The sequence below is a fragment of the Labrus bergylta genome, chromosome 14, assembly GCF_963930695.1.
Source record: "Labrus bergylta chromosome 14, fLabBer1.1, whole genome shotgun sequence".
NCBI lineage: Eukaryota > Metazoa > Chordata > Actinopteri > Labriformes > Labridae > Labrus > Labrus bergylta.
Genome location: NC_089208.1, coordinates 20,176,437 through 20,237,384, shown reverse-complemented (window position 1 = coordinate 20,237,384; position 60,948 = coordinate 20,176,437). Strand labels below are relative to the sequence as shown.

The following is a 60,948-nucleotide window of genomic DNA, read 5'->3' as shown; positions in this document are numbered from 1 at the left end:
CCCTCAAACCCCTCAACAAAAACGCCCCCCGTGCTGAAGAGCGTATACTGTATATTTCAGTGAGAGGGAACGATTGAGGGATATAAATGAATGAATAAATTTGTTAATTATTAGATTATATAAAACAGTCTTCTTGTTCGATCGCACTTTTCATTTCTAGGTCTGTATTATTTTAAATAACAATCAGAGTACAAGCAGAAAAATTTCAGTGGAAGCTTGAGCCTCTGTCGTTGAGGTTTCAAGATTCTTGCAGCTGAATGGGTTTTGAAGGAATGTCTGAGTGCTCTGTTATTGGATTGTAAGTTTCTGCTAGGAGCCGGCCATTGGGCTATACCCAGCAACAAAAAGCAGCAGCTGCTAAAGCTTTTGAACATGTGGATTGAAACTGGAAAAATGCATGTATGACATCAAAGTTGAGTGTTTCATTAAGCATCCAAAATGTTTTGCTATAGAAACATTCATAACTTTGGAAATTAAAAATAGCTCAACCATACCAACTTCAAAACGTATCAACTGACATCTGTCTGCACACAAAGATACTGGAAGAGTCTTGTTTGAGTCTTCTGAGTCACATTCAGACAAGCAAAATTTCTTCACCGCCATGCTGTAGAAAATAAGATTTCAAATTTCATTAAAGAAGCACAACTGTGTTAATATAGTGCCCCTCTGTTATTTAATATCAGTTTATATCAAGCACGGCATCACTTATAAGGCCTAAACACAAAAAGACAAGAAGAAAATTTGCAAAAAAAAAAGGTTTGTATACCTTCACATACCTAATTTAATTTATTTCAGACATCAAACTGAAAATTTAAACACTCGAAGACGGTAAAGGAAAGAAGTCAGCCTTCATTTTTATTGATGTCACAGAAATGTGATGAGCTGTATCAATTGTATTTAAATGTGGAGTATAGGAAAGTATTTTTCTTGATTTGGATTGAACAATTAATTGACAATTGATATATTTGAAGTTTAAAGATAAACTCCTGCAAACTGTCAAACTTGCAAACAAACATTTATTGTTTTCGGTACTAATCCTTCATCAGGCAAAAAGTCTAACTTTTTGATGGACACATTGCTCTCCTATGCACCTGTCTTATGAAGCGGATGTGCAAAGTTTTTTTCTAATATATTTTAAGTTTAAAAGTAACACTTTAAATTCACAAAATATAATTTGATTTCCTCTTCAAGTGGTGTTATAAATTCAAATCTCAACTTAACATGCTGTAAAGGTCTCTGCTTTCCTGAATGGTTATTTCCTATTATTTTCAATCCTTTTATCCGTCACTCTGTGTTATCTCTTTTTGTCCACACCTTTCTGTGTGCACATCCGAGCGCAGGTATGCGTGGGAACATTTTTGTGATCTGGATGAGTGCGATAGTTGTTCCCTGACCTCTGAATTCTGGCTGCTTTTCTTGTTTTGTGTCTCTGTTGAGTTGCTTGAAAATGAGGCAAATCTCAGGAGGCTGGAAAATAATTTGGTCATGGCTGTGTTAGGTTATTGGGAGTATTCAGGTGCAATACAGAAGCTTAATGAACATTTAGAGTTATTTATTTTACTTTGGTCTGTTGGAGAACTGCATCATAGCTGCTAGTGACTGGTGCTTAACATAAGCTGGCTAGCTCTTCTCTGAAGTTCAACTCTCTAGTAACCAAAGCCGTAGCCGTCTACACATTGACCTCCCATGGAACATGGCTGGATGTTGAGTCCTCCTTTCCCTGACCAAAAAAAAAAAAACGGTCCAGGTTGCAAACCCCGAACTAAAACATGTTTTTTTTTTAGATTTGATTTCAGCTTAAGTTTACGTGGAGGTTACTACTCTGTTCGCTGTGTTCTGAAAGAGTCACTTGGGTTGATAACCGGAGGGTCTTCGTATCAAGTCCCGATGCGGACCATAATACAGTATAGAAGTTGGTCTGGTAGCTGGAGAGGTGAGTAAGAGGTGCCCTTGAGCAAGGCACCGAAGCCCCAACAGAGCTGTAGCTGTTTTTTGACAAGCTAATAAAATTACATGACAGATAGAACCTTTGACATTAAAATAAAGGCTGTTTCTGATACAGACCTTGTGGCTGCAATAAAATACATTTTAAAATGACAATACAGATGGTGGTCTAGGTTGCTTTTATAGAGGCATCAGCATGCATTTCAGTCTATTCCATAACCAACTAAAACCTCCTAATAGTAGCTTTAAGATATTGTGTGGAGGAAATCTTCCAAACTCATTTACTGCACTCGTGTGTGTGATGTTTGGGGGATGTTTGGGTGAGCTGACATGTGACTACAGAGGGTAACAGTCTCAAACATTTAGTGATTTAACGATGAGCACAGTATTTCTGCATTATACTCTTTACCACTCTCATCAGTTTCTGCCGTTGGATGTATTGCAGAAGTGTTGTTACAGGTGCTGTAGAGATATTAACCTAGAAGCAATCACGATTACAGATGACTCCAACTCCTCCTTCTGCACACACTACCCAGGTGGAACCTCCTCCACCACTTAACAAAACATATCCTGAGTTGTGTGAGCGCATCCAACATAGATAATGTCCAGCGGTGACGTTATAGGCATAGCTGTAAAAATCTCCGTAACTGGATTTTCTGAAATTATCTGGTAATTGTCAAGAGTTCAGGTGTGACAGGGGCTAATCTTTGTTGGGATTCATGTTGTAAATAAAACTCGGCTCTGAGGAGGATGAACTGACAGACTTGAGTTAGCAGCTATAGCCCATATTCACATGACGGCCATTTTCATGTGATGTCACACCCAGGCTGGGAAGTTTGGGCAGTGTCTAAAAATTGAGCAAAAAAATTTTTGATGTAAAAAGAAATGCATCCCATGAGTTTTATCTCTAGTTTACAATAATAATAATAATAATAATAATAATATCTGGACTCAATATATGTGCCTCTACTTTTGTAGTCACTTCCAAGTTAAAGGTCACATATTATCCTCCTTTTCAACAAGTTTCAATAAGTCTCAGAGCTCCCCAAAAGAAGTCTGTGAAGTTTCTTGCCAATAATGTACTGCGATCCTATATTTGATCATACCTATAAACCCCCCTCTTTACAGCCCTGCTCAAAACAGGCTGTTTCTGTGTCTGTAGCTTTAAATACAAGTGAGCAATGTTTGACCACGCCCCCTCTCTGGAAGGGCTTGGGTGGCTCTGGCTTTCTTGCTCCGTGCCCAATTGTTTACTGTGAAAAGGCAGACTCAAGAGGGCAGAACAAACACCTAGCTGTCGGAGTGTCTCTTCCCTTTGTGATGTCATGAAGGGAAAATCTCCAAATAGCCTGTTTGAGCACACATTTTCTGAAAAGTGGAGCAGGCAAAAGACAGAGAGGATGCACTTTTCTCATAATATGTTTTTTAGGCTAGGGACACATATTAGTGTAGAAAAACATGTTAAAGTGTATTTTGTAAATGTGACCTTTAACATTTACGTGTGGGATTCACAAAGTGGCTACAAGCAACATTAGCTGTGATCTGATGGTAGCAAATAGGTTTTAACTTGCCATGTGGCCAATGTCTCTACAGATTTTTAGTATCCACGCTCATTGAGGTTGCTTACAACTTACAAAGAACTAACCTGCACAAAGCATTGAAACATGCTAATCTTTTACTGGCAAGTTTCAAATTAGTCATGGTTCTTGTTTGAACAAGCTGGCTCTGATCTGTTGATCCTGTGACTCAGGTGCCGAGTGTGCCCCCTAGAGACTGGAGGAGTCATTACTTCTCCTTGATGATAATGATGATGCCCAAGAGTTTTTTTGTCTCCCATAACTCTTAAAGGGAGCTTCCACACATGCGCTCCTGAACAAGCTTTGAATCGTTGTCCTTCTGCACATCGGAGCATGGCAGGCAACAGCATCCACGCATGGCAACACCAGCCCAACAACCATCTCCTAGCAACGCACGTCCTCTGCCCCAGGAGGAATCTGGAGGTCTCTGCTGTAGTCACACCATGCATTTCCTGGAGGGCAATCAGCTCTTCCCCTCATCTCGTCTCAAACTCCCCTCCCTCTACCTCTCTCTCACACTCTCTCTCTCTCTCTCTCTCTCTGCTTCTCTCATCCTGAGACTTCATTCCAGCTGGCTTGGCTGTTTTGGAAGGAGTTGTTCTTGGGATGAAAAAACAAACCCACAAAATAAAAAAATAAAAGGAAGAAAGGGGGGGGAGTAAATTAGGCTCATTTATTAGAAACTGTTTGGCAAAGTAAAATATAAGTAGGAACAAGGGAAAGAATATAACTTGAGCAAATATCCGAATTTTCCCATTCTCCTGAAAATCCTGGCTATTTAGTTTTATCATAATCTTCAGTATGATTCACTTTCATTTCTATATCATATCAGAATAATTATTAATTCAATGTGTATATCAGTTTAATGTGTTTTGCCTTAGAGAAAGTTTTCCGTGACCTTGCATGACCTTTCTAAAATATGTTCAAAATATAGGAACAAAACAAAGAAGAATCAACTCTAACGACTGCAGGCTCCTAATCCAAACGGCTTCTGCGTGCAACTGTTAACACGCCTGTTTGTTTCCCCTCTGCATAAGTCCCCCTTTCCTTTCCGCCCCATCAACAAAAACCAGCGTTCCCACAGAATTCCCATGACTCTCTGCTGCTCCCCCTCTCCTCCCTCTGCGGGCCCAGACTTCACCGAGAGGCAGGAGGGCTGCGTTGGCGAGCAGCGCACTCGCTTTAGCCCACCTTCCTCACATCTGAGAGCCTCTGTGAAATCCTGATCCCCAGAGCGGGGTGAAGCGCAGGCCCAGCTTGCCTGACCTCTTTGGTTGCCATGGATACAGCGCACTATAAATAAAACAGAGGGGGCTTTTTTTCCGAGCAGTTTGGCAGGGCTGTGTGGCCTGCTCACTGGTGGGGCTTATTTTCTCTCTCTGCCTCCCTCGCTCTGTGTCTCCTCACGCTCGTTTTACTCCCCCCCTTTTCACTTATTCTCTCAATCAGTGAGTGTCCGTCCTCTTCCTCTGTCTTGTGCTTCCTCCCTCTTCTTGTAGCTTACTCAGTACTTTTAATTTAACGCCTTCAAACCAGAACACCTGCATTAGTACCATACCTGTGTTTGGATATTCATCCAGCAAAACTAACCACTTGGACACATCCTTGTACAATTAAAAAAGTTAACACAAACTTTTTGCCTTGTAGCAATTTACATCCGTCTTTTTAACACACAAAGATCCTTAAAAACAGGCCAAGTTGTTAAAAAAAAAAAAAGAAGACCTAATTTGGAGGAGGGAGTCTTGAGTGTGCTCGCTCACCGAATCGGGACGGCGCTGCAGATTTTTGTCTGGCACGGCAAATCTCAGGAGGCTGGAAAATAATTTGGTCATGGCTGTGGGAGGTTGTTGGGAGTGGGAAGCGAGGGAGTGGGAGATGTTGGGGAGAGAAGGGTTTGAGGGGTGACTGCTCGGTGGGAGGAGGAGGAGGGGGTTTTGACCGTCTCGCTGTGGTGAAAACATGCTTGACACTTCATTCCTTTCCAGTTAATGTGGAGCGGACTGCAGGATGTTAACCCTCTGCCTGCCTCTGATGCTCAGGCTCCACGTCTGCACAAAAACAACACTTTCTGCCTTACAGAGGTTCAAACACTGCAGGACGATGCGTGGATAGTTACAGTATATATATATAATTCCCCCTGTATTGCGTCACTTTGAGACAGTGTGACAGGCCTGCTGTGCATCCTCACAAACTGTCATGCCGATTTGAAAATTTGACCATCACATGCCAAACACATGTTTTTTGGGAGTCATTTTTTGAAAAGTAAACCACATTTCCTGGACCATCTGCCTCATATGAATTACACAAAAGACGAAACCGGCACCGGCAAACATCGACAATGTTGCCTGGGAGACATGAGGTCACATGAGAGGATGAGTCACAGGAAACCAGAACTACCGAGAAACCAAAGCTATTGAGCGGCCGTGCATCATGATGCTCTGAGCAGGAGACTTGGTGACGTGTCAGTGACTGGCAAATGACAAGGAGCCTATACATTTAATTTGAACAGGGTCAGATTGTGATACCTCCATAGAAGTCCAACTTAAGTCAAATTAATGTCTCAAGAACATTTCATGCAAACATGAAGTCATTCAAAAAGGAAAAAAAAAACAGCTGATAAGAATTTGCAAGACTAATAATAGTACAAAAAATAAACACAAGTGAAAGCTTTAATAAATATAAGAATAAGTACAGAAATCATGGAAACTCTGATTTAGCATGTGTCCAAAGGGAAAAGCCAGTTTAAGAAAATGGCAATTTAAAGCTCCTGTTTGGGGTTTTAAGATGGTTAGGAAACATATTAAAATGAACACTGATGACTCCATATGACGTACAACAGCAATCAAGGCCCAAAAAATCGAGGATTATTTGTTTCTACATTGTTAATTTAAAGGCCTTTGACCCCTGCAGCGGGGTAGGTGTCAGATGGGGCGTTTGATGTATTAAGTGATGACTTTTTGTAGGAAAACACTTCAACATGTTCAGAACAAGATTAGCAAAGAGATAAATTGTCCCTAAGATTGATGCAGTTGCTCACAGGAGCTTTAATTTCCTAAAAAAAAGACAAATCCGAAGAACATGCCACGACCATATCCAATCCAATTCAAGGCCAGTTATGTTTGACCATGGCTTCCCTATACTACTGGTATGTGTGTGTGTGTGTGTGTGTGTGTGTGTGTGTGTACTCATGCGGACCTGGAGAGTAGGGAGTTAATGCAGGCTGGGCTGTGGCAGTCCTCCTGCCCCTCAGCCAGATTAATCATGCAGGAGAGACACAGCAGGCCCCCGTTCATTCTGCCTGGGGGTGAAGCTGTGCCCGCATGCTCTCCGTATCACATGGCCTCGGCCCCCCTTCTCTTTTCTCTCTCTCTCTCGCTCTCTCTTTCTCGCTCACTGTTTCTCGTCTCTACTGGGGGTGCTGGTGGTGGTGGAGGAGGAGGAGGGGGGGTTGTTATTGGTGGTGTGGTGGAACGCCACAGCACGCTGTAGAGCTTTCTTTCCTTCTTCCACACTCTTTCTCTCTCTCTCTCTCTCTCTCAGTTTTCCCCTCTACTTCCCCTTCCGTGGGTGTGAAGGGAGTGAGGCAGCTAAAGAAAAAGAGAGAGAGAGAGAGAGAGAAACAGGCGTCCATCTCTCCTGCGAGGAGACAACAACAGCCTCTTTTTTTATCTCCCGTCGGAGGGCCCTGACAACAGCAGCGGCCAGGCACCGAGGATGAAGAGAAGTGTGTGTGTGTGTGTGTGTGTGAGGGGGGGGGGGGGGGGGGGGCGGCGGATGGGATGGGGGGCGGCATACCAAGGGGACTGGCCACAGATATCTCCTGGAAACTGCTCGACGATGTCTCTGCGCATCAGAGAACAGCCACAGCCATTGTTGGACTCATTTGGAGACAGAGGCAGCGTCACACAGTTGCGTGCTTCAGCATTTTGCAGCATGTTGCACAAGCACCTACAGTGTGTGTGTGTGTGTGTGTGTGTGTGTGTGTGTGTGTGTGTGTGTGTGCGCATGTAGAGTGAAACTTGAAATGTTTCATGTTTCATGATTGGTTGGAAGTCTTTTTACAGAACATTTGATCTTAAAAAGTTCATTTACGTCTTTCCCTATATTTACTGGTGATTATAAAAAGTGGCCCTGGTGTGTAACTGTCTGTGAGCTCGCTCTGATAAAGCATGTGAACGTTTCTGTTTGGACAGCAGTGCACTATTTGCAGTGCATGCCTTGCTGCCAGAGTCTTATCACTTTGGCCTGAAGCACTTTCAGCTCCATCAACAGAGCAACCTTTGACAAAAAAAAAAAATGGAGTCAATTCTTAGCATTTTGAAACCTAGCATTTAACCAGTCTTGATGTTATATAATTTAAGACATGTTTAATAAATGTACTCAAGGTTTAAGCTTACCTCAACCAGGTGCAGCGAGAGTTATAAAAAAGACCCAAGAAGAGTTCAAATAGACAAACGTTATATGTTTGTTTATTTACTTAATTTGGACACTAGGTGGTGATAATGGATGGTGTGGGTTAATTGGTAAGGTGGTATGGTTGAATATTTAAAGGTCAGGGGTGAACAGGAAGTTGGGTGGAAAAGGTGGGGGGAACAAAAGGTTCTAACCACCAACAAAAAGAACAATTGTAATCTCGGTAACACTCTCTCATCACATCATCATCACAGTTTGTTTGTTCATCTTTTATAAATGGGAATTTTCATTTCAGACCTTTCCATACTCCTCAGCAAGTGACTAAAAGTATGGTTCTAACATTGGGACATTAGATTAGTCACTACACTCGAGTCTTGTAGTTTCACTTTCATGTCAATAAAGAAAATCTAAGAGAGAAGATCTAAACATCCCAGGTTATTTAATGTGCTACAGCAGGTTCCTAAAATGTCCTTGAGCGCTTTGCTCTAATGCATACTGTGCATCAATATACAAAACTAAAATCACAGTGAAACTACTTTTCATCTCAGTCGTCACTCAACGCTCATTTTTCGAGGATTTTAAAATGAATTGTGTTTTGAGAAAAAAATATTTCATACAGCGGTAACATTGTTCAAGACAGCAGATTTCCTTGTAGAGGTTTTTTTTTTAAAGTCTCCTTGAAAACAGCAAAACCCGAAAAAGGAATCTTTTATTTTTTTTCCAGATCAGCTCTGTGGAGGCACATCTGGTCTCTTCAGCTGGACCAAAACAATATCCGCTAATGATACTTGCTAAATGATACTTGTGACAAAGAAAAACACAACCATGATGGTGGTGCAGTGTGTGCTTTTGTTTTTCAATGTAGCCTGTTGAGAAGAAGGAGTCCTGATGAAGCGTTTTTCTTTCAAACAAATATACAGTTGATGGATGTTAATACGCGCACACACAATCGCATGATGTAGCTTAAACAGATCGATTAAAAAATGTCTTCTTCTGTAAAGTTTAGGAGCTTCAGAGGTCGTTTGTTGTGATTGTTGTGTTATGAAATCAGGCACACAATCCCCGGGTCCACGAAATAGATCTTATTCAGCAAAATAAATGACATGCAGAAGCTACTTCATCTAAGGATGTGTTCATGAATCGGGTGTTTCTTACATGATCATATATCACCGTGGTGTGCGTCAATTTAAATTATTTTTGGGGTGTTGCTTTGATTCACACCACTGAGGTGTTTTGTTACCTTGGAGATGTCTTCATTTTTTTTAATTTTTTTAAATTTTTTTAAACAAAACAGACAGCTGCCAAACATTAGCCGAGGTGACTGCGATCTGCAATGGAAATCACAGATCCAAATGTGAGAATATGCCTCTCACTTTTAGCATCGGCAAACATTTCAGTTTCATTTGCAAGCTTGGCGAGCACTCCTGGAAATTAAGCAGGAAATGTCGGAGCACAGTAATAACAAGCGTGGGGGTGGATGATGATGTGTAGCTCTGCTGAAATTTAAATTTTGTACACTTACCCTGGTGAAGCATGCAGGACTATTTGCTGAGGCTTTTTTTTTTTTATATGACATATATTCTCAGTGATACTTGACAATACAAGTTTGCACATCTAGAAGAGAAGACCTTTCACACACAGGTTGTAAGAGCGACACAATTTTATTGCTTCTCTGATTGCACCATACAAGCTTGACATAAAGTTTAAAAAAATTACAAGTGAGCATTGTAGCAACAGTAACTATCCCATTACAAACATCTTCCTGCCTTTAGAAAGTGTATAAAAAAAACATAAAATACAACCACACATCACTTGTATTGTACTCAAATATGGAGTAGAGCAACACAGAGCTGGATTGTTTGGCAGTGACCGTCGAACTTGATCCACGGGGAGAGACAGACGAGGCATTTGGCACTGTCATTGGTCCACAACAGGTCGCAGAGAGGCTCCTGCCAGGTGGCACAGGGAGGCATGCACTGCATTGTGACAAATAAACAACCCCGCACTGGTCCCGGGGAGGAGACAGCAAGATGAAGGAGGACCCTACGCTGCTTTCTTTCACCCTGTTGGGCCGTCCCATGTGGCCATTCTTTTGTCCTGAACCTCAAATACTGAGCCCCAAAAGCCAGCGATGAAAATAATCATATTGGTAAGGAATCAATATTGCGCGTGCAGGGTCGATAATTGGACTCAAAACTGTGTCAGAATGTGTTTTGTGATTTTTTTCCGCCACATGTTAAAGTGGAAGAAAAATCAAGTGAATACATGATAGTCATCAATACCCTGCTAATACATATATTTACAATTTTGGCATTTCCTCCCCACAAATAGTGTTTACAGTACTGCAGCATCCACAAGTCAAAGAACACCATTACATTCAAGAATCTCCATTTTCTGTGCTTTGGGAGTGACGGCAACATTGTGAATTGAGAGTGTCCTTTAGGAGCTCTCAATCCCATCAGCCCACTCTGCAGAGGGTCCATAGTGGGCGTACAACATCGTCCAGTGTGGCTGTGTTTGGGATGAAGCTGAGTGGGCGTCGGTGTGAAAGATTACCTGACAGTGGGTGTGGTGGTCAGACGCAGGTGACTGGGCTTAGTGGGGAGAGGGGGCTTGATGCCGCGGGTGGGGGTTTGTGCGGGAGGCGTGGAACCTTCAACACTGAATGTTTTCATCAGCTGGGCGACACGGCCGCGCGGCCCTGCACTGGTTTGTGTGCTCCCTGATGACACGGAGTCCGCCTGAGTCGTCTGACGAACCGCCTCTGAGGAACCGATACCTGAAAAAAAAAAAGAAAGGACCAGGTTTACTTAAGTGCAGAGGCAAAATAATAACTGTGATAATAAGTGCAACAACCAGAGGATGAATATATTTTAATACGTTTGTTTAAAAAAAAAAAAAAATCAAACAAGTAAAATAAATGACTTATAATTTTGACCCTATGTTAAAGTTTTTTGACAGATTCAAAGCAATAACACAAAAATCTAATTAAAAAGGGAAGTTTTAGAATAAATGAGGCCTAACATGCTAAAATACTACTAAGGGTAATCTCCACGTCAGGACAAAGATAGAGTCGCTTTTATGAAGAAAAATATGAGCAGAAAACTGTTTGTCCCTGTTTCTATAATATATCAAAATCAGTGAGGCAAGTTTAAAGGAAGCTAGCTCATACTGAACAGAGCATGTTATATTACTAATGAACACCTGTCAGTATGGAGCATGAAGAACCTGGTTCATTCGCACATGTAGCCCTATTGTGCCTGTTTTTATGATGCGTTGTGTTTTCATCATGTATAATGTTTTTTTTTTTATGTGCCACCTTGTGTAAATGTGTTTCTCGGAGTGTTATACATGGCATATTTTTTCACATGCAAGTCAAAGACACATTTCTGTATTTTGCATGCAAAGAGTTAACAATTATGCATTTTCTATTCTGTTCCATTTTAAATAGAGCTTGTTGCTTTCTTGAAATATTTTCATGTGTTCAGTGCTACACTCTGGAAAATAGACTAAATGCAAATAAACTGAGGACTGTGCTTTAAAGTTTCTGTTGTAACTGAAAAGTTTTAATTTTAAGATTTTGAATGCAATTTAAGGTCAGGGTGTAGCACTGAAAACAGGGACAAATATATCAACAAAGCTAAAAGCTACAAGCTCTATTTAGAATAGGAAATAATTGAAAATGCATTACTGTCTACTCCTTGCATGGAGGCAGAAATTTGTTCTTGACTTGCATGTGAAAAAATGGCTACCTTCTTTCCCTCCTTTTCACTGGCCTCCCTTTATCCCCTCTCTGCTTGAGCAGAGGTCATCCTCAGTGGAAGTGAAGTGGGGACACAGCTGGGTGTAGAAGCTGTGTGTATGTGCGCTGGGATTGGAAGAGGGTGTAATTGAGGGAGGAATGGAGGGAACAGGAGTAACGGAGGGAAGGGAGGGAGGGAAGGAGGGAGGGCCACAGGGACGGCAATGGAGAGCAGACAGACGCTGCTCAGACACCAGAAGGCTTGAGGAGCCACATATTTTTAGCGTCATCCCCGGGGGACAGAGATATGTGAGAGCGCCCGCGTGCACGGGCTGCAGACGCACACAAGCTCACACAGAAACACACACACACACACACACACACACAATATAAAGTAAAAACATGCACAAGCATACACACAGATTCTAACAGTTTAGTTTTCCAAAGGACACACACGTGTTCTCATGTTACCCTCAGCTGCGTGCATGCTCTCAAACACATCGGAAAAACACAGACACATGCACCTTTGCACACCCCTCCTGCACATGGATTCAGTCACGCATGCACCTATCTCTCCCTAACACACACACACACACACACACACACACACACACACACACACACAGGCACAGACACACACACACACAGAGGTGGGGTACAGCCAAAAACCGCACAGGCACTCCTGGGGCCGGGGAACCTTTAAAGCCTCTTGATGTCTTGCAGGCATGAAAAGGAGAGACCTAAAGTAGCCTTTAAGGTTGTGTTATTGTTTATTGTTGTTTACTCTCCTTTCTCTCCTCTCTCACTCTCTCCTCTCCCCGTGGCTCTAACACCTCCCTCCACCCTCCTCTTCATCTCTTCCTCTGACTTGCCCTGCCTTCCTCTGCCCCCTGACCCGCGGTTCCTGTGTTAATGTCCTCTCGCCGCGCTGCGTGGGCTTGCCTCTGATTGTCTCGTTGTGTTGTGTGGTCACCACGGAAACCTTGGATAGGCTCCAGCAATTGAGGCTGACACACATTCAGGCACGCACCGAGCACACACACACACACACACACACACACACACACACACACGCGTGCACACATACACACACGCGGTCAGGGAGTTTTTCGAGCTCGGAGCCTTGCTGCAGGTCTGAGTGGAATGCTTAATAGAAAGACACAAGGATAGGAAGAGCAGGAGAAGGAGAATTGTTTTAAAAGAGGTAAAGACTTTTGTGAAGAAATACAAGTATAGTTATACACCTACATATATGTGACTAAAGTCTGTGTATTTCTTTATGCAAAACCTTGATACCTTCCTGTGCTAACCTGACTAACCTGTCCTAACACACCCAAGAAAAATGCTCAGACCCCACGCCTTTCTGCCTGAAACTCTCCACAGCAGCTGCACTCTCAGCCTCGTCAGCAGAAACAGTCATTAAAAGCTACCTGTGAAAACACCTATTAAAATGAAAGAGAATCTCGCCATTAAATCACTCATCAAGATTGATTAATCTCCCATTTGAGCTTTCGTGCGCCACTCCTCACATCTCAGGCCGGCTCGTAAAAACGTAAAGGGAGGACAAAGAGGAAGGGGCGTGAAGCCGTGTCACTGACCAGGCTAGCACAAAAATTAAAGACCAATCTATCTTTTTAAAGACCTCCACGTCCCTGACAGAAAGAGCGAAGGAAGAAGGGGAGGCGTGGGGGGGGGGGGCAAAGTGGGGCAGAGGGCAGAATTCCCAAGCAGCATGTCTGTGGACTGAAGGGCAGGGAGGAGAGGAGTTGGTGTGTGTGTGTTGGTGGTGGGGGGCCTCCTGTGTGGGGGCTGGGGCCCCTGTCACTTATCAGCTCTGGCTGAGCGTCGCCCAGGGCTAGAGTCGGGAAGCAGCGCAGGAATGTGTGTCCTTCCCTCTGAAGGTGAAGAGAGAGGAGAGGAAAAGCCGACCGACAGACAGGGAAGGATTTATAAACACGAACGAACACACACACACACACACACACACACACACACACACACACACACACACACACACACACACACACACACACACACACACACACACACACACACACACACACACACACACACACACACACACACACACACACACACACACACACACACACACACACACACACACCCCCCCCCGCCAGCTGCCGGAGACTGATACACTTTCACGCTCACATGTGTTCAAATCATGTGATATAGTGCACAACGAACACATATTTCTGCAGCTCTCGGGTCAGCTCTACATTCACCCTGCTTCTCCGTCTGATATCCTCAAATATCATCTTACTTCTGTTTCTATGCAGATGACAGCATACTCTAACAAAGCCTCAAGTTACAAGTTTAAGAGATCACGTTCAGTTCTCACACATTTCAAATATCTACTCACTTTAAGAGTTTGTTTGAACTAATTGTTAACACTTTGTTCACAGTTACATTTCCTGCTCAAAGGGCACACTGCTCATTAACCTTTGTTAATAATCTAGTCCATTAGCAACTGAAAACATGGAATATGCTTTAGGTGATGGACACTGACATAATAAAGGAAACTTGACTTCTTGTGGCATTGTTCATTTTCTTTTGTTTTTAAATGATAGTGTTATCTGACTTTAATCAAAACATGTTGAGGCTAATACTATGTATTTAATGAAAAGGTAGCCTAAGCACAATAGATCCTTAAATTAAGCTCAGTAACTCAGTCCTTCAGTAAGTTTTGGGTCGTGTGAGTTTTGTGAACTGGACAAAGCGGGACCACTTATCTTTTTACTGCCCTCGGCCTAAACATGATCAAGTGTTGTGACAAAACAAACTCACCCTCTTATATTTCTAATGTCTGATATGCAACAAACAATGAATCTTTGTTATGTAAACGCTGTTATTCCCCCGGTCTGAAACGGACCCTGCAGCTGAGGTGATAAACATGTAAAGTGACTTTATAAAAATAATGGATCTTCTGATGGCCTTGGTATAGAAAACATCAGTATTTCCTTTTGTTTCATTAACAGCTAATAACTCCTCACAGGAGCTTAAAGACATCCTGAAACCTGTACTTCAGACAAAAATAAAGTTGATTCCTCTATTTGTAATTTAAAGTCGTGTCTTTTTCCTAAGTATGAAAAAACGCTAATCCCTTAAGAACTGCATCCTGACAATATAAACAACCTCATGTTTTCAATCTAGTCACACATTTTACCCTGTGTTCTCCACTACCACTCGTTTCTAAGTCATGGCATCCAATATCATACTCAGCTTCTTTAATTCTCAAGTCGTAATAATCTTTAGGTCAAATATTCAGTCCAGCTCCAGCAGGGAGCAAACGTCACTTAAGCAGATTATCAAGTTCTTCTTCTACAAGCGTCATGATGGCGGTCTGTGCTCGCAGGACGCGGGGATCCTGGTCAACAGCTGAGGCATGAGCCTTACTCTATAGTGGTCCCCCTTCTCCCTGAGGGGCAGGCTTGTTGATAGATAATTAGTCTGTATTTTTTTTGGTTTAGAATCTAGACAAATGCTTTTAGCACTGTGTTCAGCCCCCCTTAACTCCCACCTAAACAGCTGCCCCTTTACCCCATCATTTGTCGGTTAATCACTGCCATGGCTGTACCTGCCAATGTCATATTTAGTTTCTAATGTTGATGCAAACACACTTGTATGTCAAGTAATTGTGAACTCTCTGAGAGAGCTCTCCGGTCATGATATCCAGTGTCCAGTGACGTATTCAATATCTTCAACCATCATTTCACAAGTATGTCCAACATTTTGCAGCTTGTTCGTTTTCTTATGCCTGGCTTTTGAAGTGATTTGCCCTTCCTCAAAAATCTACAATTAAACCGCCAGGAACTTTCAGAAAAAAATCAATTCAAATTAAAAAAGGAAAAAAAGAGACGCTTTTTCTTTTTCCATTCAGCTGCCGTCAAAAAGAGTGAGAAAACATGTAGGGAAGAGAAGAGGAGAAATCAACCTTGAGAGGAACGTTCTGTCGGAAATCATGAGACTGTAGTTTATGTTTTTCTGAAAGAAATGATCCACATTGACGGATGCTATTGTTAAGCTGACAATAAATAGAAATTGTGTATTTATTTCATGCTACAGAAGTTAAGGATGGCATTGACCCTGCAACCCTCTTAATCACGACAGCTTTTATCTTTCAGGAGCCACAAAGTGAAACAGTTTGACTCTCCATCTGAGTGAAACCTTTCAGCCTTCCAACAAAAAATGCATTGTATTAAAGTTTGCTCTGTAAATTCCTATATGATGAAAAGAAAGTTTTTGCAGAGCTTGTTAACTTCCCCCTGACTGTTGCTGTGCGTTTGCATGTGTTCTGTAGGATGAACATTTTTCCAGCAGAGGGACCCTATGGAGACAAGCTTTTCTTTAGAACTAGAGTTTTTTTTCTACTGTATCACTGTTTTCCACTAGATGGTGCTAACTTCCCCCTTTACACCACCAATTGTTCTGTATAACTGGGTCACTGTATAGTGAATGACTATTCGGTCAATTCATGAAATTGGATGCTGTGTTCAGACAGGAAGTCTACACAGCTCACTTATAATTCAATACAATTCAAACAGGATGTTATCTGCACAGCACACTGTAAAAAGTGACAGTAAAATGGATGTCAAGGCCGAAGATATCTCAAAGAAAAGCCTGAAAATACCCCTACTATCGATAGAGATAGAGAGAAAGCAACAAGTCAACCAGACAGGTGAAGCCTAGCAGTGATTGGTTGAAAATGAATAAAATATAAAAAGCAGTTCAACTGTAATGCAGCTAATTTAACGGTTTTGTCACTACCCTCCTTAATGATGCTTTTATTTATCCAATAATGACAAAGGCTGCCAAATGACACAGGCTCCATAATGAGATATGATATGTGGAATAGAAAGTGTCTCATGTGCTTCTCCTCACATGTTGACTTGATTAAAGTGGAATCAATGAAAGCATTAAACCTTATTCTTACAGAAGTATACATTTGAGATGAATGCATACAGCTACATCTATATGTATGATGTTCTTTTACTTCAATACATTTAATTTCAAAAGAATTACCTGGCGGCCGACCAATTTCACGTTAAGTTAATGCATCTGCACACTGGGTTAAGATAATATTTAGAAAATAAAAGATCTGAATGGAATTAAGAATTCCAACAAACTACATAAACTCATAAAAGCCTAAATTAAGGGGGAGGGGACATGTATTTAATTCTGAATTTCTTTTCTAGCAATAATTTTGTTCTGGTCAAATGATCAGGCTCTTCAAGTGTTTGTTAACAATTGCACAGCTGGCATGCACCTATAAGATACCACGGAGAAGCTACCGAGCAAGTAGGTGTGTTGGGACAAAGCGGTACCAAGTCCAGTCACATTAGCTGTGTCCCCCTCCAGACTGGCCTCTTTCTGCTCTGCCACTCCATAAAGATTCCAGCGGGCTGAGGGCACTGTTTGGCTGTAGCACATTAGGGGTTTCGGAGAAATAAATCCTTCTTTCTTGCTACAGTGCTAATGAAACCTATCGGGTATGAACTCTGCTCTGCACACCTCTCCACAGCCATTATGGCTCTCTTGATCTCTCAGTGGATGTTTGTGATAACGTGCCATTCAGGTGGACTGAATTATTTTGGACCAACATCATGTGTCCAGTGTATCACTGATAGAACCACCTAACAGAATCCGTCTCTCAAAATGCCCTTCAGTTAGATCCTTTCCTTTCTGTAAAAAACTTCTCTTCTTTTTAAGATAAGTATGCCATCAGTTGTTTATTCTAAACGTCAACTTTTTCTAGAACTCGTCATCTAGAACTCGTCATTGGACACGAGAAAAAAAAAAACCCCAAAAAACTTTTGCACATGTGCGAGGAGCATTTAACTTATTTTATTATGTTTTATGTTGTTGACAAATGTTTTAGCTGCATCATGGTGGTTTCTAAATGTTATTCTTAGATGTGTGTAACATTATTATTATTATTTTGCTGTATATTTTCTGCCCCGTGTTAATTTACCAAACAATTAAAAAAAAAAAAAAAAAGACTGATTTGTTTTATCGGATAAAATGGAGTCAGATTATTTTATATGGCATCAGACTCTTGATGCTATGCTCACTCACCCTTCCCAGCCTGTGACTCCTGCGTCTTCTTTTGCTCCTGTGAGCGCTGGAGGAGTTTTGCGGGTGTTGTCGCGCCAGAGTCTATTTTGACGGTGCCGCTTGGCGAAGGAGACGATGCAGCCGAGGCCAGCCTCAGACTTACGAGGCCGGGTCCTGTGTTGACAGAACCCGGCGCCGCATTTGCAGAAGCTGGTCTCACATTGACAGGGCTGGTTCTCATGGGAGGCCTGGAGCAGATGGTGGTGGCGGTGGTGGGCTGAGGGACTGACTTCTCCATGGCCGCACTGGCTGACTTCAACTGAAGGAAAGAGCGACAAAAAAGGGGACAGGAGAGTGCGATGAGTGTTGACAGCTAATTCACATACAGTGGCATAACTGTCATGTTTGATTAAATCACTGCATAAATGATTCAGCAAATTACAGTTCTCCAGCGACTTCAATGCTGCAGTAATGAAACACACAGAGCTATGACCAATGATTAGCAGTTTAAGGATTGGTGGAGGGAAAATTATAAGGTGACTTCGAAATCAAGCTGCCTCGCTAATCTTCCTTCCTGATCTCACGCCTTCTTAATCAACAATCTCACTCTCTCCCCTCTCAGGCAGACTCCGTCCCTCTTCAAATCAGCAAGAGGAAACCTGCAGCAGAGCTGGCAACACCCGCTGATACATGTTGCAGCAGGAAAACACCCTCTTTCTGTTTCCAGGCACGACTCAACCATACACAAACAAGAAAACTAATCATGCAATCACTGACCAGGTTTGGTCTGTTTTTTCTTTAAAACTCCCGAGTAGAGCTGATCTATTACAGATACCAGTATTGTATCAGTTTCTGATACATACGAGTTTCATGTCATCATTCCATATCAAGAACAGTAACGCGGCGCCCTTCACTACAGCTCCGTATATCGGGGAACAAACTCCAAAAAACTGCAGGTCCACTGAAACTCTGAGTTCTCCTGCATCAAGGTTGAAGAGTCATCAGGTTTTTTTTTTTTAAAAAGGTTTATTTTGGGGATTTTTATGCCTTTATTTAGAGATAGGACAGTGGATAACGGGGAGAGCCACAGGTCGGATTTTAACCTGGGCCACCGGCCTGGAGGACTACAGACCTCCACACATGGGGCGTGCAAACTAACCACAACTCTACTCGGTGCTCCCCCAAGAACACCACAGCGTTACCTTTTTTTCCTGTTTTTATTTCACTGCTCTTTGATTTTTAATTGTTCGTTTTACTGATTTTCAAATGTCCTCTTTTATCGGGTTTCTTTTTCTCTCCTTTGTCGTGATGCTTTCGATGTCTCGTGTGAAGCACTTTGAACTGCCTCGGCATCAATGCAACATAAAATGAGTTATCATGTATCTGACAGTAAGCATTGACACATAGAGAGATCAGATAACACAATTGACTATTTCCCAATAAAATCTGCTTGTTGTCTGGTTGCAGATGTGTTGGGGCCCGTTATATCGTGAGTCTGGAATAGATGTAAGAAGTAAGGGAGAGACATTTTCTTCTGTGGCAAAGAGGAGTGAGAAAACCGAGAACAGAGGCGAGCTCACGCGCCCAAACCTCAGGAGAATATCCCACAATCCCATCCATCTGCGACTGACGCATTCTCTATCTCTGGCGTTTTAATTCCCTGATCAAGTTCATCAACCATCTGTTCTGGGGCAGTCCAGAAATCCTGCCTTGCCTCTGTGATTCAGCTGCTCTTGCGGTGTGTTTTGTGTGTCACCTGCACACACACACGCGTGCACGCACACACACACACATTTGTGAGAGCGTAAACAACAGAAAAGGAGGAAAGAGAGCACACTCCAGCAACTCAACTCGAGGCTGGAGCGATGATGGAGCCAGCGGGAGGGGACAGTCGAGTTCAGCTGTTCCCCGGAGAGAGCTGTGAGGGGTGCGGCAGCTCAGACGAGAGGGAGCCCAGAGAGAGAGAGAGAGGGAGAATGCTGGGGGAAAGATGATCTGCAGAGAAGCTGGGAGTGAGGGGACAGCTGGCCTAACCACTATTTCCTGTTACTCACTGAGGGAGTGAACGCCATGAACCGACGCATTTCAATATAAAGCCACATCTAAAAAGAGCGGAAGATTGTTCCTACTGATTTTTTTAAACCTTTCAGGGACACACACAGTTTTTTTAAACGTGTTGTTTAGTGCAGACAACACTAGAAAATAAGCTGTTACAGGTTTACAGTTGAATGGCTTGACAACTAAAATAGCAGCGACAGTAAACAGAGTCCTACAATAACTTTAATGGACAAATACCTTTTCTGCTGCTGCTGGAGGTGATGAATGCTCGCTCACTGACACCTGTGGGTTTAACACAGACATTACACCGGTGTTACAGGCCATGATGCAACCCTAGAGCATAGAGCTCAACTATTACAGCAGGCAGTGGCTCAGACTCACCGGCAGAGGGTGTAAAGTGCTCGTCTCTTCTTTTGTCGCCTGTTCAGAGAGAAGACAGCGCCATGTTAGACGATATAAAGAGGCGACACGTCATCCTGTTTAACCGTCTGAGTCAGTAAAGAGCTGGAAGAGTTTCACATTTAATGAAGAGATGATCATGATATCATATGAGGAGTTCTTTGAGCATAGTAGGTGTGATGACGTGGCTGCATGAAAATCAGTGATGCTCTGATTTCCACTCAGTGAGCAGCGTGCAGATTGAGCTCAGAGAATCATCTTGGTCAGGCCAGATGAGACCATCCAGCCCGGCTCGCTGCTGGCTCACTGTGTGCAGGGTTTCCATGACAACGCAGGAAAATCGCTCTTAAAGATAGCGTGAAAAAAGGAGAAAGCACTCGCCTCCACCTGCCCCCCCCCCCCAAAAGAAAAATCTAAAAAAACAGCACACACCTACACACACACACACACACACACACACACACACACACACACATGCACACACACATTAAAATATGAGAGAATCTGGAAATGATCCAGTGAATGATTATTTTCACACAAAATGTAGGCGCAGGTTAGGAGGGCTGCATCTCAGTTGGCGAGGGTTGATTTTTAATGGTAGGCAGCGGAGCATAATTGTGTTTAAAAAAAAGATGGTACTGCAGGTGAGAGAAGTGAAAATGGACAAATATCAGTGTTGATTTTAGAGGATGAGTTAAAGGAAGATTTGAGTTTGTGTGATAGAGCAGAGATTCCCAATCTAATTATTATTTTTTTATATATAAATATGTCAATAAAAGCTTTAAGATGTACATAGATTCATACAATACTGACAGTGACAGACAACAAGGTTGATTTTTAGGCCTGAAGACAAAGAGCTACACACCTTCAGATTCAGAGCACTCCCAGGTTGTGTTTTACATGTAGGAGGAAGGTTTTCTCTCTCAATTCTGACGGGTTCTGGGATTTTTCTACTCTTCAAGATAGTATGACAGCTGCAAAAAAAAAAAGAAGAAGAAAAACCACAGCAGGTCAAATCTTTGTACATACAATACTCATATCGTCCATATTAATAAAACAGAAAGTTTGCAACGGAGCCAAGTTCAACCCTTAATAGCAGTCAGTTAAAAAAGACACTAATAAATGTTTTCATGCGACCCATCATTCACAGTCTGTATTGTTTCACGCAACAGAGGTGTATTACTTTGTATTGTTCTGAAGACTCGGCGTCTTCTTCTCTCCAAATCCCGAACAGATGAATTTGGAGCTCAGCTCATCCACCTCCCCGATGACAATGACCGCCACGTCTCCATCCCGGCCCAGCAGCCAGCTCACATTCTTACTGTTGGCTGGAGGAAACACATGTACACACAAACACACACAAACACATAAAATGACTTCAGTGGCATTGAGACACCTGGTCAAATGTGTAAAAATGCTTTTTATGTCACTTAAATGAAGAGAACCTTCACTCAAAGAAGGAGTGAAGACTTTAAAAGTGACACTAGACTAAGGCTTAAGCACCAATGTCCCCTCCTCTCCATTCCCCCGCTGGCCTGCACTCACACTGCTCCAGGACTAACCGGGCCTCAGTGAGCGAGGTTACCTCTTGTACATAACGCCGTAATACAACACATGCACTGCATTGCTTTATGTTATTATGAAACATGCTTAGAATACAAGACAGGCGGACTCGAAAAGAATTAATGAAAGGGACGCGCGGTCGAGTCCACGTCCACACATCTGAGAACAGCACAGAGAACATGACATCTACTTTACTGACTTTGTGGCTTATTCTGAGTCATGTTAGTCAGATACAGCCAGAACACTCTGGGATTTCTCGATAATGAAGGCTTTACCCATGCTTGTGATCGTGCATGAACTGTACCGTGCCAAAGCACACTTCTTCCAAGCGTGCCAGGGCCAAAGAAGTGAACCCTGCTTGAGCACGGATCGGAAGACTTTACACTGGTCAAATGAACTGGACTTTAGGGGTGAAGCATGTTTAAGCTCGGTACAGTTTGCCTAGTGTGAGTGCGCCCTAAATTATTCATAACAGGATATACACTGAAGTCCCAATTAAAAAGATTTGTAATGTAGCATCTCCTTTACATTCATTTGACAAATGTCTCCTATACAACACTTAACCTACTCCCTCTGATTTTTTTAAACCCACAGTAAATACATATTAATAGAATACTATATTAATGTACTCAAATTGTTGTTTTTAAATGTGCTTCATGAATCCATTTGGATTGTTTTTTATATTATTTGACATATGCTATCCTTTTCCAGTTTTCCTTGAAAGAGATTCTGTCTCAACGGACTCTATGAATAATAAAAGATTTGATCTTTAGCTTCTCTTTGAAGACAATCCATCAAATAATCAGTTGTAGATTCAGTCATTCGGAAATGAAAGTGTCAGCTTCTCACCAGTGTTTCCGCTGTTTAAGTCTATTAACAGCAGGGCTAACAGCTGCTGGGACCTAAACAGCTGAACACAAATGTTTGAGACAGCACCTTCATGAGAATGATATCAACAGAGCTGACGGGGGAAAGGGCCTGTTCTCGTTTTGTATAAACATACATGTGAGGTTTCACTGAAACCCTTTTCTGTTTTCAAACTCTAATCGGAATTAAATCTGACATGAAAATTCATTTTATTCCCCGTTTAAACACAATCAAAATTCAAAGCCCTAAAATGAAAATAAATGAGATCTAGCGTACACTCATATAGCTTTGTTTTTACACTCCTGTTTTCCTCATTTGTGTATCTCTGTGAGGACATTGAGTCATCACGTACAAACAAGCACAACAGGTCACACACGGCTGCTGCCATGTGACTATGTTTGGGAGCATACAGAAGTCACTGAATAGAAGTAAACCAGCTGACAATCTACTCAGAGGTTCTGGGGTTCAAGACAGGATAACATACTTTCATCGTGAAACTGGTTTTGCTAGCTTGCCCTTTGGATCACAATGTAGCCCGGGCATACCAGGATGATTACGTTAAACACAGCACTCAGAACATACCTGAGCAAACAAAGCGTACAGACCAAACTGACAGCTGCAAATCACAACACCTTTGTCAGGCGCAGGTGAGATGAATCCGTCAGCTAACAATAGGAACATTAAGCGTATCCATTTGTTGGCCTATGTCCAAGGTCCTACTGTAAAAGGTGGCGCTACGAAAACTTCCAACATCGCTTCCAAAGTATAAACAAGCAGAGTAATGTTTCTAAAATGAGAGAAGATAGAGTTCTTTATCTTAAAGACAAGGCCAAGGTTATTTTTGTAAGAAATATTTCAGCTCTAAACACTCCTTGGGAAGGTTTTCTCTCTTTGCCCTCGGCCTCATATGAATGTCATCAGTTTTCTTACAACGTAAACACATAACGCATGTAGTCATAGCCCCGCCACAGCAGAATCTCATGATCAGAAAAAGGCTGAAACTCTCATTCTAACCAAACTTAGCATGTTAGCTCACAAAGCCACCAAGATAAAAATCAAACTCTCTCTCTCTTTGTGTTCCAAACACATACATTTCCTGCACACTTCCTGTTTCACCGCCTGCTAATTGTTTGCAAGGATCAGGGTGTTGACTCACTTCCTTTTTTTTTTTTTTACACAGAAACACTAACTATCCACCATTTCCTCTTCACTGCAGACTGGGAGCCTGTGTGGAGAAAAGAAGCGGGCATGTGACCCAAGCCTGCAGTCTCCATCCAGCCTCCTTAGGACAGCTGCATCGGTCATTAAGAGATAGAAAGAGCTCTGTTCTCGCACTCTGCAGCACAGTGTATAGTGCAAGTGCTTTGTTGGAAGCCAAGGCAAGACGGATCACATTACGATGTCAATCAAAGTTAGTGCATCAACTGCACTGTGCTGTTGATTGGCCATATTCACACCGGTGGCCATTGTTTTTCTGGTATTACACTCAGGATGGAAAGCTCATATTCTTTATTTATTTTAATAAGGATGCACCGATTGATAAAATCTATAGTGCATTCCAATACCGATGTTTTTCTTAAATGAATAGTTGTGACATATGTTATTTATGTTGTTTGTTTTCATTTGCCCGTGTGGGCCACGGACCACAATTGATTTAACACTAGTGAACATTGTTAAAGTCAAAAAAGCCTTCATTACAAAGTCAATCATACTAATTTACAAATCCTTTATTTTAATCTTCCTTCACATAAAGAGATTTTATTTAGAAAAAAATTACTTTAAACGCCTGATTTACGATCACAAAGTCAGTGACACCCATTCTCACTCAGTCCAACTTAAAAGTTTGACTGTCCTGATGACAAAAAAGTTTAAAGTGTGGAGAGGCCGTCTTAACTGAAAGCCCGAAGCGAGGTTAATGTCCAAGTATGTATTGGTGCATTCCATATTGTTTTACTGCTGTGTTCATGTCAGTTTGGAAACAGTTTCACATCCTTGCTTCTCGATAGATGACTGAAAAGCGGGAAAGCAAACTGGTTTGGATTTATCTGAATCTACCCGTCCTAAAAAAGCCTCAGCCTTTCTCTAATAAGCGCCACGAGCAGACACGTGGTCAAACTAGGATAAATACTGGAGATGCTTTTGAAAAAATGGAGTGAGGACAGAATGCAGAGAGGTTTCAAGACCGCTGCAGAGCTGGCTAAACACTGAAGCTTCCATGTCCGCAACATGGAAACCTGCATGCACATCTACTCTGAGGATGGGGGACAGCTCTCTACAATGTTTTGAATTTGGACTGCAGTACCCATTTTAATCACTAGGTGTCAGAGTTACATATTGCTCCTTTAAAGAGTCCATATTTTGCCCTTTTTGGGGTTCGTATATTTAATCTATGTACCTACTTTTGTACGTTCACAATAGCTAAAGTCCGTAAAAAGTGTCTGTTTTCATGAACTGCTCCTCCTTGCTCCCTCTACGCTCTGAGTCCGTCAGCTGCACTCTGTTGAGCCCACACTGTTAGACCCCACGTGGGCCAAGTCTGCTCTGATTGGTCTGCCGATCCGCTCTGTCGTTATTGGTCAGTTGCTCAGCACGCATCTTGGAAATTTCAACATGAGCTGCAGGGCTTGCCACAACGAGCCAATGGGCTTAGATCAGTGATCTCACACTGACAATGACGCCGCACTAACACATTTTTATCGAGGGGGACTAGAACTGAGCGTTACATGCGGCTAATGCTACAGCTAACAGGAGGACGTAGGAGAAACCGCGTTTCCGCAGACTTTGAATTTTTGCACATATATGTGCCTAAACATGCACAGGACACTTGGAAAACACACTAAAGGGCATATAAAACCAGAAAAAGCATAATATGGACCTTTAAGATATCATCACAATCCATTGCCTTTAAGGTGCTGATAATACAGGATGAGGAGACATGATAACTTGTCAAAGTCCCTATACAGATTTAACTTAAAACTGGAACAATATCATTATAACAGTATTTAAAGTTTCCATGTAAAGCATAATTTCAGAGGAAAATGGCCACCATGTGAACACGATGAGTTGGCTTTATCTGATACTGCAGCAGGGTTATTTCATAACTGGCTCTGGTATTTGCCTCATCATAGGATTCCATGTTGGATCATATAAAAATACTGTACCTTGTGTGTTATGTCAGAGTCATTAAACCGTCACTTCTCAGAGCAGAACTTACTGCCACCAGAGAGAAAATGCAGACAGGTGAGATTCTGTAGTAGGCGTCAAACCAGTTTCAGCACAGACGTGCATCCTCCTGACTGACTGTGATTCTCCTTGTTTTCTTTTGTTTGAATAATGCATGTATACTGATCATCAAAACTGTCGTGCAGAAGTCGACTGATCAACACATTACCAGCCACATTGCCAGTGAGCCCGGCTTAATACCACTATTCCCCCCCAACTCATTGTTCATCATCTCAAATGCCGATGTTTGCATCTACACATCTAAACCTGCGTTCCAGACATAAGTGACATCTCTGGCCTAGTATTTTTTCTCTCTCTGATGCACACGTAGCTGGAACAAAATTATCTAAACAACACCCTTAAGGCCAAATCTTTGCATGTGAACATGTGCACACACACCGCCACCATTAAACACCTTCATCTTAATGGCACTTCTTAAACTCTATAAATACATCGCCATTATTTCAGAATGACGTGCTCTTTACTTTGCTTGTGTAAATGTTGACATGAGCTGTTAGTGTGATGTTTACGTTCCCTCTGCAATGTCATCACTCAGCTGTAATTGTTAAGGACTGCAGATATAAATAGAAGTCCACTTGGTGAAGTATAAATGGACCCCTGACTGTAAATCATGCTGAATGTCAGCACCATTCAAGTCTCAGATTTTACAACATTAAAGACACATTTATAGGAAGCAGCTGGATTTTTGTGAGCTCAAGAATGTATTTTAGGAAACTTTTGAAGTGGACTTCAGTTAAATATTGTGTTGGTCTTATCCAACAGATGTTCAGATGATGGGAGGAACACGAGTTAAAAGGACTGTTTGTCTCAACTTATTCACACACGCTTCTGCTGTGCTCTTATCAAGCTTTCTAACTCCCAAAATATTCAGCTTTCAGTCCCTAACTTAACAAAGAGCAGATCTGTCAAAGGCTGTGTTTGAACGTGTGATGGTCAGTCCGCTTGTTAAACCGGTATCTGCAACTTGTTGCACTAGCTGAACAGGAAGCCGGCATGTTAACAAAGGTGAAGTAATGGTGATGATGATGGGATGGCGGTTACCTTTTTTTGGCTTCGCTCTCTTGCACTCAGCATCCCCTCCGTCTCCGTCCAGCTTCTCCTCCCGCTCTTTCCAGCGCCGCACTTGCTCTTGGCGCATTTTCAGGAACAGAGTCTTCTTCTGGTCCTCGTTGAGAGCGTCCAGCACATCAGGGTCGATGTACATGTCCTTTAAAATCTGCTGCAGCATGTTGAATGACGGGGAGGACAAGCAGTTTGGGAGGAAGGAAACGCTGTCCTTTGGCCGGCAGCTTCTTGAGGCGGACTGTTTCAGTTTATAGTCTCATGTCGTCAGTAGACAACTTTTCAGGTTCTTCAGCAACCAAGGCACATGCTTATTCTTACACGCTCAGTATCGTACATACTGTACAATCACACACGCACACACGCACACACACACACTCATTCATACACACACACACAAAATCGTATTTCCTGTTTGTGCTGACAGTTTCCCCTCCCAGCTGAGATGTCAGTTTTGTTTGTCTTTGGAGGTCATCATTGGGAAGATCTACAAGAAAAGAAAGCAACACTTTAACAAACATATGCCAAGTTACATTGTATATTATTGATGTTCCCTACAGATTCCACACTTTTATTACAGTATATATGTCCCATGTTTTCCCTTTATCCACCTTTGTCGCATTCAGAAACTTTTTCTCGTCTAGCCACTCCTATGGACTGCCTGTTTTAGTCGCTTGTCTTGTCCCACCTTCCATGAACACGGAAGAGCCCAAACCCGGTTTTCCAAACTGACAGAGAGGCTTGGAGCCCACAATGGGAGGAGATTTCCAAAGGAATGGGGCTGTTTCTATCATCAGTGACCCACATCCCCCCCCCCTCCTCTTCCTCCCCCTCCTCCTCACCAACACACATCCCTTCCCAAACCTCTGTTCCTTTCTCTCCCCACTCAAAAAAAAAAAAAAACTCCCACAAGATAGCGGCTCAATTTCGTTGCAGTTCTAGCTCTAAAAACACACACACACACACACACACACACACACACTCGGGTCATAAACCAGGACAGCAGGAGCCGGTTTTCTCAAACAAGGAGATTGAAATGGACCTCACCAATCACAGTGGGGAGTTAAACAAAGGCTACCAACAAAAGCAGCACTTGGAGGGAAAGAAGCTTGTCTCAGACTGAGAACTATCACACTGGTGGAACACAGATTGGTGTAAACACATTTTAGGTTGCGGAGGCAGATACCCCGAGAAAAGGGGGGGTGGAGGGGGGGAAGTGGGCAGAGATAAGAGTGGTAGAAAAGCAAAGGGAGTTAAAAGAGAATGGTCGAATTAGCTGAAGTACTCACAGTGGGATGTAGACAGCCGCTCCACAGCAGAGTATGCTAACTGAGCTGGGAGAGTCACAGCGCCTGTGGGTCCTCCTCTCTCTCTCTGTGTGTGTGTGTGTGTGTGTGTGTGTGTGTGTGTGTGTGTGTGTGTGTTGTGTGTTGTGTGTTGTGTGTGTGAGAGAGACTCGGCTGATGACATCACAGCATTCCAAAAGCTCTCCCTCCCCTCTCTCTCTCTCTCTCTCTCTCTCTCTCTCTCTCTCTCTCTCTCACACACACACACACAGACACGCACACACACTAAACACACAGCCACGCACACAGACACACACTCACTTAATTTAAAAACGGGGAAGAGAGATTCAGGAAGTTGATGTCACATATTAAAGAATTTGTCAAAAAAAAAAAAAGGGCTGAATTTTTGAATACTCCCTTTCTTTCCCACAACTGGTCTCCCTGACATGAAATGCAATAAATACACTTTTAACATTGATATCGACAGGAAAAAGTTGGTACAATTACATATTTAAACAAAAAACACTTCGGTTTTTAAGTACTAATTAAAAAGAGAGAAAGGAAATGAGAAATGTATCTTATTATTTCCTTGTCATTTGTCAATAGATAGCCTATGTGGCACATTTTTCAGCATAAAATGCACATAAACTAAAAAAAAGTGCCTCTTGAGCTGCTTATTTGTTACTGAAGGAATGTGCATGATAGTATCTTTGAAATAACGCCAGAAATTGTGACAGTAGCACGTTAGCTAAGCTGGCTAAAATTACATTTAAATCAATAAAACGTCACTTTAATGGTAACGAGTTATTCTAACGTGCATGTAGCAGAAGCCTACAACGCCGTGCAAACTGCCCTTGAGTCTGTCATGTGGTATTTCTCTAAGTGGCTGCTTACTTCGTCTGCCATTATTATTGTAGCCAAACCAAAGATCTTCCACTCTCTCTTCTCCTTCTTCTTGTGTCCTGTGTCTCATTTTTAGCTAAAGAGCACCCTCTAGTGGTCAAAACAAGAGAAACCCGCAAATAATTACGTCACCGCCAAAGCTAGTGCTCAGCTGCTCCAGAAGCAGCAGCACTAAAACACAAGTCAAATTTACATTGAAAAAAAAAAACATATATATTTGTAAAGATCCGCAACAACCACGCCGCACATGCAGCTGCTCCTACAGGTTACAGTGGCAGGATGCTGTGCATTGTAGCAGGCATTTAATGCTATTCAGTGCTGACAGGTGATGGTAAACATGTTGCAGCAGCAGTTAAATATGAATTAGATCAGGCAGTTCTCTTCGCTAGCTGTATGAGAGCTGAACCTGTTATATTAATCTTCCCTAGCAGCATTCTTGTGCGTAATTGTTGCCATTGTGCCTCTAAGTAGCAAGCCGGACAAACTATAATCAGAAATAAAAGAGGCTTCCCTTCATAAGAGTACATTGAGCTTTCACATGGATAGTCTTGATAATGTCAGGATACCTTTTACCACCTGTTCTGATGTTTTTGCATTTGTGCTTCCAACGCTGGGGTGACCTTAACCAATCATCTATGTAGGTTGTTGGATGAAGAGCAAACTCAAAGTATGAGTTGGCATCTGGGCTGGAGTCCATCTTAATTTAGCACATCCCCTTCAGTTTGTTCACCCTTCCTCGTGGCCAGCAGGGGGGCTGAGAGAGGCCGAGAGACAATTATCTTTACATCAAAAGCCCAAACATGTACACATATGTCCGGCAGGGAGGCCTTTGAGCAGGCCAGGACCCCCAACTCAGACCTCCCTGGAAGTCGTATAGGTGGGAAGTGCACATTTTTAGTCATGCTTATATTGACATTATGTTGCTTAGTTTCTTCTGGTAGGTGGAATAACGGCAGGCGTGGACGGAGGAAATAAAAATTCTTGCAATGTTTGACATAACATATTTGCCATGGGACAGATCGAAAACAGAGACTGCAGATTATATAAAATATGATCGTGATTGGCCTATTTTCAACATTTACAGTTATTCATCTTTTCCATCATATCATTTTCGTTTACACGCATTCAACCAGCAAAAAATCTAACGTAAAACAAATACATGCTTTGTTTTGTAGTCATCAATAAAGTCACATTTCATTTGTTCTACACAAGCCACAGCAATCCTTACATACAGATAATCACAAACTGCACAGTCAGGATGATTAGAGAACAAAGTAATGCTTTATTTTACAGCCTGGTATTATACATACAGTACTTATGTGGAAATTTCTATGAAGAAGTCATCAGGTACTTGTCATTGCAAAGTTAGCATTTTAAAGGCTGTAAAATTAAGCTCAGTTATTAGTATCATTGCCAAGGTAGAGTCAGACATTATGGACAACACTACATCAAAATGTAACACTTCACTAGAGAAATGTTGACTTTTTAGGTTGTTTATTTTTTTGTCAACAAGAACTGAAACATAAAAAAACACATACATTTTGACTGTAGATTTTCCCTCGTGGGTAAATTAAATTTATTTTTAAAATTTGTCAAATGTACATAAATTATATTGAATGCATCAAAACCAAAAGAGCAAATGAAATACCCTCTTTAATAAAATAAAAGAAGAAAGAACGACATTCTTTGTTGAGATTACTTAAACAAGTATTGGTCAGGCATTTCATTAACCTGGAAAAGCAAAGTGCTACACACAACAACCACTGAAGACAGTTCACCATACACCTTAATGAAGATTGGACTGAAGCACCTTTTCTTAGCTTAAAGCTAAAATGGAGATTTCACTGTTTTTTTTTTTTAAGTTTCCTTTTCACAAAAACTCCATTCTCATTATGGTCTTCCTTCAACAACCCATAAGCCAAGATTCCTAAAGAGGGGCGTACTTGCAGTGATGTTACTCTGTTTCAAGTTGAATACTTCTATGAACTGCTCGACCCAACAGGCTGCTAAGACCTTGGTTTTCTCTATTTTCCTCTAGGATGGAGCTTTGAGTGCAAATAAAGGCATACAACTCCTTCATGAGAAATAAACATGGAATTCAGCCACATGCTTTCAAATAGTAATCATATATTTAATTGATATACATATATTGCCACATTGGCACATACGATATTGCACACAGTGATGAAATGTTGCACAGAAAAAATAGATATATTTTTTGTGGGCTAAAACATTCCAAAATTACAAATAATGTGGAATAATGCTGAAAATGTCAAACTACGTAAAACAAAAGAAAACAAAACAAGACATGCTTGCTGCTCCCCATTAATTGAGCGACTTACAACTTGCACAAAAACCACCCAAGCCATAGAACGAGCATTTCAAAGGGGGCTTGCCAACAAAAGTGTATATCTCTTCAGGCCAGTACCGATGTTCCCAATCAGCCCCTGCTCTTCCTGCTAATGCGCTTGGCTAGTGAAGAGCCAACTCCTCTGCATCATCTTGCATCTAGGTGACCACCCCTTTCCATGTTTACATGTAGGCCGATACCTGGATAGCTGGGGAATGGGGATGGCAATTAGGTTAGGGAAGGAGGAAGGTAGCAGAAAAAAGTTAAGAATTCTGCCCCTATGTTTTTTTAAGAGCTTGTAACAAACCCTTTTAGCACCACGAGTCGTGCACTAGCACACAAGGGGGCTGAGAAACAAGAATGGAAGAAAGAAAAGAGGAAACAGTACGGAAAAAAAAGCCAAACTGCAATCCAAAGCACCAGGCCAGCGTGTAAGCATGCGGAGTGTGTAAGGCACCAGGTTGTTTATATGCTGAAGAGGATGCTCCCAATACGGTATCTTTTAGGCTATACCACAGGCTCCAAAAATAGGTGGTCAAGGACAGTCTAGTTTGCTGGTTTCCAGTCAATCTAAACACAGGAGCAGTCATTTAATTCAATGCTGAGGTATATCTGACATTATCTGATTGTTGCCAGTTTCTCTGGAGTTTACTGACAGAGTTTATAAAACTGCTATCACACATCTATGAGATGCGACTGAACTGGATTAGAACCAGTTGTTTTTCCGTGTGGCAGCCCAAATATTTACAATTAGACCAAAACAGAATCTCATCACCCCCAGGTAGATATTTGGGCTTACAAATCTAAAGTAGAGCTATGAGTATGTATCCAAAGTAGCCCCGCAGAACATCACACCTTCAGATTTTTAAACTTGAAGGGATGGGCTCACCTTTGAGGTGAATTGAACCCTCTTCTCCTTGGCTTATCTAGGCGGGCTCCTCAGTGCCCTCCATATTATGAAGATGATACTTTGACTACAGGTCACAAGGTCGCTCCTTTTACAATCACACTTTGAAACAACTTCCACTACAACTACACCAAGCCTTTGGATGGAATCACTCGGTACTCAAACTTGAGATTCGTACACTATAGGCAGATAAAGATACATATGGAAGGGTCCTTGAGCCAATATTTTGGGAGACCAACGAAATCTCTTAGTGCAGATAAACATGCAGCAACAAGACTCCTTGGCACCATCTGGACTTTGATGACTGAACAAGATCACAAAATAGTTCTGTTGTATCCGATGTGCTAACCAATGATGCTCTGCTGAATTGTGCCTCCTTTTTTTCAGACCACAGGCCAATCAGCACAGTTTGTGTAGGGCTTGTCTTGTTAGTAATCTGCAATTTAGGCCATTTGCTACATGTTGTCTCTGCATTTCTTCTGTCAAATACACATTTAGTACCTTTAAAATGAACACATTGCATTAACAACAAGACACAAAGGTAGTCTATAATATATATATATCCATCTGCATGGCAACAATTTAAACTGAAACAAAACTACAATATTAATATTTCTTTGAATGCCTCTGGCAAATGTCATCCTATCATGATCCATTGACCAGTTTAATAAATTTGATTTCTATGCAATGTATATTGCACAACAAATAGAGCACTTAATTCATTTCATGAAAATGCCTATATGTTCCTTTTATACTGCATGACATGTAACCAGTTTCCAAAGCAGGCCTAGCCCTCATATGATTCATGTGTAAACACATCTCTACTCACAGGTAAAGGTAAATAGAATGGCAAGTAGTACATGTGACAACCTTTTACAAAGATTTTGAATTTTGGTTTAAAAATTAAAATATCTGATTTGTGCTGAAGTCATTAGCTCACATGAAAAGGAAACGCTTTTTCTTCAGAACTCAGCAATAATTCCATTTGAACATTGCAAACACTTTTTTTTTTTTTTTTTTTACAATAGCTTTAACTGGTACAAAAGTTTTCTGTTAATAAGGGAAATAAACACTCAGTTCAATATCGTTTGTCAAGTAGGAAACAATGTTCAAATATATTGTTATTACTTTGTTTAGCAGCCTGTTACTGTATTAATGGTGGATAAGTGGGGTAACATCCAGCGATGAGTGACATGTCATAACTGTCAGGTTGTGGAGGTTTCTTATATTGTGGGTGATGCTCCCTTGGAGTTAAACCATTACAGTTAAATCTTTAGATTTCTTTCTTTATACAGTAGAGTTTTTAATTATAATTCTCTTGTTATTTTCTTTACTCTTGCATCTTTTTTTGCTCTATATATCAATCCTCGTCTCCATCGTCCGCCTGCATCTCCTCTTGTTGCTGGAGCTCGCATGCCCTTTTCTCCCGCTGCTTCTCCTGGATCTTCTTCATCTCCTCGGCATACTTACTGAACGTATTCCCAAATTTGGACCACACTTTGTAGGGCACCGTAATTGAGTTGCGGTACGTTGGCTTCACCTCGCTTACCCTCATGAACACACCGTACTTATTGGATCCGACGTCGAAGAAGAACCGTTTGTTGTCCACAGTCAATGATGACCCTTCGGGCAACTCTGCAGGTTCGTCCTCTACACCGTAATCGTCAATAAGTTTAGCCAAAGCGTCACGAAACTCAATAAGTCCCTGGGCGGGCAAAGCGATCGTCTGGCCTTGCGTGGATCCCAAACCGGGCCCCCGGTTAACGGTCTGTCGAATCCTCAGGAACCGTCCTCTCTGGTTCTCTTTCAGATCCATGTAGTATTTCCGATTCTCTCGGACCAAGAATTCGCTTTTGAGCGCTCTCCTCGGCTCGTCTTGTACCAGTCCCGGGTTGCTCGGACCCAGCTGGGCATAATGTTCGATGAAGTCCCCCAAGTAGTCGCGGAACTCGACCGCCACGGACATGGAGAGAGTGAGGCGGCTCTTGTTTCCACCGGCCCCGACTTCTGCTATCTTTAAGAAGCGGCCTTTCGCGTTCTGCTTTACGTCCAAATAGAAGCGTTTGTTTTGGATGTCAACCCGCTTCGACGCCAGCTCCTGGGTCTCATGCTGGAGCCCGGAAGCCGAGCCCGCCCCTCCTGTGGCTAAGTGCATGGAACCGAAGCCTGGGCCCGTGGCCGCTCCTCCCTGCTCACTTCCACTGTCTCTGTCCGCCATGATGCTGCCTGCCTGCCTTCTCCCTCTGTCTGCTGCAAAGCCACGGCCAGCCACAGAGAACGCCGGAGCTCTCGCGAGATCTACAAAGAGGTATGGAAAGGCGAAGGAGAGACGTTAATGCAGAGCGAAGGAGGACGCCGGTTTTTTTTTCTCCCACGGGCTGTCAAATGCTGGAAATTTAAACCTATGGTTTGCTTGTTGAGAGGAAATGACAAGCCCACAGTGTGATTAAGTTTCAATTCATCGAAAAGGGTGGTGTTTTTTTTTTTTTGTTGCTACCTGAAGACCCCAGCTTGCCCTCTGTTTTAAAGTAAGAGCAGTAATGTAGCACCGGGTGACTGCTTTACAGGTGTCTCTGTTGGTGTGATGTGCTAATGATGAATGCGATGACTTAAATTATTAATTCGTTTTTTTTTCAAATGCTTTTTATTTCAACAACAGTTTTGTTTGCATTTACATAAAGTCCTCACTCAAATATATTTTTTTTGTAAATCCTAGTCGCCTAAACACTAGTCACACTAGTCAATCCTTACGTTGCATATATGAGAGTATTTTAAAACTCGATGGCAATGGCTTACAGGCAGGTCAAAAGGCCAAAAAAACAAATAATAATATAATCCATATTTATATATATATTTAACGTCCCTGTGTCATTAGGCTATTAGTTACTTAATAAGGCTATGTGAAAAATACGACTTGTATCTTGACCAATCAAATGTTGACTTTTAACAGACCTGTGCAACTATTATCACATCCATTCTGATTTAAGTATCCCAGACTGCGGCTGAACTTTTATCAACTGTAGGGTATGATATAAAAAAATCGAAATGACACAGGCTCCTAATTTGTTTCTTTCTTTAAAACGTTATAGTTATTGGAACCAGGGAACAGAGAGTTAGGCACATGGCTACTTATTTTTTTTAAATTGCAATAAAAGCTACTTTCTTACACAAACATTCACATGTGCTGGTCTTTATAACAATGACGAGTAGCATTTCGAAAGCATGTCGGGAAAGGGGCAGAGGGACCGTGTAAGAAATCATATTTACAGAGTGAAATTTAAGCCAGCTGTCGTTGTATTTGTCAACATTACTAGCATTTCCAGTTTCGTTAAAATCGATAAAAAAAAATAAAAAATAAAAAATAAAGATATCCACGTTTTCTTTTATTACTCAACATGGCAAATTTAGTATCTCCCTCACTGAACTGGGGCTAGGGTTGTGTAGCTTGAAGTCAGCATTTTTGCAATATTTTAACGGAGAGAAAGAAAAACAACGAAATTTGATTTTTCACGCTTGGTAGGCCTTCATTCATCCTGGCCTAAAATGAGACTGTAGCATTTTAAACCACGAGTTCACCATGGAGTAATAGAATCAATTTCATGCTTGTAGCCTATTATGGGCGTGTATCAATTAAAGCTATACTTTTTCAGTAACATTAAAAGTCTACTGATTTGTAATATCAATCATCACTTCATAGCCCCCATGCTGTTTTTTAATATGTCATTATAACAAGTCTTTAACCAGGTGTCCGGGCTTTCTCTGAACGTCGTGTTAATACGTTGAGTGGCTTACCTGCTCACAGGCCTACAGTAGGCCTAAGGTAACCTCTTCATTGTGTAGTCGTACATTGTCTATCGAATTAAACGGCAAGTGATGCTAATTGTGTGAGGTAGGGTTAGGTGCTCGTCTCCTACAGCAGCGCACCTTAAAGCAGTAGCCTTTTTCTTCTGTAGCCTATAAAACAGAGTTAGATGTACCTGCAGAAGAAACCCATTATTTGCTGTGCTCTTACCAGACTTTCTGTAGTTAAATGTAGCTTCAGAAAAGACTGACATCGTATGAAAATACCGCATAATGCTTCTGTTCAAATGTAGGCCTAGAAAGTATATTTAAGATACTAGACCGTCTCATAAAAAAAAATGGCATATGGTATAATAGAGGCGATAACAAGCCTTCAATCAGCCGACAAAACATTTCGAGACTAAAAATGTTAATAGTTTTAGGCTTCATAGTATATTAACCTGTTTATGGTTACCTGTTCAAATGCTGTTTATACAGGGGACACTTTCTGAATGTTTATTATAGTAGAGGCTTCATATAGGCCTTCATTTTTTTTTTTTTTTTTGCTTAAATTCGTTTTTGAAATTTGCTATTGTTTTTTTTCTTATTAACCGTTGCTTCAAATTTCTGATTGGCGGTTTAATATTTCCTCTCGGAAAATTAAATATAAACTAAGGAAGTAAAATAGAAGCAATTTTTTTTTTAAGTTTGAAAATTCCTGCCATTTAATCTTTCAAGTTGCTTCGTTTAAAAAAAATATATAACCACAAAAAACAGCATGTCTTCTTCATTCTGAGTCACTATTTTTTTCGATTAATCAAGTTTCCAGAATAAAATGTCTTACATTTATTTATAAAATGTATTTATAAGCTATACGCTAGTTCAGGCTACTGTTGTTCACTTCCCTAAGATAAATATTATTTTACCCCGGCAGGACTTCTCTCGTTTTGGTGGATATTGAAGACTTACTGTGAAAGCATTGGGTGTTAAAAGTCGCTCTTTGCGAAATCTACAGACAATATTCGGTATGCTATTCATAAATATGCATCACAAAGAGGTGAGCTTTGATACTAAATGCCGTTTACCGTTAATGTTCTTGTAATAATAAAGGGGCACTTTGTGGGCCTAATTCAACCTTTTAGTGAATCATCATTTAATTCTGTAAATAAAATGAAAGAAAATAAATCCCTAAAATTGACAGAATAATTAAGGATAAATAATATATCACCCTGCTCTAACATGTGAGCTTCGTTTCTGCAGTGTTAGTGGCCTCATAGGCTGTCTGAAGGCCTGACAAGAACTCATAAAACAACAAAAGGGGCTAAAGTATGATCTTATCCATTTCTAAAAAAGCCTATGTATATGCACTGTGGTTTAAGCATATCTATTTTACTTAACAATGTCATTGAGTGATAATTTAAGAAATGTCATTTATTAAGAAATGGACATGCCAAATTAAGTTTTGCACTAGCCTATGAGTAAAAAAAAAAAAAAAATACAGAGGAGAACATTTGCTCAATTGCATGCTTCCCAAAATAGGCTACATGAAATAAGAAACTGAAATTTAAGTTAAGGATTTTTACTGGGGGGGGGAAAAAATCTAACTGCATATGTTGTAATATTGTGTCAGAATGCTGAATAAATGCAAATGAGAACCAATACATTTTATTTATTCTCACTATAGGCCAAAGCAATATCATTTGTAAAATAAACAAGATTCAATTTGACAACTAAAATTCAGTTTATTGGTTATTGAAAATATACCAACATTGCCCTTTGACAGACCTAAGCAAGTTATAAATAAGGAATAAGTAGCCATAGGTCAATTTATTACTTAAATTACGTTTAGGACAAAGTTTACTCTGATAGGTTATTCAGTTGCTTTGTAAGTCAAAATGAGAGTAAATGAGGCGAGGTTATCGTAGTTAAGCTGGGTTTTTTTTTTCTGTATTTATATCTCTATAAATATTTTTCCTATGTTAATATATGTCATATAGCCTAAACTCATATACCTGCAACTCTTATTGCCTCGAAGGTCGTTGGGCCTGCTGATCAGCTGAACAGAAACCAAAGCTTCTTCTTAGACAAATCCAGTCATGTTTGGGGATGAAAAAAGATGAAAAAAAGGGTAAGTTTTTAGGACTCCTTATAAGACATCCCTATTTTCGCTTAACCAAAAAGGAATAAAAACTTGTTCATAGACCATGGCCTTTTTGCATTGTATTGCAGACCCACGTAGGCCTTTTTGCAGCTTTGTTGGTTCAAACTGACCTCAATATTAACGTCCTTGCTGTTAAAATATTTCATTACCAGACTCGATGTGAGTTGTTTTTGAGTAAAAGGCCACTCCTATTTCTTCAACCTGTTAGGACTTCTGTGTGATACACACGCATCTGCATTCACGCTAAATGTAATCAATGCCAAACATGTTATTAAAATTCAGAGTTATGTATCCTACATAATATACAATGGGACAGGCAACCTAGGACATGTTACATTCATTCCCTTTTAAATAATCTCACCTAGAAGGCTTAATGGAACCTGTCAGTGCCGTAGTTCATCAGCTTCTTGCACAGACTACAAATGCTACCTATCCTACTTCACCCATTTTTTTCAGACTCGTTTTTATTCGAGTATAAATCAGGAAAGGCAGCTGTTTTATTGCCGATGCCACGTCTAGCGCAGGTTGCAGCCCCAGCAGAGGTGTCGTCGCAGTATGTAACAGAGAGCAGCTGTGATCCCCTTACAAAGTTTTGCCCTACATCCACCGACACCGGAACGATGTGACGCTTCTCGAAATACAGCTCCATTACAATTTCAGAACCGACTCATGGCGGCACACCGTCATGTTATGCTTCTGTGAACTCTGCGAGGCAATGTCATATGCTTGGCTGCACGTTAGGTCACCAAAACGCTGCGGGAGAGCGAGAAACCAACCGAATGACATGTAAATAAAGCGTCATTCCACCAAGCGAGAGCCCACAACCTACCTTAACAGCGCTCGGTCTGCACGCGCGGCGCCTTACAGCCTCGACGGGGGGAAGAAGAAGACAAGACAAACCGAAATACACATTTAAAAACGTTCGTAGGCCTTTGTAACAGCTCGGAGAACTGCTCCTGCTCGCTGCACAAGATGGACAAGAAACGGCGAGTCGTGGCACGGAGAGAGACACATGCACGCACGAGTTGAACGCCGCACGTTTTAGCCTCTGATGTCAACACGCACGGTGGGAGCTCGGTAGACGTGCACCTCCCTTTGGTGGTATCGAGGAATTGCAGCTTTAAGCCTTCTAGTGGTAACAGGTAGGGCAACATCTTTTGCACCTGTAATGGAGGACAGTGTCTGACGAAGTCGGTGAGCATTGATTCGATCAGCAGCTGGTTACCAGTTTGGATCAATTTGCGTCACATTTTTTTGACATTTGCCCAACTTTATAGGCATTAATCTGTAAGGGAAACAGAGGGACAGCCATACACACACTCGGCTTTCTGTGTGTGTTTTTTATTTATTTTTTAAAGTGATGTTATAAAAGCACATAATGTACGAGAAAGAGGACTTCTTTTCACGCTGTGATTAATAACTTCATATGTGTGTCCAACACTATGTGGTCGTAATTTAATGGCCTCGTAAAGTTTCAGCACCACGGAGAGCAGAGGTCTATATCAGGTCTATTGGGCATGCGCACAAGTGGAGACATACATACATGTATAGGTGTTATTCCATTTACATTTTTAGTACAAATGTGTATCTTTTTTTTTTTTGACTTATTGAATACTTGTTTTAGGTCATTTCAGTGAATAAATAGTCCCCTAAACTGTTCTTTTGGCTATCTTAATAAGGCCTAACCGTAATTCATCAGCCAAAACACTGTTTTATTTTTAACACGTTTTTTTTCTGAGCTAGCACAAAGGTAGTTTGATTTACAGCATCATGTACAGCAAATGTATGTCAAAGTGTTCATAGACACACAGTGGTCAGCAGGTGTCGCTCTTTGTGAATACAACATCCTGTATCCGCATTCTATTTAGGCGAAACCAAACCAAACCATGATATTCTAACTTTATCTAAAACCATGCCAGAGATGACTAACCATTTACATTTTCATTTAGAATTATCTTTCCGAATTGGAACTTATTTGGCGATAAAGCCCTTCAGAATACGTCTCAACGTGACATTCTAACTGTTAAAACATAGAAGCATATTTTGTCACAGATTGTTCTCCTTGTATATATTGCTGAAAAGACTTTCCTCTCTTAAGGAGCCGAATATTGCAGCTGATTTATCTGTATGGATTTAATGCGGTGCTTCAACATCAGTTTTTTTTTTTCAGAGGCAGAGCAGTGAATGTGACCTGAATGCAGGGCATGACTTAATGGGATGAGACGCAAAACTCATTCAAAACAGTCTGTTGAAGAATCTGAGATGCTTTCGCAGCCTTAGTCATCGCGGCCATATGATTTTTCTAGGCCTACCGGTGTATATGCGGCTGCATTTTTGAATGTGAACAGATTTTCATTTGTTGGAGTGATGCCTTGGCTACAGTAAGATGCGTTTCTAAGGAGGGGACAGTCATGGATTTAGGATCCGGTTTGTTTCATTTGAACGTGAGATCACGGCTGCTAAAACATGGAGTGATTGACGTACAGTAACTGGGTTTTTGGCAGCGAGGAGATCGACCCTTTTGGTCCATCGGTTGCCTGTATTTCAGTGCTCTATTCCTGCGATTTTTTTTGTTGACGGAGCCCCCTGGCAATCGGCATTATTTCCTCTCCGTCTGTGGCTAGTGGGGGAGGCGGAGAGAGAGCCGTGGAGGAAGGCGCCGTAATAGCGTTATAGCTGCTGACCACGAATAATGCTTTATTTTGGGGGAATGAAACGTGGCTTATGTTTTTGAGAGCGGACTACCAAACTTGTGCTTCACTGCAGCATTTTTGCGTCTTTCCCTCCGCTGCAGATGATACAGAAAAGCATCATAGCGGTACCCCACCACTGCAATTTTTGGGCAAAGATAAGAGTGGCGTCGTCTTGCAGTTAAGGCTACACTATGGCAGCATAGGGGGGCATCTTCTGGAGGGGAGAATCCGCCAATTCCTTGCTTAGCCCTGTCTCCAATGCCTTATTTTTTTTAGCGGAAAGCAGTGACTGGATTTGACACCCAGCTGTTTACCCGTTGGAAAACACTCGAAAAAGCAGCGGATCCCGATGGCATGGACACTTATGCAAGGTCTGCCGCGCTGCCGTGCTACAGGAGCCTACTCACTGTCTCTACATTCAACCAAGCTCCATCGCCATCGCCCCGCAGCCGAGAGAGCCCTGCCGCAACGCGACCAGCGACCACCGAGCCAAAGCAGGCGGCATGAGGCTTGATTCAGTACATTTATCCATGCTGGTCATCGGGGTCTCATTCGCCTGCTACTCCCCGAATTTGAATTCCCTGCAGGACCAGGTTTTCAAATCCGCTGTGGTGATCGAGGGCAAGGTGCAGTCTACGCCTGTGAACGTCTCCGCGGAGCCGTACCGTGTGAATGTCAAAGTGCTGGATGTTTGGCCCCAGAACAGCGGGGGTCTGGAGCGAGAACAGCTCGTCACCGTGGGAGAATTTGGAACTGAGGCTCCGTGCACCAAAGTGAAGAAGAACCACAAGTACATTTTTTTCATGGACCCCACTGACGAGCCTTTGGTTTTCAAGGCATCGTTCGCGCCTCTGGACACGAGTGGAAAGAACCTAAAAAAAGATGTTGGGAAGATCTTGTGTGAAGACTGCGGTAAGTATATGTATTGTGGATTACCGGTGAAGTGCAACCCGGAAGAATGAACGATGTGTTAGCAGCCCGGCTGGCTGAGGGCGTTTTGGTAACAGGTACTCTGGTGTTTTGTGGTGATTCTGGCCACAGCAATGGTTGGAGTCACTGGGTAACCAGATAGGTGCCTGAGGGGCGTCTATGCAGCAATTTTCGACAACTCTCGCAGGCTCCCATAGCCCACATGATCAATCAAACTCTCTTTCTCTCTCCCATTCTCTTTCCCCTCAACTGCATCAGACATGCGCCTCGCACTGTTGCATATGAGGAATTGCAGTTCGTGTGAATCCCACTATCTGCATCCTGCAAACCCGCATGAAGCTTATCGGCACATTTTAATGCACCTCTCACTCCCGTGGGCTTCATAAACAAATGTTTTTTTTTTCTCCAAGATGTGTCGCTGCTTCTTATAGGAAATCGAGCCCATGCATTCTATAGAACCAGTTCAGTTTCAGGACCAGGGACAGCGGCCTGTATCACCGGGATCACGTGGGGGGGGGAAGGGGGGAAATCACGCTGCCCTAAGCAAATTGGCTCCTAGGCTCTACTTAGGCTCACGTCCTGCTTTAATGCTTTAATACCTCACATTGTGGCACAGCCTATTGTATTACTAGTCCTGCACAAATGAATCGTTAGTGCACGAAGTGGGCCAGCAGTGAGAGCTGTAGTGCAAACTATAAAATTGTGAGCACTTGAGGGTTTTCTCTGTTTTATTAAGGTTCATGCTCAAGTAGTTACCGAGTAGACTTCGACCAGGAGATGCATTCCTTTTAGAATCACATGGGGATTTGTTTGAGTAATTTGGCATTATTTATTCATTTTTAGTCATAATTTATGGAAATCAAACATAGTCATATTCCACCTCTGTCTTTTTTCTAAAGTTACGATTTCAACATGTTTAGGCAATTAATGTCAGCTTAAGAACAATACAGCATAGAGTTGCATTGGTGTTTTTGCACTAGGTTGCACTCAATCATTAACTTACATGTGCAGCTGCATGTGCAGATCCACCTTTCTGTTAAAGAAATGACACATCGTTTTAGTGACAGAATTCTCGAGGTGTCCCGTCACTTGAGCTGCAAGAGCAACTTGTCAAAAGCTCTAATTTCACAAAAGGTGTCGTCCTTGTCCTCACCAGGGTAAAAATGAGTCTCTTCTCGTTTAATTATACAGCAGTGTCAGCGTCTGTGTGACTGGATCTTTGTCTACAACTAATGTCCCAAGCTGGTCAGCCTGCAACACGACTTCAAACTTTGGCTCCTCATTCTCTGCGTGTTTTGCGGCAAATTTACAAAATGCAACACATGTAATAAAAGAACCTCTTTCGCAACCATCACATGCTGCATGCATTTCTACTTCCAATCTTTTGTTGTGGCCCAGAACATGAAGTGTGCCCTGTACTGCTGGCCGCCTGCTTAAATCCTCTTAGCTTCTACTCATGGGACACAAATGCTCCCCTCTGCTCTTGATTTTGCCACTCTCACTCTGGCTTTTAAACTCATCATCCCATTAGAGAGGTGACACAAAATGGACCTTATTACCTCTTGAGTACCTCAAACAACAACCACCGCCACCCCCCCCCCCCCCCCACCACCCCCACCCCCCTAATTCTTTCACCACTTAGCAAATCTGGTCAGTGACGCGATCAAACTGGCACGGTCGCCCTCACTGTATTACCTGAGAGATTTGCCACACCCGCTCATCGGGCCTCTGTTGATCTCTTTTATGTAGTTCAAAGTACGGAACAGCACAGCGATGCTGCTCATGCGGGCCATTGTAATCAAAGTGCTTCTTACTCAGAGTATTTAATCCTTTCACTGTTTCTTTTGTGACTCTCACTTCTCTCAGATCATGCCGTTTTCAACATTTCACAGACACACGAGCTGTCAGCTTCTTGACATCCTCCTTTCCCTTTGAGCTCTGTCATTCATTCAGCAGGGACCGAAGATCCAAAATGATCTGTTGACTGCTTCTTTCTGTCATATTAAGCATCCCAAAAGTGAACCAGCACATCTATATTCTAGACCATCATGGGTAAACTTGAACCTTGGACTTGTACATTTCGCCTGGGGTCTGAACATTGCACCTGAGTCTTCTAAAATAGTGCTATATGTAGTTAATGTGGAATGGAAACACATACCTATGCACATTCAGTTTTTACTTAACATACCACTTACATGGCAAAAATAAAATAGTTTGAAAAAGTCAGGCGTGACCTGACACAATCAAGTTTTATTCAAATTGAACCCTAACAATATTTCCCTAACTTTAACCATAGTTGTTTTATTACCCAAACCTAGGCTACTTAAATTGCTTTAGTTGCCCAAACTTAAGAAGTGACCGACCATAGATTAAAACTTGAGACAGTAGTGGCTTTTTTTTCCAGGAGGAAGGGTTGAATATCGATTCCAAGTGTTCTTATAGCTCAGATCCCAAACCTGCCTTCAATCCCTCTTGTGCAGAGGCATCCGAGCTTCCAAGTGTGTGAACCAGGGGACTAAATGTACACACTGTATGTCCCTCAAAAGCAATGCAATTGTTGTCTTCCTGTTCCTAGGCACTGTATGATAAACAGGTTACCTACAGAGCTAACGGCCTGCTCCTATTCCTCAGGACTCAGTCAGCTGGGAGCTCTGGTTTCCTGTCAAAGTAGAAAGAAAACACCAAGTTACAGTTCTTCTCATGTTAAGTTATTTAGCTGACCTTGCAGTTTTGTATCGGACATTATTCTACTGCAAATGGAAGAACTAAAATGTTCCGACTGCTGTTAAGTTCTTAGCAGTAACACATTGTTTTAAGTATTTCCGTGCAGTCCTGTGCTTTTTGTGTCATGTCAACGATGATGATGAAACACCACCACTTTTAAGAGGTTTTTTTTTTTTTTTTAAGGCTTATGAATATTTGACATTTATATCTTTTCACAGAATAAGAACTCTTTTTGACTCCCTTTAAAGCTTGTATGTAGAATAGATCTGCAGTTTAAGAGATGGAGGCTATGACATTCAATGCCAGTAAAGAAAATTGCATCTGACTGAATGAGAGCAAAAGTGTTTGCAATTGGAATAGGATCTCACACTGCTCTACTTGGAAGTGTAACTTAAGACTTGCTTTTTTAGTCGTTATTGGCATAGTGGTAGTGTTTTTATTACATGTCTCTGCCTTACTCAAAAGTCTGAAGGTGTGACAAAAAAATATATTGCTTGAGGCCTTGTGCTTTTTTTTTTTTTTATCTATATACAAAACTGCATTTTGTTTGAGCATGAGTGTGGGTGCATGCAGACCGGAGAGTAATTGTCAGTAAAAAATACAGTACAAATTGGTGCAGCACTTGTACACAAAAAAGGTCATCTGAGCCTGGGAGTAACACATCGCCCTTAAACCGCCTTCATACTTGTTATTGACAGGCGTGCAAATGATTCTCACTCTGTAGAGCATTTAATTATCGCTCATTAAGCCCCATTTATTCCTCTGAAATGAATTAATGGAACAATGTTGTTGCGAATGCGCACTCTATCACTAACCTGTCACTGTATGCAGGCCACAGCTGCTGCATTGAGGTGGTAGACAGGCAGGATTTCGCCCCGAGCAGTGAGCGGTGCATCTTTCTGTGAATTGGGAGCGCTATTAGAAGAGCTTGACATAGAACATGAATGACAGCAGTTGTTGCAGGCCGGGGTTTCTGCTCCTAACCCCGAGAGTTTGTCTGTATGACTCTTACAGCACTACAGGTTGGATGGATATAGATTTATTTGTAAGGCTACAGTATATCTTTATTTAATTGATTCTTTATTCAGAGGATGGTTGAGAACATTTAACAGAACGATAGGTGTGGCACAGAGAGCATAAAGCGTCTGAAGTAAATGATGTTTGCATCAAATGAACTTACTTTGGAAACCATTTATTTCTCAATATCCCTGTTTTTTCTTCTTCTTTTTTCATCTTTTTGCTCAATAACTATGTGCATTCTATAAAGAGGGATGTGTAGTTACACTCATTATACATTGGCATGTTGATAGACTGTTCAATAGGTTTTCTAGATTTTAAAGCAAACGATTAAGGAGCAGAATAAAAAATAATTACCTTCATGCTTACACCAGCACTTGTACATAATGCACTTACACATGGTGTAAGACCAGTATCACTATAGCATATTTTAACTGGTTTATTCCAGTACCTGTGGCATAACTGACATACCTATGAAACACATCTTGACCATTAGTAAACAAAGTGGAAAACAAAGGTACATTTTCTACAACATAGATTTCATCATCTATATCCTCCCACTTGTATGTCTGTTTTTCTTGGGGCATTTACGGTGGCTTGATGCCTTGCTGGATCTCCATTCGGCCTCTCTACTCTGACAAGATAGCTTGATGTATATTTATAAGATCCCTGAAAAAGGGCATGGCCACTTTCAGTAATTGGACCCTCATTTTCCTCTCCCATTAGGCACTCTCTAACAATCATTCAGATCTGTACTCCACATTTCTAAAGACATCATTGTGCGAGCTATCATTATGACAGAGTGAGCATTTCGGGATCTATCTAGAAGGGTCACATTTCTGCAGTGATGGACTGGTTGTAATGGTAAAACTGAGGTTTAATGATTCAGGTCATGGTTGATACCGGTTTGCAGAGCACAGCTGTTGCAAAGCAGAGAGCAAGGGGTTTTCTTGGAGGCTTTCCCCCTCCTAAGAATATCAAATAAAGAGGATTTATACATAAATATTATTTTAAAAAAAGCAGCCCATCTAAAGTTTAGAGTCAGGAACTTGCAAAACGATTCCAATAGTCTGCTGCATTTGTTTTGGAGTAGTATTGTGTAGGCTAGTATTTGGTCTAGTTCACAGCAGTGTCAGTTGATTCAATAGATCGATACAGAACACTGTAAAGCACGCCTGTTGAGGTTAGATGACTAATGCACGAGTGAGGAATTTTAACTCCTTTTCAGCGTCAACTTTAGTCTTCTCAGCATTTACTCTGAAGCGCTTAACACTGCACTCCTTTCAAGTTGCATCAGTTCAGGCTTTATACACACTCATCACAAAAACTCAGACATTTTCTGGATACTAAGTGGACATAAACCGCATCCAAAAATGTTTCATGTCGACATTTTTCCCATTCAGGTATCATTTCTCTAACTTGTTTATTGTATGTTCAAGAGTTTCATGCATTACTGCATGTAAACACATTTATAGCCATGTTCAGATACTATACAGTCCCATTGTGCTGAGTGCTGCATCTGCTAATGGTGGTCAGATAATACAGCTGCGCAATAATCGGGGTGAAGACCTGGTGGCTATTGTTAAGAGGATCTGTCTAGTGTAGAGCTTAATCTGTCTTTCACATGTCATAACATACTAACCTGTTATCCTGACCCCGTCTGACATAAACACATTTCTAAGCACTCGAGCAAAACATCATTGCAAGCTCAATGTAGTTCCTTTGTATTAGCTTAAAAAGCACTACTAATTAAGGGTTAACTAATATATTTGACAAAGCGGGACATTTCTACGTTGGTTGTTTTGGAAATGTATGATTCATTCTATTCTTTAACCACATGTGATGATGGGGCCGTTCCTGTAACGTCAGAGTGTATAACAAACAATATGCTGAGACATGTTGCACGCTACTGGAGTTTCATCGCTATTTTTGAATGCGGTGAAACACAAGGCATCTATGTCATAGAAAGTCTAAAAATGAGACTAAGTGGCACCTGAATTCTTTTTAAATCTAGTTTGATTCGTCAGTAGTAGTAAAGATCTTTGGCTGAGGTTTCAAGGTAACTTAAATTTAAGAATAAAAGGCAGCATAGAGTACCTCTAAGATTTAAAAAGGCTGTTTGAAATCCACAAAATGGGTTGAACACAATTTGACTTAATGACAGTTTCAATTGACTTTATTTTTTATGTTTTTTAAGGGTGCAGAGAAAGATCCCAAAAAGCTGACAAACACTTCAAAGTTGTCCGTCCCTTGACAAGGAGGTAGTCAGCAGGGTATGATGGCAGGGTTTGTTAGTGTAACAGTAGACAAGAACAGACACTCTACACCAGCAATAGGAGAGAGGGGGAGTAGGATGCTGGGCCTCAGCTCAGCTACAGAGGGATGAGTGGGGGTTAAGGGCAAGGTCGGGGGATAGGACCGGAACACTTGGCTTTCCTAATCCCTGTAGACAAATTTACCTCTGTGGGTCTTGTGAGCTGCGCCCGTTTCAGTACAGACGCCCCCTCAGAGACTTAAATGTCTTTTGAAGGTTATTTTATCCAATGAATACATTTGACGAAAAACCCAGTTCCACTTACTGCCCCCTACAGGCCTGGAGCCCCTCCGCTGTGATGATTGGATAGGCAGTGTTTTTCTGTTTAGTCGAGGGCTTTTTGCGTCGCATCATAATGTATGAGCTGTGCTTTTCTCCTCATGGAAATGTTAAGGGTTGATGCAGCATGCTTGAATCTATTTTCTGTTATTTCATATGTTTTGACTTTCTGCAGGTTGCTTTTCAACACATTTTCACTGAATTTGTTTCGGACATTTCCTTGTGGTTTCTTTTGCATTTTGCATCGTTTGAAAATGCAGCATGTTTCTTTTTCAATCTTTCGGACTTTGGCCTCAATCGGACAAACGAAAGATCGATGTCAGAAGTATTTTCTCAAATTTGAAAATTTAATAAAGACAAGCACAGCTGTATCAAATAGCAGCAGTTTCTTTGACACTCCGTTTAACTGGAAGTTGCCATGTCAGGGGAAAATGATCACCTAAATGGAATGGAGCCATTATAAAGGTAACTTGCCTCACAAAACATTTGGCATGAGAGAGGTCTAAGGAGCTTGTTTCGTACCTTACACTAGCAGACCTCTGACGAATATATCCAGGACCTGATAAGGTCACCAATGAGATCACGTGCACTGGAGGCTGATACAATTCCTTAATAATGTGACAATTTCACAAAGTTTAGAGAATATCAGAAAAGTAAAAAAAATAGTAGTTACCAATGTCTCACTGGGTGTTAAAAAAGACTGGAATATGATTATATTTGTCTGGTTTCCTTTCATTCTCCTTTGGCATGATCAGGTATATTACTCCAAAGTTCATATTGGGCTAAAGTAATTCCAGGAACAGGAGCTCTGTGCATGGAGATTTGAAGGATTACACCTCTTGAAGACTTAAAAAACGAGAAAGTGAAAACAGAGATACATTTTGACAGACTTCAGTAATCCAATAATCTTGGATTGTACGGTACATATTTAAATGACCACAGAAATATCCACCAATGATGATAAAGGCCTCACTTTGTATAATCTCTGTATGTCATAGAACTAAGTCGTTGTCATTTCCTTTTCCTGCTGTAATGTGCTGCAACACAGACCTGAAAGACTAGCAGCCATTACGAGTTCTTAAACATGAGTTTAGTTCTACATGAGTGCTTAACCCGCTCTACTGGGACAGATATTTTCCACAGTTTTGAGTGTGTGCTCAACATGCCCTTTGATTTCACACACACCAAAGCAATGCTTTGAATGATTATGAATTTCCATGCTGTAATACAGAATTACTTGCCGGGCTCATGGAGAATAATGGGCTTATAAATTCAGCTGCATACAAGCTATGCAACAAGCACTTTTAGGTTTATAATTTGATATCAAATGTATTAAATGCACTAACTGTTTCAGCAACATTTTGACTGTATTTGCACTATTTGTTGGTTTGCAACACCATCTGAGGAAATAATGGGAAGTCATCAGAGTTGGTAAAGAAAAGGACTGATTTTTTTGCACGTTGGTTTTTCTGGTCAAATCGAATTGGAGGAGATCTGCAAAGATTGCATTAAGTGCTTAAAACATGATTTATGTCTTTACAGTTCTGACATTTAGTGTAAATAATCTGTTTTTAGTCTTCCTCTGGTTTACATTGTTGTTGTTTTAATAATTTCTAAGGGTATATTAAGGGACAGTGATTATAGCAAAGATAAAGATGCTTCTCTGAATATTTAGCATCATTAAATGGAGGATATTTTGTTGCTTTATCTGCAAGCTACAGTGATTATAGAAACTGATGTATTTCATAGACGTCATTTCTAAACTGGTACTGTATCACCTACAGTACTGCTGCAGCTCTGCAGCTTGTAAGCAGCTGTCTGATAACAACCATCTGACAGAGAAGGAGGATTGGGTCAGCTGCTGCTGGTGTGAATGCAGATTAGTTTTACAGTTTTTAGTCATACATAATGTCCCAACCAATAATCTCCATTAATCTGTGATTTGAAATCATACATGTGATGAAAGCTGCTTGTTGAAAACAGCAACACTATTTAGAAAAGAATTGTAATATTTTCAGAGTGTAAATTTCCCCCCTTACAGTAAAAAAAAAAAGGGTCCACATGACTTTTGTGTAACAAAATATCTCTGTCAGCATGAGAGGGCAAAATCAATTCATTTCAGTCAAACATACTTTAATGGCCAGTAGGAGGCGATAAAGTTAGTGTCACTAAAGAAGAAAAGTGTCTGCATGTGTAGGGAGTCTGTTTTCCCTTGGTAAATACTTACAACTTAGTTGAATAATTATTGATGTATTTATTGAAATTTGACATCTTGTTATTAGACTGATTACCAAAGGAAAAAAAAAACACAGGTAGTCCGCCATTGTTGTTGTTGTTTGATGCGCTGTTGGTAACACAAAACTGCACTGAGCATGTGCAACGTGAGATGATGACTTCATCGTTACCAAACCATAACCTTGTGGTAACAATGACATCAGACTTTAAAAAAAAATTCAGACTGATTGACATCAAACTCTTTTGATTTCCTCAATAACATCTGTTGAAAGAACAATAAGCCTTGTGTAATTATTACAAAACCTATCGTTTGAGAAAGGTCGGTGAATTAAAAGTCTTTCACAGGTTACCTTAACATGTTATTTAATATCTCAGTGTAATTACATGTCCATGTTACTACTCTCTTTTATTGTGAAAATAATGATTGTTGTCAGCTTCATTAGTAGATGGTTGTTTGCACATTTTGATTACTGCTTTAAGAAACCGTTCTATCACAGATTTCATAACGTAACATTTTCAAAATCATCTATTGAAAGGTGTATATGTCATTTTATAAAATGTGTTTAGTCAAACTTTACCGACTGTGTCCGTTAGCATTGCTAAAGCTTTCCGTTATACCGCATACTTTAGCAGTACAGATGTTCCTTCAGTTAAAAAACAACAACTTTTTAGTTATTGCCAACTGAATTTAAGAAGAAGAATTGACTTTATTGAATGGCAGGGGGAAAAAAAGTGTTATTTATGTTTTGGTGGTTTATTTGAATGTTTTGCTGATCAGTTGACACCCTCTGTTCTGATTTTCCAACAAGCAGGCCTCTGACTTTTTCCACCCAGTGAACAATGTTGCCTTCACCACAATGAGGCAGTATATGATCAGGATCAGGAAGCAGGAGGAACACCGAAAAGTTGAAAGGGATGAGTCCGCTGGGAATGTCATAGCAGTTGTTGGACTGCCTGCCCCTGCAGCTGGAGCTGTGTCAAAAAAACAGTGAAAAGCCCATAGTCAGTGCTCAGTCCCGGAGGTATGTACAGGATAACAACTGTGAAAGTCACTGCCATTTGGATTCTACTTTGTTTCACGAGAGGAGGCCATCTTTCTACTGTTGTTAATGCTGCTGTCAGCTGTAAGCGGATGTGTTCCTCTGACTAAACTAACTGTAATGGTGTCCCTCAGGGAGGAGCAATCATGTACAGTGTTGGATGGAGGTCAAAAAGATGCCAAGTAATAACTCTGAGCAGTTGTGAGGATGAAAAACACGGACAGCTGTCCCCAACGTTTCTTATTCACAAAAACGAAGATCACCCGCGTCTGAATTCAACTATAGATAAGATTTATACCCATTGCAACATGGTGGTCTGAACAGTTTTGTGATTTAAATCACAGGGAACATTTAACCAGAGGAGCACATGTGAACTTAAAAGTATCTTTGCAGACTGAAATTGAAAACAGAAAAGTTAAAAAGTCAGAATATCTAGATATACTTCATGGGAGGTTGTTTTGACTCTGTAGTTATACGTCTGTTTTTCTGTCACTGCTGAGAGCTGAAAGAACAGCATCTCGTCTTTTTCATGTATGCAGATACATAAGGACAATGACAAACACAATCTTGAGTCTTCATTACATAGCCTTTTAATTCCCCTTTCCTGATTCCACTTTCTAATGTGTTTATACCGGCCTTCTCTTTACGCTCTGTGCTGCGTGAAGGCAGTTTAAGTTTACCCTGCCTTTTGAATCATTCAGTAATTTGCAGCTATCTTGGGCTGCAATACTCTTCCTTCACAGGCTGCAGCCAGTGCATGTGATTAAATATTTAAAAGTTTTTTTTTTCTCTTTCTGTACAGCAATGAAAGGTTGTCGACAAAATTAACCCTTTAAAGTCGCAAATAGTATCAGCATTAAACAAGAAAAAAAGGACAAGAGTGGAAATTACTATGCAGGAAAATACAAAATCTAAGTATCACACTTCACTTTCTGCTTTATAAAAACTGCAGGTGTACAGAAAGAGGTCACTGCTGGGGCTGTATTTGATCCATTTGTCATTTTGCAAACAGAATACAAGACACTCCTGAAAATAAATCAATCATTTAGCACCGTAAATAAAACATTGTTGTTGGTGTGTTTTGGCATGGAGTCTGGGACGTCTTAGACTCATAAAATATTGAGGTTTTGTGCCCTATATTTGTCCTACATAAACTGTATGGGGCCATCACATTGACTAATACTTTGGAGCAAAGGGCTGCCAATAATTTGTTTCAGGGCTGTTAACCTCATTGCGAGTTCACTTGGCTTTGTTAACATCTATCGACAGCTCCATTATTAACCCTATTTAGTTGTGTAATCCCGCTCTGGATCAATGCATGTAAAAGGCATAACTCTGAAAAAACGAGCTAAGCTCATTTTTAAACAGCCCCATAAAGCTGATTGCCCACCCCCACCCCCCCCCTCTCCGATGTCAAACTGGTAACTCTGTCATGCAAAAATCATTTTCCAACTTTGGTAGAGCTTGTTGCCTCTGCAAAATCGTGCAAGGTTGCATTCACAGCTGATGGATACTTTGTTTGTTTCTTTATCAGTATAATTGTCTGTAACACCAGGCTTGTTGTCAGGACTGTTGAGATCTCACAAATTACGGCTGAGATCAACATTGTTTTGGCATGTTGTAGGAGAAACCTGCTATTGCTCAGTCCAAAGAGGGAGGATGAGGCTGCCGGGCACAAATTTCCGTGTTCTCTCACTTGCAGATCTTTGTAGCTGTGGGCGTAGCAGCGCAGAAAACACATTCCATAATATTCCATAAACTGGTTTATAGATGACAAGAGAGATCCTCAATCGCAGGGTATCAAAGGTTTGTGTAAACAGCTTAAGGTCTTCAGTGTCAGCGTCTCAAGCCTCACTTTAATTATGGTGCAGTGTCACCCAAAATTGTAGTAAATTGTTGCATTGTTTTTCTGCCAGCGTCAATGGAGGACACCGGTTAAAAGTTGAGCAATGACTGACATTTTTTTATCATTTCAGGTTAAATACACTTACCTGTTTTTAATGGCTGAAAACCAAAAGTGATGCAGTCACTTTGCTAAACATATCGTTAATTTATGATTCTCTGGAAAACAAGGTGACGTGTTTCAGCTAGAAGGTGGAAGGAAAATGTCTTATTAATTTTAAAGGGCCAGCTAAAGGTGCCAAAGTGGCTGGCAGAAATAGAACAGCTAATTATCACTCGATTACAATTAGGTTTCTAAAGAGACAGGGGCAGGTGGTATTGAGTAGTAATGTAGTGTCTACTGCATGTCTACATCTGCAACCAGATTGACTTGTAACGGCGGTTTAGAATATGCAGCATGGGGAATTGATTAGTTTGTGCACAAAATCAGCTCGTTGTTATTCATTAGTTGCTCCGGTGGCTTCTTGGTTGCGGCGTCTCCTCGATGATGTGTCAGGTGGATTCAGAGGAAGCAGTGTGACACTGAAGGACGGTGCAGGAGATAACCTTTCACTGCAGACTCACTCTCTGGCATTTATTTACTTACAGGCCGCGGCTTCACTCCCATCATGCACCAGAATCTTGTCCTCTCCTGGTTTTCTCTGTCGATGTGTGGCATGTTGCGTTACATCATGGGCCGATGGCACAGACAACTGACTTTGGTTGTTTTTTTAGGTCATGTTATGGTAATAAAGTTTGTTGTTCCAACACAGGAAACTGACTGAGACGTGCATGCTACTTAGGTTACAAAACTATGTTTACCCACATACACCCAAACTGGTACCTGCAACCTTTTTAAAAACACACATGAACTTAAAATAGTGTCTGCGAATGGAGCTTCAGAGAGTTTCATAAGGAATGCAAGCAATGTAAGCAAATGTATTCCCAGGTCTGTGCAGATGCTTGCCAGTTGTTTGGGTGTGTTATTCTTTTGGGTAATTGTCTGAATTTCTGTAAAGTACATTTGCTATAATTCAGTGTCGGCAAGCATACGCATGTTTTTCTGAGTCTGACGTCGGGTGGCTAGTGTCAGCAGCTTGTCTGCATGTGAGCAGTTATTAAAGCATGAGTGGTGCCATGCAGACCTGACAGAGTATCATATATGAAAGTGTGGTACATGTACGCGGGTTATAAATGTCCAGGGAAAGCTGACAGTGTCCATGACAGGAACTTCAACAAAACGACAGGAACAAAAGGACCATGGGAAGGGCAACTGTGTTTGTGTGCAGCGTGCCGAAGTGTTGAAAAGAGGGGCTGCCGGCACTCCCGCTGGGCGCCTCCCGGTGTGTTTAAGGGACGTGTCCGGCCACGTTCGCCCCACACACACAGTACATATCCTGAGAGAAGGTTTGTTTCCTCAGGTATGTTGTAGGTGTGGATTGATGTGTGTCTTAACATGAAAAGACTTTACACAGAATGGAATGGCTTGTTAGCAGTATTTGGAAGTGGACCAAGAGAAAAAAACCATGTTTCCCTCAACAGTGAAGGTCTCCTGCTTCTTTATTTCAGGCTTCAGGTTTGTTTCAGCAGAAATCAGAGATCATGTGTTCATTGCCTAATTCTGTTGGCCATGACTGAGTGTTACCATCCTGCACGTAAGTCAGAGGAGGAGCTGATAAAAGATTATGACACCGCGCTCACTCAGTGGAGAAAAACTTGTAAACAACTCTGCATATGCATTCCTGAATATTTACAATATGTATGTGGATATTTAGATACATTTCAACACACTTCTATAACACCCTATAAGATGGCTAGTTTCTCAATGCACACATGCAGTGTGCTGTTCGTGTTCCTAAAAAGTGTGGCCCATCAGTTGTAAGTCGTGAAGAGTGAATGATTTGTTTGTTTCAAATGTTCATAAAAGACATTTGAAGATCACAAATATTACGCCTGAATGGTTAAAATCTCACAGTACTTTTAAAAGAGGCAAATGTTGCACTTTTATTACGTTCTAATAATTAGAGCTGAACGCATGAGCGTCAGTCTGTGATTCCTCTTAACTGCCTTCACGTTTGTATGCAGGGGTTGTGTGTGTTTTGGTAGTCGGCTGTTACTCTATCCTTTAACCTCGCTTTCTTCTGACCTTCCACCGGCGCTCCTGCTCATTATTGTGTTGCTCTAATCTGGAGGGGACAGGACTGGGTGCAGAAGTGTATTTATCTTCCTGCACAAATAGGACCTCTTTCCGTCTGGTCCCTGCTCAGCTTGTTGTTGAAAGATAGTGAGCAGCGTAAAGCAAGCTCCAGAATGTGTGTGTAAGTTTCTGTGTGTGTGTGTATGTGTGTGTGTATGTGTGTGTGTGTGTGTGTGTGTGTGCATGTGCACGGGTGAACTGAGATGTGTCCCAGCTGGCCCACAGACCAGCACACTCACCATCACCTCACTGCAGCAAATGCAGACAAAAGAGGAATATATCTCCCTTGTGATATTGATACCCCTTAACTCCGGGGGTATTTTGCCCCTAAATGAGAAAGCAACATTCCTCTCAGAGGTTCTGTCGTACTTGTTAAAGCCAGTCAGATCAGTGTTACAGAAAGTCCCCGCAGTATGAACCCAGTAGGCCCCATTTCCGCTTTTTCCCTCCGTCACATCTGTTGGGATGTGTACTTTTGCAACGCATTGTCTAGGCATGTTTCTTTTCATTCCCTTGTTGTCTCCATGACATTAGGCTTGCAAGCAGGCGGTTATCATACTGTGAATGGCCATGGGCCAGAAAACCACTGTTGGCAAGCCAGCGTTACAAAGCAACACAAAATCTACCATGAAAATAATACAAAGCCTGCGTTTTATCCTGTCAAAACTCTGCAAATCCACAAGCCTAATGTGCAGCCCTGTCTTAGAAAACTGGTGTTTTAGCATTATATTAATTCTACATGTTCTTTTTAGCAACAATTAATACTCTGTTGGCCGAAACTCAACTATTAGATTTTAGCTTTGGTTCTGCTCCACCATCACTAAGCTGCTCATACAACAGTGGCTTGCCTATTTAGACCTGTTACAGCTTCAGCTAGTCTTGACCTCCTTCTTAGCACTGGGCCTGTCAGTCGCTGTTGCACTTGGCCAAGGATTTGCTTCCAGGGAGGGTTACAGAGGGTTTTGTGGACCCGTGCAGTCGTCTTGTCGCTCCGAGATGACCCGACGGCAGACCTGGCTTCCTGTCAGCCATGTCTGGTTCTGCCAGAGCTCGGTGTGAGGCCGCTCTACTGCCCACTTATCAAGCATCACTCAATTTGAAGCCGCCTTGATCTGAGCTTACGCCGCCAAAGCATGATCTAAGCTCACACATGCGTAGTGGCCTGTTTTCCAGGAAAAGCCGACATTGGTGAAAAAAAAACAAAGAGATAAGACGGACTCGATAAGACCGAGCCTCAGCCATGACAGGGAGAAAAAAAAAAAAAGTCAGAAATGCAAATGATTTGAAGCTGGTTTCACTCTGTGTGAAAACTCCGCACAGTGTCCTCATTGTGACATGTTTGTGCTGCTCTAAGAGCACATTCTGGAGATAAAGGACAAGTGCAGAGCGCAAGAGGAATTTGATTTGATGCGAAGAATGCAAAGCAGAGAGCGGATGCACGCATGTTTTTGAAGGGGGCTGCTGCTGATAAGAACACAACCGTCCCCTGTTTTCTCTCGTGAATTTACATTTCTGCTTTTCAGCTGATTTTATCCTCGTTTGAAAAATGCACTTGATGATTTAATTCACAGCGAAGTTCGATTCATCATTGAGTCATTTAAATCCAGAGTTCAAATGTTTGATTGCAGACATGTGCTTACTCAAAAGTGACTTGATTTAGTTTGTTCTTTGTGAATCATCCAGCATTGTTGTTTCCAAGCGACATAAAAATGACATGTTTAATGTGTTTTCATCAACATGTTGTTACTCACAGTCAAAGTGAACTTAAGTGACGTCACCAAAAAGACCCAGAAAAAGTTTAGTCATTTAGTTTTACACTGAAAAACATGTGCGTAATGGAAAACGACACAAAACTGTTATGATGTGATTCAGATGTAAGGTCTTAAAAGTCTTCTTGGTAAATAAAGTGCGCCTTTATACAGCGAGATGGTTTATATTAGGAATACTGAGTGGAAAACCGCTCAATTTTGAACGCATCACTGACCCATGTGCTCCTCGTATTTACATGGGGATGCACCTGTGTGTTTGTCTGCGTATGTATATGCGTGTTTGAGGGGGTCTGTTAGTATTTGAGTGTGACAGTGTATACTTTGTCGGCCTTTCGGACACTTAGATTGAGTGTGTGTTGTTCTCTCTGGTGAGGGCGCACATATGTGTTTGCATGGAGACCTGGTTCTATGTGGGTGTGTGTTTGATAAACTGTGAAAGCGTGTGGGAGACTGTTTGTCTATTCATCTGGGTGAGAGGGAGCAGAATGAGGAGGTGGAAGAGATCCACTTCCAGCCTCTATCTTCAAGTCAATCTGCTCACAGTCACACAAAACTCTTTATCTCCCCTGAGACAGGCGGAGAGGGGAGGGAGACAGGCAGGGAGGGAGAGAGAGACAGACAGACAGACAGACAGACAGAGAGAGAGACAGAGACATAAATATGTTTAAAAACAGGAAAAAACACAGAGAGATTCAATCAGGCAGACTTAAGAAGATAGAGCGGATTTTTGTCTAAGAGGATCATCAAAGTCATGCTCAGACAGCATCTGTCATTAGAAATATTTGTGCTATTTCTGTATCACAGCATAAGCTATTATTATTGTCCTATTGAGAGGCTCTTTGTTATCGCGGAAGAAATATACGAGACAGTGAAGATGAAGCGTGTCAACTTTGATCCACGGCCCTTATCAGCGAGCGAAATTATTTTAGTGTTTGGCACTTTAGTGGAAGTTGAGAGCAATTGACGTCCTCTACAGCTTCTTTTTTTCAACTACAATATGTCCTCATTACACACAAGAGCATCTTTCTCACAGACACACACACACACACACACACACACACACACACACACACACACACCACAGACAGACACACACACGCATGCATACCTGCACACTTTATCACCTCACCATGACTGATGCCAAAAAGAGGCATCAATTTCCAGCCATGAAAGTGAAAAAGCACACACTTGTGTCTCAGCGTGGGTGTGTCTGTCTGCCTGCCTGCAGAACAAGCACAGGGAGTCAAAGGATCAAAAGTAAAATAAATCAACCTCGGCGTAATTGTAGGGCTGTCACAAATATATGGCTGTCATTTGTGGCGCGGCTCTGGCAGTCGTCCAGATAAGGAAGAAGGTTGGAGGATGAGTTTGGAGGCACAGAGATCACGTCTGGCAACATGGCTGTGTGTGTGTGTGTGTGTGTGTGTGTATGTGCTGGTCTGTTATTGCAGTATCATGCCCCATTGGCTGATGAGTTGCTATGCCTCATCTCTTGTTCCTCTCACCGGGAATCAAACCTGTCAAAATAAGAGTCAGCTCGGCTACAAAGAGGCAAAGATGCCTGTTTCTATTTGATCAATCAGTCATCAGACGAATAGGGCGACGCATTTAGGGCTTACAGATGTTCTGCTGGTGTGATGATGGGGTCAGATGTTCTGCTGGAATAAAACTGGAGAAAACTGAACAAACTGGGAGGCTGAAGAGCTGAAATCACATTTTCCCAGCGGCCTTGAGATTGGAGCATGCTCAGTGCTGCTGTTTGTTGTCTCTGCTTCTCTGAGATGCTGCTGCAGTGTTTCCCAGCAGGCTTTGGCACCGGCTTACTCATGGACATCTCTCTTCTTGAGCGATACAGTGGCCAGGCTGCAGCTGCTCTGTGAATGCCTCTTCCTGTGTGTGTGTGTGTGTGTGTGTGTGTGTGTGTGTGCATGTTTTTTTATTTTTTATTGTTTCTTGGTTTGGCTCTGTCTCACTCAGTTGCCCTCCCATCTTACCTTTTCTTTTATTCTTTCCTCTCTCTCTCTCTTTCTCTCTCTCTCTTTCGGTTGCTTGTTGTTACTCCCATTGTGTTCCCTTACACATTACCTCCTAGTTTTCTTGCTTGCATCCTTTCTTGTTTCTCTCCCTCTCCCTGTCTCTCATCCTCCTCACTCCGCCCTTCCACATCCCTCTCTCTCTCTTTCTCTCTCTCTCTCTCTCACATACTCCAGTTGCTACCCTTAAGACTGGTTGCCATGGTGACAGCTATGTGCTGCGGAAACGTCAAAGAAGCTGAATACACCCAGGATCACTTCCTTGTTTAACACTGAGTTTCTTTCTCGACCGTTTCTCTTTGATTTGTTCAAATATGTAAAATACTCAATTTGAAAGTATCCATTCATTCGTTCTCTGTGTTGTAAACAAGGCTGTGAAGGTGATTTCTGGCCTCTTTCTGGGATCCTGATCCCAGCTGTTGCTAAGCAGAGTCATTAGTAACACTCAGATTTGGAATTTGAGTTGACCTTGGTACAGCTGACCTTGAGAAAACAGCCCCTTCCTCAGGCCTCCAGATGTCACAGACACTAATCTGTGTCGTGTCTCCCTTCAAGGGAGCTTCAGCCCTCACATGCCAGTGAAGTCTTTTCATGTCTTGTTATTTCCTTATTTCCCCCCTGTAATCCATACAGAGAGCCCCTTGCACACACACTTACAGTTCATACATAAAAAATACCAACTGGGCAGCAGTGAGGCAGCATCAAGCAGGTTATATTAAGATGAACAAATGTGTGTTTTACGCAGTCTCCTTGGTCTGTACCTACAACTGATATGAGCAGGTTTTTATTTGAGTAAGCGGGCAGCCTGCCTGTGTTGCTCCAACACCTTGGTGCATGGTCAGCTGAGGGAGCAGATGCCTTGTTAAAAGGTGAATATCAGCAGGTGGGGCTGCTTAATTTTATTCCATGAAGGACGTTATTTTTACTTTTCACACCACTCTCTTGGAGTTTTTGCCTCCTGTTCCTATAAAGTCTATGGTTTTATATAGACATCATGTAGTATTGAATAGTATCATATGGTTAATTAGCTTATTGTGTCTTATCACACCTCACCATATTGTACTCTATTATCAGAATGATTCATAAGTCTTGTGTAGTATTCATTTTCTGATTAGAATATAGTTTTATAAATCACCATAATGCACTGATTGCATCATATCGTACAGTATCATAGTGTCTCATTAAGATTCATTTATAATTGTAGGGTATCATATCTTATTGTGTACTGTGCATTCCTACTCTCTTCTTGTGTCTCTTTTCCATTTACCCTCCCTCACCTCTGTTTCTCTCAGAGGTTGTGTCCCCCTCACTGCTCCTCTTGTCTTACCTTTAAGAGTCAACAGTTTATTAAAAGCAGGCACAACACCACTCATATCAAGCAGTATAATATAATACTGTATAGTATGGTATCATATAGTGTAATATTGTAATGTAGGCTATCATATGGTAAGGTTTTGTATTTTACCGTTTAATAGTGTTTTGTATCCAATGGTATTGTACATCAGGCGT

The 60,948-nt window shown here is 41.5% G+C and overlaps 3 protein-coding genes across 8 annotated transcripts in view; 1 reads left to right on the top strand and 2 right to left on the bottom strand.

Moving 5' to 3' along the window:
* Positions 1-9,576: 9,576 nt before the first annotated feature.
* zgc:100829 (uncharacterized protein LOC445149 homolog) lies at positions 9,577-28,388 on the bottom strand. 3 transcript variants are annotated; one of them, XM_020633250.3, is made up of 8 exons: positions 28,230-28,388; positions 26,920-27,427; positions 21,389-21,533; positions 21,071-21,179; positions 20,188-20,226; positions 20,044-20,088; positions 17,770-18,067; positions 9,577-10,713 (listed from the first exon to the last, which is right to left on the bottom strand). In XM_020633250.3, exons 2-8 carry the CDS (start codon positions 27,104-27,106, stop codon positions 10,487-10,489), a joined length of 1,050 nt encoding a protein of 349 aa, XP_020488906.2. In that variant the 5' UTR covers positions 27,107-27,427; positions 28,230-28,388; the 3' UTR covers positions 9,577-10,486. The 3 variants fall into 3 exon arrangements, with proteins under 3 accessions (XP_020488906.2, XP_020488907.2, XP_065819064.1); XM_020633251.3 differs by lacking the exon at positions 28,230-28,388 and adding an exon at positions 27,552-27,694; XM_065962992.1 differs by lacking the exon at positions 28,230-28,388 and having other exon boundaries at positions 21,389-21,535; positions 26,921-27,096.
* A 2,003-nt stretch (positions 28,389-30,391) lies between these two features.
* Positions 30,392-39,312, bottom strand: puraa (purine-rich element binding protein Aa). 2 transcript variants are annotated; one of them, XM_065962993.1, is made up of 3 exons: positions 39,157-39,310; positions 38,179-38,242; positions 30,392-34,684 (listed from the first exon to the last, which is right to left on the bottom strand). In XM_065962993.1, the coding sequence occupies exon 3, from the start codon at positions 34,602-34,604 to the stop codon at positions 33,747-33,749; it is 858 nt and encodes a 285-aa protein (XP_065819065.1). In that variant the 5' UTR covers positions 34,605-34,684; positions 38,179-38,242; positions 39,157-39,310; the 3' UTR covers positions 30,392-33,746. The 2 variants fall into 2 exon arrangements, with proteins under 2 accessions (XP_065819065.1, XP_020489014.1); XM_020633358.3 differs by lacking the exon at positions 38,179-38,242 and having other exon boundaries at positions 39,157-39,312.
* A 1,216-nt stretch (positions 39,313-40,528) lies between these two features.
* The window catches only part of nrg2a (neuregulin 2a), an 81,285-nt gene continuing 60,865 nt past the window's right edge, over positions 40,529-60,948 (top strand). For 2 of the 3 annotated variants that reach the window (XM_065962991.1, XM_020633356.3), the window contains exon 1: positions 40,529-41,932. In XM_065962991.1, the coding sequence (XP_065819063.1) occupies positions 41,524-41,932 (409 nt within the window). In that variant the 5' untranslated portion in view covers positions 40,529-41,523. The remainder of the gene's footprint in view (positions 41,933-60,948) is intronic. The other variant, XM_020633357.3, reaches the window with a different exon arrangement.

Excerpts from the sequence above, each read along its gene's own strand:
- zgc:100829 (XM_020633250.3), bottom strand. The coding sequence starts at position 27,106 with ATGCTGCAGCAGATTTTAAAGGACATGTACATCGACCCTGATGTGCTG. Across the intron at positions 20,089-20,187 it reads GCACTTTACACCCTCTGCCG|GTGTCAGTGAGCGAGCATTC; the intron begins GTGAGTCTGAGC and ends TTAAACCCACAG. Across the intron at positions 18,068-20,043 it reads CTCCAGCAGCAGCAGAAAAG|TTGAAGTCAGCCAGTGCGGC; the intron begins GTATTTGTCCAT and ends TCTTTCCTTCAG.
- puraa (XM_020633358.3), bottom strand. The coding sequence starts at position 34,604 with ATGGCGGACAGAGACAGTGGAAGTGAGCAGGGAGGAGCGGCCACGGGC.